We start from the raw sequence: 72,089 nt of genomic DNA, 5'->3' as shown, positions 1-72,089 counted from the left end.
ACATTGAATCAACAAAAATGTAGTAATTATACCTGTATGGTTGTATTCCCCTGGCTCAGGAGAGATAGACGAATGGACTGACGCCGATTCTTTCTCGGTAAAGTAACAGCTCTTTCAAATGATTTGGAGAGGGATAAACAGACAGAATAACGTCTGTAATAAAGGAGTTTTGATGGTTATCCGTGCACAGACAGGATACCAACGCCAAGGAGCCAAAGCGCTCTATACTCAGAGGGACAATCGAAGGATCTGTCCGCCACAAGAAAACTTCAAGCACTCACACACTCATGAGAGAAGGAGGGGAAAAGAGGGTGAAAAGGGAGGAAAAGAAGCTAGGAATCATTTGGGGAGGGTCTCTCCACCCAAAATTCCTTTGGAAATGTGGGAGGGGACCCTCCTATTTATAGGGAGGGACCCTTTCTCTCTCCTGACCTGATAAGTCCTCCATGGCGCCATGGGTGACGTCAGCAGGCTGATGTCACACCCACTCATGGTGCCATGAAAATCCGGTACACATCCCCATGGTGTCGTGGGAAGGCGTCCACAGCTCCGTGGGAGCACAGTGCCATTTTTCCTTGTTTTTGGGCCTAAAATGGGCCATTTTGTGCTCAGCATGGTTCTTGGTCTTATGGGTCAGGTATCTTTGGGTCTGAAAAGAGGGAGAGTGCGTCGTCTATCGTCCATGTCCCGTTGTCATCATTGCCAATTAGGGGGTGACAAAAAAATCAGTGTCTACAGTTTGCCCTTCTTTGGCCGAGGCCTGTGCCAACAGCCGAAGGGTAAAGACAAAAGACCAACTAATTTTGTCACCAAGAGCATGTACTGCTGACGCTTTGCTCAAAGGCGACAGAGTTGCTAAAAATAGTCGGTTAATCGCGATGAAATCTTTCGATAATCCTCAAAAGAAAAGCTCAGACGAACCAAATTTTTACCTTGTGAGCATTGCTCAAACAATTTTTGAGGGTGATAAGGCACCGTTCGACCAAAGACCTAGATAAGGCACCACTCGGCCCACAAAATCGAATATGAGGTACTCCACTGGGATAGAATTTTGAGGGTGATAAGGCACCACTCGACCGAAGATCTAGATAAGGCACCACTCGGCCCGAAGATCCAATTTGAGGGTGATAAGGCACCACTCAACCAAAAGTCAAACTTGGATGGTTATAAGGTGCCACTCGACCGAAACCATCAAGTTTGGAGGATGATAGGGTGTCACTCAACCTAAGATCTAAATAAGGCACCACTCGGCCCGAAGATCAAATTTGAGGGTGATAAGGCACCGCTCGGCCGAAGATCTAGATAAGGCACCACTCGGCCCGAAGATCCAATTTGAGGGTGATAAGGCACCACTCAACCAAAAGTCAAACTTGGATGGTTGTAAGGTGCCACTAGACCGAAACCATCAAGTTTGGAGGGTGATAGGGCACCACTCGACCGAAAGTTAGTATTGAGGGATTTCACTGGGGATTATTTTTTTTTTATTTTTTTTTTATTTTATTTTTTATTTTATTTTATTTTATTTTTTTTATTTTTTTTTTATTTTTTAGGTCCAAGGCGCCGTGTGGGGGTCCACGGCGTCGTGTGGGGGTCCACACGGCCCCGTGTATGGGCGGCACCGTGCTTGCACGGCCCCGTGTACACAGCTCCGCGCCAAACTTCACGGCTCCGTGGGCCGCTGTTCCACGGGACCGTGGAGAATTCCACGACGCCATGGGCGCGATAGAGAATTTATAAATAGAGGGCTCCCTCCCTCATTTCTTCACTCTCATTTCTACTGCGAAGCTCTGCTATTTTTTATTTTTGACTTCAACCCCTTTTTATTCACTCACACCATGTCTTTTCGCCGACGAGGACGCCAGTCTCACCGGGAGCCACTACTCGGTACTACTGCTCTCGATACACGAGCGGCATGGTATCTTTCAGGGGTTACCCTGGCCGACACTGCCCGCCATGGTTGCCACTCCATATGGGGCCAGGTCAGTATTCTTACTCTTTCCCTTTCAATTTATGCATTTTATTTATATTAGCTTCACATAGATTAGAGGTAACGTCCCTAGATTCTGTCCTAAGCACCTAATGGCACGCAAATCTAGGTAACACCTCTAGATACCATCCTAGGCACCTAGTGGCACGTAAATTAAAGCGAGACCATCAGACACTACCCTAAGTGTCTTTTGGCACGCAAGTCTAGGTAACACCTCTAGATACCCTCCTAGGCACCTAGTGGCACGTAAATCAAAGCAAGGCCATCAAACACTGCCCTAAGTATCTTTTGGCACGTAAATCTAGGTAACGCCTCTAGATACCCTCCTAGGCACCTAGTGGCACACAAATCAAAGCGAGGCCATCAAACACTACCTTAAGTGTCTTTTGGCACGCAAGTCTAGGTAACACCTCTAGATACCCTCCTAGGCACCTAGTGGCACGCAAATCAAAGCGAGGCCATCAAACACTACCCTAAGTGTCTTTTGGCATGCAAATCTAGGTAACGCCTCTAGATATCCTCCTAGGCACCTAGTGGCATGCAAATCAAAGCGAAGCCATCAGACACCACCTTAAGTATCTTTTGGCACATAAATCAAGGTAACGCCTCTAGATATCCTCCTAGGCACCTAATGGCACACAAATCAAAGCGAGGCCATCAGACACTACCCTAAGTGTCTTTGGGCACGTAGCTCGAGGTAATACCCCCTTTTACAGCCTCTCCCTCTTTCTCTTTTTTTTTTTATTTAATTGTTGTCCCCATTATTTTGGCTAACCATTTGCCTTATTTTTCTTTACAGTGTAGCTCCCTTCCTTCGCCCAAGAAGTATTGTGGGCTGGAGGCTGTTTCAGAGTGGTACCGCACACTTTACCCGGCGGTACAGTTGCTTGTAGTTCGGACCGGGCTGGGACACATCGCCTCGTCCCTAGCTCGCGAGTTGGATAGTCCGACTGCGAGGGCTCTGATAGAGAGGTGGTGGCCGAGCACCCATACGTTTCACCTTCCCTTTGGTGAGGCGACGGTCACCCCCCTAGATTTCTACATGATTACGGGACTACCCTTTGGTGGGTTACCCATGACACTGACTCCGGAGGAGAGGATTATAGCCTCGGCGGAGCCATCAGAGCGCCTGGAGTATTACAGGCAGCAGTTGGGGATTACCGTTACAGGGAGAGAGATCCCCGCGTCGGTCCTGAGGGGTACCTGGGATGAGAGGGTCGTTACAGACCAGTCGCTATCCGTCCTTCAGGATCAGCAGGCTCGATGCTTCCTCCTCTTCTTGCTGGCGGAGGTGATCTTCAGCGATATGACGGGTACGGTGACAGCCGATGCCGCATATGTTCACTTCTTTGAGCACTTTGACGTGGCCGCGGGCTATGATTGGGGGGGCTCGACGTACGCCTACTTCCTGGATATGTTAGACTATCTGGTTGTGGGGTCGCCGAACCTGGGCTATGTCTTATGAGTTAGTTCTCTCAACTTTGCCTTTTTCTCTTTCCTTTTTTATTTTTATCTTACTCTTATTTATTTGAGCTCATTTATAATTGTCTATTACAGACGTGGAGCTATGAGATCCTTCGATTCCGGGTCCCTACTTTCAGAACTGGGGATGACCCCAGAACCACCTTTCCTCGGACTACGTGATGGCGTAAGTCCCACTTGCTCAGGAGCGATCGCCATAAGGACCTTGGGTCCATTCGCGGCCTCCTGAACGAGCTGCAGCCTACCGAGGTAAATTTAACGTGGTTGTTTATCTTATTTTCTCTTTTCTTCTCTTCTTTTTTTTTTTTGCATTGATCTTGACTCTTACTTGACAGGCTTCTCTCCGTCCTTATTTGAGGGAGGTGATTTTAGAGCCGAACATGTTTGACAGGGCCTCAGCTCTCTCCACTCGCAGGGTCCTTTTCGAGGGCCCATGGGGGTTTGCCTTTTACTTGGGAGAGCGAGTGTCCCTGCAGTGGTCTGAGGCTCGCTTGGTGCCCTGCCCTCCTCCTGCTCGGGTCCATCAGCCAGCCTTGATTGATCGGGATGAGATCAGGCACTGGAGGGTTGGTGAGCCTGCGACTGGGCTGGTGCTAGCCGAGACGGACTATACCGACTTCCTTCTCCAAGAGACAGTTTGCGTCCCCCTCACCCGCGAGGGACCTCAGGTAAGATCTTCTCCATTTTCCCCTCTTCTCCTTAGATTGTTAATCTAGATTTTATTCTAATGTGTTTCTCTTCTTGACAGTTCCCAGGTCGCCCTATGATTCCAGGGGTCTATGGTGGTGGGAGCTCTTCTCACGCCTCCCGAGTAGGGGAGGTGGAGTCAGGTGTTGGGCTTTCTGGAGAGGTTCCAGCCCTGCGGATTGCTGGTCCAGATGACCACATTCCAGGGTATCGTTCATGGTTTATTCGCCACCACGAGCCTGGGATGGTTGAGGTCATCTTACCACCTCCTCGGGCCGCGCACACGCACCTAGGCCTCCCTCTTCCTTATGATGGGGTAAGCACTTCCAACTTTCCTAACTTCATCCGTTATTTTTCAAATTCTTGACATCTTGGATGATTATCATGTTTAGGTGGATGCGAGCCGATACGCCAACATGAGGCGCATGATGGTGAGCATGGATGAGACGATCATCTCGCGTGTGGACGCGGGCCATAGGATGGTAATGCTTCGTCTCTTTCCCCCCCCCCCCTTTCTTTTTTTTTTTTGTTCTTATTTCAATTTTTTATTATTATTTTTTTTCTTGCTTATCTTTTGATTTTCCTCTCTTTCTCTTTCTCTTTTTTTTTTTTAGAGGGTTGAGCTCGACCATTATCGGAGAGAGATTGAGAGACTCAGGCTTGCGAATAATCAGCTGCAGTTCAACCTTACGCGGGTTGAGGTCGAGAGGGATGCCCTGATAGCGTCCCAAAGCGGAGAGGAGGGAGGCTTGGATGTTGACGATTACTCCCCTGAGTCATGACCGCTCCTCTTTTTTTTTTTTTTTTTATTATTTGGAAATATTGTTACAACTATGTACATTTATTTTCCTTCCCTTCTTTTTTTTTTTTTTGTTTATACATTTTGGTATGGATACTGGTGCAATTTTTATGTATACTTTTCTTCTTCTTCTTTTTTTGTACACATAAACGAATTGTCTATGAATTCATTGGATATTTCTTTCTTTGAAATGCACATGAGACTCCATCCCTTTCCTTAGAAGCACAAATTGCATTGGTAAATGGTTCCATTACATGAGCAAGGACAGAGAAATTGAGAAAAAACAGACAAACAAGTGGAGATAGGATCATCAAATTGGTATCACTTATTTATAACATTTCTCGGACAATAGAATCACCACTTCTTGTGTCACATCTCTGGGGTTCTAAAATTCTCCATCTTAGGTCGTTCCTATCTTGGAGATACTAAGGAAGGGATATAAAAACTGGTGTCAGTTAAACCCATGAATCTCACATAATTGTACCCTGATGTTTTTGATTTTTCTATCTCAGCCTTCATCTAAGGGCAGTTCCATTGGATTTCTAGGACATCTCTCTCCTTCAAATATTTCTTCCAGTCTTAGACCTTGTGGAATTCTGAATTTTCCCTTTGTATTTGATAATGCATAGGCCGGAGGTGAGGACACGGGATTGGTGTGACCAATTTTAGTTTTTCCATCAACCACATTTGGAACACCGCCAGAGATCCATGAAGGAAGTATGTTCCGTATTTCTGAGACTGACTAATGGTATCAAACCCTTTGAATGTTTCTGCTAAAATGGTAGGAGCGATGTCGCATCCTTCTTCAATTTGCCTAACCACTTCTGCAATTATTGGAGACATGCCTTTTCTCGGAGATGCTAACAAATACCTCCCAATCATACAGAATAAGTAAGCCCACTTTCTGCGTCGGATCTGTCTTTCTTCTTCAAATCCACTGTTGTTGAAGATCTTCGCAACTTTCAATGCATCCACCTTGTCATAATTGAGAACTTGCTTTAACTCCTTCTTATTCAAGGCAAAGAAATCTCCCAAATTTTTGAAGAGCTGTTCTTTCTTCATAGTTGGGAGGAACAACTTTCCTCGAGGGGGTGACATCATGCAAGCCCGGAATTCTTCAATGGTCGGAGCCAGCCAGACTTTTTCGAAGTGAAACGCGTGCAATTGGGGGTTCCAGCACTTCGATACTTCCCTTAGTAAATCATGATGGAGCTTGAAGCAACTGATCCTTCCCAATACTATCAGATGGTGATCCTCTAGAAGTGTAGGCTCGTCCACATTCATCAGGAGAGTCCACTGACGCAACTGTTCATCGAGTCCTTCTTTCTTTGGTCCTCTCATACTACCTGTATCAAGGATTGGGTCAGCATTTTACGACACAGAATGAATAAATCCTTTGTTAATAACCAGCTCTAGATGACTTTACTCCTAAGCTAGGTCAAGGAATTGAAGGCCAAATGGAGAGATTTACTCATATGTGCAAGGGACGTCGGCTGGCGGAATTTATGGGAGGAAACCAATACAATGTCCTCTCTCTTTTATATATATATATATAAATATATTTTAAACCGTACCCAAATACATCGAGTTGCCTACGTATCCCTTCGGAGGAATCAGGTCAAACGTAGTTCAAATTGCTTCACATATCTCAGACAAAATACTTCTTTAGCTGGTCCATATTGACCAATCCCCGAAGATCTTCTCCGTCAAGATCAGAGAGTTGGACCGCCTGTCCTAGCAATATGATCTTGACTTTGTAGGGTCCACTCCAATTGGGTCGGAACTTTCCTTTTGGGTCGTGGATTGGAGCTCGCTGCTCTCTAAGGACCAAATCTCCTTCTTCAATGCTCCGAGTGCGGACACCCTTATTGAATGCCCTAGCCATTCTTTGCTGATATTTCTTGAGATTGTCCATGGCCTTCATCCTTTTCTCATCCAGGAGATTGAGCTCTTCATATCTGGCCCTTACCCATTCCCCTTCTGGCAATTGACTATCGAGTAAGACTCAAAGAGAAGGGACCTGAATTTCTACCGGCAATATGCTTCCATCCCATATACCAGAGAATACGGGGTAGCTCCGGTTGAGGTTCGGATGGATGTCCGATATGCCCATAAGGCTAGTGGAAGTTTCTCTGCCCAGTCATTGTGTGTATCTGCCATCTTTTGCAATATGACCTTCATATTCTTGTTGGCTACTTCTACTGCTCCATTAGTCTGTGGCCGGTAAGTAGTAGACTTATGCCTCTTAATGCCAAATTGGTTACAGAGTTCTTCCACTTTTCCCCTGAAATGCAGGCCTTGATCTGAAATCAACTGTTGCGACACACCGTATCTGCAGATGAGATTCTCTTTTATAAACTTTGCCACCTTGGCAGAAGTTAGAACTGCATAAGATTGAGCCTCTACCCATTTTGTGAAATAGTCGATGGCGACTAACACGAATTGATGTCCATTTGAAGCCTTTGGAGTTATTTTACCAATTACATCAATTCCCCAGGTAGAAAATGGCCAAGGGGCATTTAATGAGTGCAACTCTGTCGGAGGAATATGAATGATGTTGGCAAATATCTGGCATTTATGACATCGCCTTCTGAAGACAGCACACTCAGCTTCCATAGTGACCCAATAGTATCCCATCCTGAGAATTTTCTTGGCCAGCATCCTTGCATTCATGTGTGGTCCACATATTCCTTGATGGATTTCTTCCATAATGATTTGAGCCTGATCATCATCTACACATAATAGTTGGATACCATCATAAGACCTCTTATACAACAAGTTTCCTTGGAGGATGAATTGAGTAGTGTATTTTTGCAAATGCCTCTTCTCTCTTTCTGAAAACTCTTCAGGATATCTCCTTTCCTTGATGTAGTCGACCACTGGAGCATACCAAGGTCTTCCATCCTTAGTGAGTGTATTGACTGGTTCTCCATATGCTGGGCGAATCCTTCTTTCTATTAGGAAAGGCTGGATCTTGTCCCGAGTATCACATTCTACCATGGACACCAAAGTGACTAAAGCATCGGCGAACCGATTGCTAGGCAGATACTCAAAAGAAACTTCCTTGAAGCATTGCGTCAGTTGTTCCAAATAAACTTGGTAGGGCTTCAACTTCTCATCCTTAGTCTTCCACTTTCCTTGTGTTTGACAAATCACCACAGAGGAATCTCCGTAAACTTTAATTTTGTCAACTCCTACAGACAGAGCCATTTCTAACCCAATAGCACAAGCTTCATACACTGCTATGTTATTGGTACAACTAAATTCCAATCTGAAGGCCATTGGCAAGTAAAAGTCCTCTAGGGTTATCAATAACACCCCTGTGCCAAATCCTTTTTGATTGGTGGCTCCATCAAAGTATAGTTGCCACCCCCTAGTTGGTCCGGCTTCTACGGAGTGCAAATCTTCATCTGGGAAGAGGTCCCCTGTTGCTCGGGAATCATCCTCTAAGGGAAATGCTGCTAGATGGTCAGAGATTGCTCGCCCTTTCACAGACTTTTGACTGACATAAATTATGTCGAATTCTGATAATAGCAACAACCACTTTGCCATCCTCCCTGTCAATGCTGGTTTCTCGAAGAGGTACTTAATTGGATCCATCTAAGAGATCAACCTGATGGGATGTGACACCATGTAGTGCCTCAGGCGCTTAGTTACCCAAACAAGAGATGTACATGTCTTTTCTACTGGGGCATATCGAGTTTCATACTCGATGAATTTCCTGCTTACATAGTAGATTGTATGCTCTTCTCCATCCGCCTTGCCAACTTGGGCCATCATTGATCCGACCGCTGTTTCTCCTACTGACAAATATAGGAGCAAAGGTTCACCGAACACTGGAGGGACAAGTATAGGAGGAGAAAGTAGATACTCTTTAATTTTCATAAAGGCATCTTGACATTTCTCGTTCCATTCTTTCGGCTCTTTCTTCCTTAAGAGTTTGAAGATAGGTTCACAAGTGGATGTCAACCGAGATATGAATCTGCTGATGTACTGGATGTGGCCCAAAAACCCTCGTATCTCTTTTTCTATCCGGGGTGGTGGCATTTCCGTGATGGCTTTTATCTTGTCAGGGTCCACTTCTATCCTTCTTTCGTTGACAAGAAATCCCAGTAATTTTCCTGCTTTGGCCCCAAACACACACTTCTGAGAGTTTAGCCTTAGCTTGTATTCTTTGATTCTTTTAAAAAACTTTCTGATAGCTGCAAAATGGCCTTGTCGGTCAATAGATTTGACTATCATATCATCGACACATACCTCTACTTCTTTGTGTATCATGTCGTGTAGGATAGCCGTGGCCGCTCTTTGATATGTTGCCCCAGCATTTTTCAACCCAAAAGGCATTACTTTGTAACAAAATGTGCCCCAGGGTGTGGTGAAGGCAGTTTTCTCCCTGTCCTCTGGGCACATACTAATTTGGTTATATCCTGAGAAACCATCCATGAAGGACAGTAGAGCATGGCCTGCAGTGTTGTCTACCAAAATGTCAATGTGGGGTAACGGAAAATCATCCTTTAGGCTGACCTTGTTTAGGTCAAAAAAATTCACACACATTCTGACCTTCCCATCTTTCTTGGGGACTGGGACAATATTGGACAACCATTGAGGGTACTGGGTTACTTGAAGAAATCCTGCATTCCATTGTTTGATTACTTCTTCCCTGATCTTCTCACTCCATTCCGGCCGCATCCTTCTTAACTTCTGCTTGACTGGGCGAGCCTCCGGATATGTTGGTAGTTCATGTTGCACAATCTTTGGATCGATGCTGGGCATATCTTTGTAGGACTAGGCGAAGACTTCCTCAAATTCCTTGAGGAGAGAGATCATTTGGGATGTTTCATCATTGTTGAGAGAAGCACCAATTTTGATTATTCGAGGGCATTGATCGGTCCCTATATTTACGGGGTGGGTATCCTCTCGAACGGGTTGAGCTCTTCTTTGCTCCAATTGTTCTAACAGATTATGATGTTCTAAGACATTATCATCATCAGAAGAATAGGAAGAAGAAGAAGAAACATACTCAGAATCAGCAATTTCATTCATGATAAGGGGAAGAGTACAGACAGACCCAATGGACTGGACATTTCCACCGGACTCAGATACAGACTCAGAGACAAGCTTAGACAGGACTATGCTAGAGCTGGTTACAACTTCAGACTCATTAATATGGAAATCTTCCATCATTCTTGCCCAATTTGCTATGGATCCTTGGAGAGGTTGTATGAGAAGATGTGGTGTCGGTCCTTCTTCTTCTTCTTCAATGATCACCGCCACTTCAAACAGTTCACCGATCCCATGATCTCCTTGAGCTTCTTTCTTCCTGGCTTGATCCAATTCCATGGCTATCCAGTCCACTTCATCTCCGAAGAATATTTTGAGCCCTGGCAAACGTTCACCCTGCTCTTGATTGAACCATGGTTCTGGATTTCTACAGTAAGGGAAGTCTTCTCCCTCTTTCACGAAGTACCCGTTCAGAGTCTTAAAATATGGCTCACCATTTGCCGTACTATTCTTCTGTCCTGTGGCTTTCTTCCTTGGGTTCTTTAGGTTAAACCCTAATCCACAACGGTTGGCATTGGCTGGTATCTCCGGGAACGTCGGTACCCCCTGTTGGTTTTTTCCCAGTCCTAATCCAAGGAAATATTTCATCTTTCTCATAATCTTTACAGAGGCCTTGCTCCACATTGTCAGGAATTTCCCTAGACTCTGGTTTTCTTCACTTGCAGAGGTAGTACAAATGTGGTCAATTTCAAACCCACCCAGCTGCACTTCTTGCGAGGATGAACCACCTACTTCAATGTTGGCCAAAGTGTGTACCATTTCTGGGTCTCCAAAAATGGTAATCACTTTCTGATCATATATGAATTTCAGCTTTTGATGAAGACTTAATGCGAGGGCTCCCGTTGAATGCAGCCATGGTCTTCCAAGCAACATATTGAAGGATGCTTGAATGTCAATGACTTGGAAGTCTATGGTAAAGCAGGCTGGTCCAATCTTGATACTGGTGGTAAGAATCCCAATTACCTCCCTTCTGGAATTGTCGTATGCCCTGATGGTTTGACTGGACGACTTCATCTTATCTAGAGATAAACCCATGCATCTGGCTGCTTTGAGGGGCATCACATTGAGGGCGGACCCATTGTCTATCAGAACCTGGGGGACCTGATTCTTGTTACATTCCACCGTAATGTAAAGCGCCCGGTTGTGATTCTTTCCTCCTGGGGGTAAATCCTCTTCTGAGAAAAAGAGTGACTGAATGGCATAAGTGGCTCCCACTGTGTGAGATAATTCCTCAAGCCCCATTTCTATGGGCACTTGAACCTTGGTAAGAGCTTTCAAAACAACTTCTCGGTGGGTTGGCGACGCCATTAATAATCCCCAGATTGAGATATTAGCTTGGGCTTTCTTCAATTGGTCTAGTACTCGGTTTTTTGACTCAACAACCACCGTTGATTGGCTAGACTGATATTTTTCCACTGTCAACTCTTTATTCTTGAAGTTTCAGCCACTCCTGGTTTCCGCCACATCTGACTCTCTGTCTTTGATGACCAACCGGACTGGGCAAAAGTCTCCATCTTCTTCGTCACTATCAGTGATGATAAGAGGACACTTGGGACAAATTCAGGTTTTACCTCCTTCATCAGATAAGGCCACGATAGACTTTCGGGCTTGATTTAGGATTCCTGATAGGGTTTCTCGCTTTTCAGCAACCTACTGGACTATATGGGATTCTTCCAGTATCAATTGGCCAATGGCATGAAAGGCTTCCGAAGCCGCTTGGTACATCTTTCTTGCTTTCGCCAATGACTTATAGAAGCTGCGATCCTTCTTTTCTCCTTGAGAAACTGAACTTTCGAACCTCTTTTCTGGGGTTGAAATAACTGGGTGGATATTCCCTGTTGGGTCATTTACTGCTTCTCCCTCATTGACATGACACATATAGAAATCATCATGTGCTCTTGCCCACGCATGGTATTCTTTGTTACCCTGATACGGAGACAAGGGAGGAGTCCCACATAGGTCTTGTGCCAAGGCCAAAGTTAGCTTTACAGAGTTTTCCAAATGGCGAATTACTTGAGGGAGCGCCCACTGTTCTCTAACAGGTTCCAGCTGTTGAAGCTCTTCCTGGTACTTATCATCCAAGACCACCATTCTCATGAGTGTTTCCTGGATTTTATCCACATCCTGGTGGATCTTGTTTACCCAGAATGATAATTCCCATGGTGCGGGTCCACAAATGTTCTCATACTTCTCCTGACGCGTCCTCGGTTGCCAAGGATCCTCATCCTCCGTTTCTTCTTCCCCTTCGGACACTTCATCATTGGATTCCTCTGATGCAGATTCTTGCTCACTTTCATCTTCTTCAGATGATCGTTCTTCTTCCAACGGCTCTTCCCCTTCATCATCGATGTCCATAGGAAAGATACCTCTGGTGGGGTCAATCTAAAATTCCCCAAGGCTGATATCATTGATCTATGCGTCCCATGTTTCACTTCTTCGGGGTGGATCCGGATAGGAGAATGAATCTGAATACAAGATCAGGTCTTCTAGAGGAGTTTCGAACAGATCACAGGCCAAAGCATTGACTAACCAAGTCATATTTTTCAGCTCATGGAGGGTTCGAGCGAGTACATCGCTCTCATTTGGCATCACCAAGCTCTCACAACGTGCTGCGAAGTTACTACACACCAGATCTGGAAATAGAGAAGTAGCCTTGTACAAGATCTCTTGAGTATTGGTGGAAACATCGAGTATATCTGTGACCTGGTAAAAGACGCTCATGCTCCAACGCTCAAAATCTTTTCTGGACACCGTCCAATCGCCTCTGGGAACCTCTGGAGATGATATCTCCTCATCATCTCTGCTTTCATCCTCATCTGATGATATGGATTGAATAAGGCTGGTAGGGTCATTATTATCATTGCTTCCGATGTTATTTACCCAATCCATCGCTTCTACTCCTTCGTCCTCCATCGTTGGACTTTGCTCGACATACTCTATCCATCCCTCGTGGATTTCTCGGTCGTCTTCCTCATCTGAGCTATTGTCAGTATCTCCCCCCATATGGACAAGAGAGACTTCTTTGGTCAGAGCTTGTCCAATAGCTAGTGCTAAGACTGCTTTAAGGAGTTGAGGTGTGACTCTGGTGATTTCAGCCCCTTCTTCTTCTTCAGGAACTAGGTGACATATTTCGGATGATGAGAAACCATACTTGCACAATAGTGTCATTATCTCGAGACCCTCTAATCCATACTCCAAGAAATTCAACTTTCGAAGCCAGTTGATGGATGCTATACCTCTACCTTGGTCACATGGTTGCCCGCCTATTCGGATATTCCCATCACAGTTGGTTCGGGCGCAATAAACGCAAACCTATATCCTTTCTGCCTGTGCTTGCCGTGGCTGCTCATCTCTTCCTAAATACCATGGGATGGGCTGGATCAATGTAGTTGGATCTTGGAATGGTGTCTCTTCCTGCAACATGTTTACTGACCCTGTAGATGACTCTGGGGAATAGGTCCCCTTTACCAGTGATTGTGAGATTTTCCATGCAGGTATCTGGTATTCTACTCATGTGGCACCTTCTGACTTTGGATGATAGAAAGGGGAATCGGGCCGATCCACTTCCTGAGACACCTCTTGTCGAATCTGTGGTTCTTTTTCCTCCTTAAGTTTCTTGGTCAACATTGCTATATAGACGTGTGCCTTCATTAGCTTCCTCTTCCCGACTGGATGAATCAAGGTGGTAGGATCTGCTTGCTCGGCATCCTCTTGAAGCATGTTTACTTCATGGTTAGGTAGAGGATTTGTGGTGACATTTGGCGACTGCTTCTTCTGAAGTTCAATTTTGCCCTCGTCAATCAAGTCATGGATTACATGCTTAAGAGCTAGGCATCTATCCGTATGATGGCCTTGTTGGTCGTGGTAATGACAGTACAGATTGGGCTTATACCAGGTAGGTGGATTGTTCAAATCCACAGGCCTAGGAGGAACTGAATTGATCATTCCCTGTTTCTTGAGCTTGGTGAATAACAATGAGGGTGTCATTCCTTCAAAGTTAAAATTCCTCCTGGATGCTTTGGATTCAGTTTGGATCACAAGAGGGGTGGGTCCTGTGGCTACCACCTGGACTTCTGCCGCCTGGCTGCTTGTCCCTACAGCATTTCCTCCTGTGGCTCTTGGGCTTTTCCTTGCCGAATAGCTTCCTGATGCTTCACGGGTCATACCCTGATTCTGCCTTTCTTTAAAGATCGTATCTTCAATCTTCTTCCCAATTGTCATAAGAGCATCAAATGTTTTGATGTGCTGGTAGTATATCTTCTCACAGTACTCCCCATACAGATTTTCTAACAATATCTCGACCTGCTCCTCCTCAGTAGGGCGGTTCCACATTTTTACGGCCTTCTCCTTGAACCGCATGATGTAGTTTGAGAACTCTTCACTTGGTTCTTGCCTCAAGGTTTCCAATTCTCTTCGAGTAATATCCATCTCGGTGTTGTATGAATATTGCTTAGTGAAGGCTTTAATCACAGAGGCCCATAACTGGGTTTGAGTGTGATCAAGCTGGGTTAACCACCTTAAAGCAAATCCGGCCAAAGAATATAAGAATGCCTGTCCCATTTGGTTTTCAGAAAACCCCCATGATCTGGCAATGGTGGCAAAAATCTTGAGATGAGCCCTAGGATCTCCCGATCCGTCGAACTTATCCAATTTTCACTTGAAATCTTCGGGGATTTTCCCTTCGGGAAAGAACACCAGGTCTTCTTCATCTTTTTCTTTGACTTTGCCTTTGACAACCACTTCTAACTCGGCTACTTTTCTCTCATTTTCTTCTCCCTTTCAGTCTCAGGAGGGTCCATAGGGTGGCTATCTTCCCCTTCTTCTACTGGTATGATGATTGGAGTCTTGAAGGTTGCGGGGTTAGTTTTTTGGACTTCTTGCTCTGCTGGTCCAGCTATGGATCCGCCCCTAGAGTTCATTGACCGACTGAACTAGTTGTGCCATGAGTTGCCGCATTTTGGCCATGTCTACTTGCAGCCTATCCACTCGATCTTCGACGTGACTTTCAGACAAGTGATCCTCCGGAGGATTCATGTTACTCACAAGTGATATCTCAGAAGATGAACTAGAAGAATGAGAAGGAATCAGGGATCTTGAGGAGAATGGTGGGCTGGCTCGAGTCAACCTTCCGTCGCTTCAGACCCAGATGGATAAGGACAGAATCGTGCTTCTACGAAAGAGAGAAGAATACCTAGTTTAGACCCTAAGAAGGCTAAAGAAGAATTTTATTTTATTTTATTTTTGTCATTTTTTCTTTTGAGTTTTTTATGATTTTTTTTGTATTTTATAACATTTGTTTGATATCATTTTATTATTTTATTCGACTCAAGTAATCGGAGTGGTCATCAGAGTTTCAGCAGACTCCTTCTGAGACCAGACTTCGAATGCCGTCATTGCCCAGGCATTTTCGAACACACAAAAGAAAAAAATAAACAAAGGAAAGATCTTAGTTACCGGGTTATTGATGATTATGTCTGGAGTCAAGATGAGATGCCTTCTTTTTTTTTTTCGAGGGACATGTAAGGTTCCATTATATGGAAGTGGACTTCCATTTTTCTTTGAGGGACCATCGTGGGACTATGGAATTCCTTATCTTTGGTGGCATCTCATATCAAAACCAGGTTAATCGTCAAATGACCCTAAACTCGGTCTTTCTTACAGCTAACAAAGGTTAGTTTGTGTCGTACCCTAATCATATGTGGTCTATTTTCCTACATGATGCATGTAAGGGGTAGGCTTCCATAGGACAGAATGAGGCCACCCTTGACAGAACCGATATACCTATCGCTCGTGGTCGCGAATTGTAGGCACGTGGTTCTTTTGATATACCTGGAGAATAGGTCACACAAACTCAGAGTAATCGAGCTAGTGCCTTTTTTGAGTGGCAAAGCACTCCATAGCACACTAGTGAATACCCTCGCTGGTGATTCTAAACTCGTACAGTAAATATCAAGGGTTGTAGCTTCGTCGCGAATTACCCATGACTACTCATGGGGTCCAACGACTAACTACGGGGGTAAGAGGGGTTCCCATGCAGTGTATGTGTGCAAGAAAGTGATACAGGAAGCGGCTATCATCCGATCTCAGAGTACTTAGTATAACGTGTCTCACCTCCCCGGGGGTAAAGGCACGACAGGGAGTACCCTCGCCGTTTGATTTCACTTCGAGCACTATGCATGATGCGGTTAGTACACACAAGGGTTAGCCAGACAAACATATTATGGTATTTATTTATTCATTTTTTTTATTTTTTTTTTGTATTTTGTTTTGTATATTTTTTTTTATTATATTTTTTTATTATTATTTTTTCTTTTTTTTTTTTATAAAAGTTTAGAGAGAACATTCTGTCATTTATTGATAGCACCTATTTAGAGAGTTTGACCTCGAGTGGACGTTTGTCCACCACGTCCCCAGTGAAGTCGCCACTGTAAGTACCGCGGTCCTTCGAGACGAAGGTTTCCTCAGCCCTTTGTGGTATATGGCGACATAGGGTTTTAGGAGATACATGTGTGTGTGCATGGATGTGGATAACATTGTCAATGTATAATATCGATAAATAGGGGATTGGGATCATGCATTAAAATATGCTAACATAATGAGAAGTCGCCACCTAGGGTTAGGACCTAGGACCCATTAAGTGTAGCCCCACCCGTTGTGAGCGGAATCAGGCTACGTGACTCCATATGGTCCGACCAAAGATTCGAGTAAGGGGTCAGGTTACGAGTGTGGGAAGGTGTTAGGCACCCACCTCGTTCGGCCGAAGCCGGTTTCTCTGTGTTAGATGCTACATAAGGACGAATGTTCTCTCTTTTATTACGGGGATGGGGGATATTATGAACTACATTCAGATGCTATGAATTGAACTAAAGCATAATAAACTACATTGCATATATGATAAATGCGGACTAAAACGATGAAATATGAAAGAACTACATTGAATCAACAAAAATACAGTAATTATACATGTATGGTTGTATTCCCCTGGCTCAGGAGAGATAGACGAATGGACCGACGCCGATTCTTTCTCGGCAGAGTAACGGCTCTTTCAAATGATTTGGAGAGGGGTAAACAGACAGAATAATGTCTGTAATAAAGGAGTTTTGATGGTTATCCGTGCACAGACGGGATACCAACGCCAAGGAGCCAAAGCGCTCTATACTCAGAGGGACAATCGAAGGATCTGTCCGCCACAAGAAAACTTCAAACACTCACACACTCATGAGAGAAGGAGGGGAAATGAGGGTGAAAAGGGAGGAAAAGAAGCTAGGAATCACTTGGGGAGGGTCTCTCCACCCAAAATTCCTTTGGAAATGTGGGAGGGGACCCTCCTATTTATAGGGAGGGACCCTTTCTCTCTCCTGGCCTGATAAGTCCTCCACGCCGCCGTGGAGATGTCCACGACGTCGTGGGGGACTTTTCCATGATGCTGTGGGTGACGTCAGCAGGCTGATGTCACACCCCCTCATGACGCCGTGGAAATCCGATACACATCCTCACGGTGTCGTGGGAAGGTGCCCACAGTGCCGTGGGAAGGCGTCCACGGCATCGTGGGAAGAGTCCACGACGCCGTGGGAGCGCAGTGCCATTTTTTCTTATTTTTGGGCCTAAAATGGGCCATTTTGTGCTCAGCATGGTTCCTGGTCTTATGGGTCAGGTATCTTTGGGTCTGAAAAGAGGGAGAGTGCGTCGTCCATCGTCCATGTCCCGTTGTCATCATTGCCAATTAGGGGGTGACAAAAAAATCAGCGTCTATACTATTATCATTCTCGTATCGGGCCAAAAAATATTAGTTATCTACTCTTCTGTATTCAACTGTAAATTGTAGGCACAGTACTATATCTCGTGATATATCGGTATCTCGGGCCTACCGAGATATCTGAAATATCCGAGATATCGCGAAATATGACCAAAATATTACATTTTTTCTGCAATATTTCGGGGGTCCATCTCGGGGGGTATTTGGCCATATCTAGGCCTGAAACTTCATGGATAGCCTTATTTAAGCTTAATAAACACATTTAAACCATAAAATTGTAAAAATGTGAATTCAAATTGGTGTTTTGCGCTTGCACCCTTGATTGACATACGATCGCCGACCCTAATGTACAAATAGTTAAATACACATAGATTAATGAAATCACAACTTAAGTTATAAATTACAAGTGCTAAACTGCTAATAGTAGTTGTTGTGCCTCCCTGGATCAATCCCACTCATGCCTCGCTGGAGTCGACATCCATTGCTCTCTGTTTGAAGGACATATGTGGACCACGGTATAGAATCGGAGAAGAAACGAGTGTAGTCGTCCACAAATGTCACGTAAATGGAATCATCAACATACTGTAGGTAACCTATCCTAGGATATAAACTAGGGTTACCAATCGATCCAGTCCGTGACGAAGATGATCCACTGTGATATGATGTTGGCGCCGGCGCAAGAGGCGATGGCATTGGCTGCATGTATGGCTGGTGAGGTTGGTAGCTAGGTCCGCTAGGGTATGCAAAGATGTTATCTACAAAAGATGATCCAATATGTCCCTGGGACTGGGACTGGTATTCATAGTCCCCTACCCCACTAAACTGCCCATATGATGATGATCCATATCCATATCCACCGTAAGGTTGTGATGCACCATAATCCGATGCCAATGGAGTGGCATGTGCGTCAAAAGATGGGGCACGCCAATGTCCAGTCGGTCCTCCCTCCCTATCACCCATACTCAAATCACCAACAGAGCTAGATAGGTTATCAATATCCATGTGATCAGGTTGCAACTGTGTTTGTCGACCCCTACGCTTCCTGTTGTATGTATGTAGGGGGCCTCTCGAGGGTGGGGGTGCGGGGGCACGTGCTCCGTGGTCCGTATCTTGTGTGGCATGATCAAACTGTGTCTCTCCAGTGAATCGGAGTGGCTCTACAGGTGTCGTATCCTGGGCCTCCTGGCCTACCACATAACGCTCTCGCATGCCGTCAAATTCTTCACCAGCATCACCACCACCAACATCACCACCACCAGCATTACCACCACCAGCATCACCATCACCACCACCATCATCATCATTTGAGGACTTAGACCAGTCTTCATCATCAGCAACATTGCCACCAGTGGGCTGGAATGGTATGGGTGAGGCTTCCCTTGTTCCCTTGCATGTATCTGACCCTCGTCAGCCATATACTCGTCCACATCAACACCAATCTCAGAAGCTATCATGGGGTCGGGCCTACCTCCCTCCTCATCCAACACTGGCTCACCTCTATCCCTCACCCAATCCACAATAGGGTCCTCATCATCTGAGTCAACTTGAAAGATGTCAGCTAGATCAATGGTGCCCCTCTGTCCCTCATGTCCCATGCGTATGTGTTGCAGTTTCAGCCTCAAGTTGTAGTGCACATACACCATGTCAGATAAACATTGAGACCCCAATCTGTTGCGCCTCTTGGAGTGGATGAGTGTAAAGGTACTCCAGTTCCTCTCACAACCAGATGCAGAACATGTTTGGGCAAAGACTTTAATTGTTATTCTTCTTAAGTTTTCAGTCGATTTCCCATACAACACCCACCATTCAGCTGCATTACAAGTTTACAACAAAAAAGACATGTGTCAAATGTTGTTTCAACTTTCAACTTTCAAATTTCAATACATATGTAATTTAAAACTTAAAAGAATTACCAGCATTACCATGTACTTTGCCTTGTATCACAGCCTCAGTTCCAAAACTTCCCAATGCATCCCTAAATACCTTGATCTACACCCATGTGGAAAATTAGTAAGTACTTCTTCATTACTTATTTGAAAGCATCAATAAGTTGAGTTTCCAAATGAACTCACTTCATTGTTGCAAATTGCTTGTAGTGCACCATCTGGCTCCAACTTCTTCACTACTTGTTTCACAGCATTAATAAGTTGAGTTTTCAACCCAAGTCTATTGTTATATTGATACTTAGGGTTCAAGTAGTATGCTGAAATATGACATATAGAATAGAGGTATTGTCAAATGCATAGGTAATTAGTAAATAATAATACTATGAATTAGTAAACATAAAACAAATTTACTCACCAGCCTTATGCAGTGGATGCATAAGTTGATTCTCCCAGCGAGCATTTATGATATCTAAGAAGTGTTTGCTACTGCGAGGAGCCACACTATAGACACTCTCTTTCATCAAGTCTATTGCAGCATATAGGACTGGCATGGTTGGGCCCTTCAGAGCGGAGTCAGCAACATGTAGAACTTTAACTACTGGCTCTAAAACTTTCACCACTTTGCTTAGCTTGGTCCAGAAGTCCTCAGATGACATTGTTGTTTGTGCTTTCCTCCCATTTGCAGTCTTGGAACCCTTCCATTCAAACCACTCCTCAGAAGCAAACATGCTTCTCAGCCAGGCCTTCTTTGTCTCAATGCTTTTGAGAGTAATGTAGTTGGTGGCAAATCTTGTGATGCCAGGCCTAACCAAGTCACCCCCACATTTTTTCCTCAATAGATTGAGTGCATAGGAGTGGTTGTATACAAAGTTGGTGACTTGTCTTGCACTTTCAACCACAGTCTTCACCAACTTTAACTTTTTCATATCTTTTAGCATTAAGTCAATGCAATGGGCTGCACAAGGAGTCCAGAAGAGCCGGTACTTACTATTGTTCATCATCTTCTCACCGGCCAGCTTGAAGTTACTTCCATTGTCCATTACAATCTGGACAACATTCTCAATACCCACATCTTTTTCCACTACTTCCTTTAACAATCTGTAAATATATTTTGCATCCTTTATCTCTTTGGATGCATCCACAGATTTGAGGAACACTGTCCTCCCATCATAATAAACCATAAAATTGATGATGGACTTTCTTGTAGGCCCAGTCCATCCATCTGCCATTATAGTCACCCCTTATGTCTCCCACATATTCCTCATCTCACTAATGTACTCATCAATCTCACTCTTTTGTTGAGGTAGATAAACATTCATTACCTCATATGGGGTGGGGCCCTTGAATCCTGGGCCAGCCTCTGCAATGGTATCTATCATGGTATCATAATGGGGGCCTTGTGCAGTGTTTGCTGGGATGGTATGGTATAGCATCCACTTAGCTATTGATTCTTTAACCAATCCCTTCATCCCCTTCCATGCTCCTTTGATTCTGGGTTGATTGCTTCCTTTCTTCTTATGCAATTTAGGATCAGATGTTGATGGTGGTACTGGTACTGGTAGAGGTGTTGGGGCTGCCCTCATACTTTGTGATCTTTTAAAAAGATTCAAAGTTCTAGGACCTCCAGAACTGCCAGCTCCTCCACTACCCCCTACTCTTTGTCTCTGCTGATCATCTTGAAAACTTACTCTACTCCTTGAAACAGTCCGTCTAAAATCCCTAGCCTCCTCTGCTGTTTGTATGTCATCAGGTACTGCAATGTCATCATCATCACCAGAGGAGGAGGAGTCATCATCATCATCATTGTATCATCTTCCTCCTCCCATCGAACTCCTCGTTGTATCCTCAAGTTGTTCTCTTATCCCTTGCTTGTCAGCCCTTCCTCTTCTTTCTTCCCCTCAAACTATCACCAATCTCCCTGGCTACTTCAGTAGGGACCATATGACAACCTACAACATCTTTAGATCCTCCAGTCAGATGTTGTTTAAGTCTACTGGACCCACCTCCCATAAATTGCATGTGACAATAGTTACATATAGATTTTCTCTTACCCCCATCAATGGGAGTACCATGTAACCATGCAATGTCACCCCTATGCTGGCTGGCTGGTCTCTCTTGTTCCCTCTGTTCTCTTTGTTCCCTCCGCCCCCTTTGTTGACTACTTTCCCCCACCTTTTGCTTGCCCTTCGCACGTTGTCTATCACGATCCGCCATAATGATACTTGTTTACTGCAATGTAAGTAACACAAATAATTAAAAAACTTAATGTAGATGCACTTCAATTGACACTTTTAGATTACTAATACACTTGTATAGTTATTTAATATTTTTCCCCTAACCCTTATATTTTTCACATAATTAAAACCAATTTTTTATATATAATGTTAATATAAGTATTGACCTAACACAACAAAACCAAAAATTAGTAAACATAATATACATGTAATGCATCTCAAAACATATAGAAATAACTTTCATATTTTTTCATTATTTTTTAAACTTAAAACTCATATTTTTCCTTATTTATTTCTATTTTTTTAATTTTTTATATATTTTTCTTAATTTTTGAAAATTAAAAGAATTATTTAAGAGCAGAAAAATAAATCCGACACTGTGAAGCCGTAGATCGGCCATTGATGTCTAACATATATTTAATTCATTACCATCTAAGTCATATTACCCCTAATTATTTCCTATTTTAGTTGTAGGAAAATGAATTTTTAAAACCAGAAAAAAAATAAAAAAAATACATATGGGAAAAAAATTTCGACACCGTGAGGCTGTAGATCGGCCTCCGGTGTCTAACATATATTAATATCATCAACATCCAACAACATTTGTACAAAGTTTTTAAAAAAAAAATAGTTTTAGAGAAATAGAATTTACCTTAAATAATGAAAATAATGAGCTTAGATGACCCTCTGACGTCTTCCCGGCGACAAGGAGCTTCAACAATACTTGGATGAGGCTTGGAAGGGAGGAAGAAAAGCAAAAAATGAGGAAGAAGAGAGAAAAATTGATTTTCAGCAGCTTTCGGTCGAAATATCGACCAAGAGCTGCGAAATATGGTATAAAAGGGGCCTTAGTGTGACACTATTTGTCACTTTTTCAATATCTCGCGATATATCGTGAGATCCACGATACATCAACGAGATATTGTATTTTTTTGTTTCGGAAGTGTTTCGTATCTCGGACATGTCGAGATTTACGAAATATGGTGATATATCGCGAGATTTTATACCATGATTGTAGGTAAAAGAGGGATTGAGCTTGGTTTGTTTTCAAAAATACCGTAACAAACTTCCCTGTTCACCATAAGATAAGTCACACTGACGTTTAGTACAGAGATAATTGTAATGATCGACTTTGGTATAACCAAGGCTCTGTCTCCAACCTGCCTATTTACTTATGTACTTAAATACGGCCTTAGGTCTAATTCCAGAATCATCGGCCAAATCAATTTCAAAGCCCTATATGTCTGAAACGACCCGTTGTGACCGCATCATATGAGTGGTAGATGCTATATGAAGATGGTGATTATGATCTTCAACAAAATCATGACATTTATATTTCTCATTCTTTAAAATCTTTAATCCCATGCGAGCAAGACAACCAGTTCTCGTCTCCGCTCGAGGGTTAATTACAACATCAACTCGCTTGTCTTTCAAACGGATACCTTGTTTACTACAAACAAATCTCCTCGAAGTTATCGTTGTATTATCTTTCTTGCACTTATTTGCAAATTCTCTTCTAACACTAAAACCTGCCCTTCCTCCATAACTGTTATAGAACTCAAATGAATCATCGTTAGAATCAAACTGCATATCGATCAAAGGCTTATCCGATTATTCTATTGGATTATCCATTACTCACCTGAAGAATAGCAAAGTATAGTATACTTAAATTAAACCAAAGTAGCAGTTTCTACCATGGGAAGGAATACCTATTCTGATTTATTTCTCAGCTAGATTAGACAAAGAAGCAGAAAGGAATGGCATATAAATCATATTCCAAAATTATGGGACAATCCCACAGGATATATGATTCGAGAAACAAAATCTCGACACACTAAGGCTGCGTTTGGTAACGGTCTGAACAAAGAATGCCCATTCTTGACTAGAAACGTTCTTTTGCGTTCTTGGTTTGGAACAACATTCTGAGATCGAAAATGATCGTTTGGTAACGGTCTCAAGAACGCCGTTCAGAGCGAAAATGATGTTTGGTAAAACCTATTCTTCCCTATTTGATATTAATTACAATAATGTCATTTCTTTGTCAATTATACCAAAAAAAGACTTGTAAAATCCTTTTCTCTTACCAACCTTAGCATAAAATTAAAACATCTCATTAACAATAACCAAAGTAAGTATAAAAAGATGTCAAATTTCAAAGATGCCATTAAAATTGGGTTCTTGTGTGGATAAGTGGCATAACTGACTATGCTATGAACAGTTGAATAAAGAGGGCCTTGGTGGACTTGAACCACCATCCTCTTGGAACATGCTCGTGTTCCAAGTGCTCTACCAATTTGAGCTAAAGACCCACCAAGTACTCATTGATTAGGGGACATAGGTTAGAGTATTCTTAATTAATTTACTGTATTAATGGATAGAATCATCATAATGCACTGGTGTATAGCATTGTTAATTTCTACCCTGCAGTTCAGATATCAAGATTGAATTCTTCACTAAAAGGCCGGAGAAATGCAGGCCTGCAAAGGACCTTTGGGATCATCCTTCTCCATGGACATTAAATGAGTGAGTGGCCACTTGCTATAAAATTCACAAGAGGTTCTCCAACTTGGAAGCAGTCCACTATAACATAAAAATCTCTCTCACTCAAACTTCTAGATAATTAAGAGCAATATGCATTTGCCAATTTAGAGAAAACCCCAACATCACATGAGTTCTCAAATTGGAGTCCTGCTGTCACATATTCAGAAAGTTTTAGAATGAAGTCTTCTACAAGTGGGTACTCCAACAGTTAAATAGTAAGTTTTTTTTTTGTTTTTTTGTTTTAAAGTATCACATAACCAACAGGATTTCCTCCTTTCACATCTTCTATTGCATTATGAAATGCTAACCTTTATGACTCTCCCCTGTTCAAAGTATCACATACCCAGAAAAGTTTGGCATGTTATGTTTTTCATATGCGCCCAGATTAACCATCCATCTCCACATTCAAAGACAGTCGACATTACAAACATCAATTGAAATTAAATATAATCTCATAAATCATAACATAACCTACTACATTTACTCCATTTTAAACTCCTCTCCCTCAATGCATAATCGTTACACCATGTGGACTACTGCACAACTCCACCCCCACTAGAACTATTTGGCCAGGTTTACAATCAGACAAGTACAACCATTTAAGAATAAGTAAATTCTAGCATATTGACAAAGTGAAAGACCACTTAAGGATGAACTAACATTTATTTAATCTATTTGGGTTTGAGGTCAGCCATCCATTTTCAATCACCTATATTTTTTATGGAAACATATTATCAGGTAGTGTAGAAGGCAGAGAATCAAAGTGCAATACATTAACCGAATAAATTGAAATAGTTAGGGCTTGAAAGTTGAAACAAAAAAAGCTTCAATGTAACTTTGACACCTTGCGAAAAATAATCAAACACTTGCATTACACCATATAATCTGGATTTTTTTTTTTGCAGAATTGACACAAAACAGATTTTATTCAAGGAATCTCTTAACTTTCAGCCACACGATAAACAGGAAATCGGAAGAAAAAAATATACATCACTCTAATCCTACAAAAAAACACCCTATTCAAAAGATCTTCTTCTACCAATCAAACGCTTCAACAATACAAATCAAACATAAATCCAAAGAAAATGGTAAATACCTGTGAGAAGGTCTCTACTGTAGCTAGCATTTTAATCCGAAAAATCAATCCACTTTGGCTAAGGAACAAAAAAACCCAAAATTGCAGAGAGCGAGAGAGAGAGAGAGAGAGAGTTTGCAGAGGCTGCGATTTTAACCCTACCAAGATTGCAACAGAGAGAGAGAGAGGGAGAGAGCAAGACAGATAGAAAGAGATAGCGAGAGAGAGAGAGGAAGAGGAAGTGAGAGAGAGATGCAGAGACTGCGAGAGATAGAGAGGGAGAGAGAGCGAGAGAGAGAGAAATCTCACCTTAGGGTTGTAGAGCGAGATCTACTTCTTCTTTGTCTTCAAACTTCCATGGGCAAAAGTGAGAGATGAGTTTTGTCGTCTCCAAACTTCCTTCGTCGTCTCCCAAATTGGTGCTAGCAGAACGAGAGATGAGTTTCGTGGTTTCTCTTAAAAAATCACGGGTTTTGTGACTTTTGTCCGTCGCGCATCGTTCTTTGTTCTTTTGGTGCTCAAGACCTCCGGTTCGTTCTAAAAGAACGAAAAAACGAACCGCAAAGCCAAACACTTTTTCATGTTTTTTTGTTCTTTTTGAACAAAAGAATTGTTCAGAACGCTGTTCTGAACGTTACCAAACGCACTCTAAACTCATATCAAAAATTTAAGCAACAAGAACAGATCTATATTAAATAAAAGGGAATAACAGTGGTTGCACCCCCAAACAATTATCATAAATCATATTCCAAACAAATGAATCCTGAATTTCAAGAGACACCCAATTCGCCTGGTCTTGCTTGTACAACAAAACAAATGAGTCCTAAATCAAAAGAACAAGAAAATAGACAAACAGAGTTTTGAAGAGAAAATAACAGAAATGAAGCTATTTTACTTTCAGATCCTCACTCAGCTTCTTGGGAATTTGAATAAGCAGAGAAAAATGAACTGACTACAAATAAAATAACCTATAATTATCCTCAGGAATAGAAAATAACCCTTTATCAAAATCCCTTTGAATGACACATCCTGCCGACCATAGAAAATGAAAACCTATGGAATCCCCTTAATGTTGCAATTTCTCATGTAAAGCATTGCAAAAAGCTCTCCCTTCCACCCCCCCCCCCCCCAACACACACACCCCCATCCACCCACCAAAGAACCTGTGTCCAATAACTAGCAACATCCATAAATATGAGTGGCCAGAGAATATAACCAGTAAGCATAATATTGGATTTAATCTAAAAATATACATGAAATAAAAAAGATAGCAGAAGTTCTCAAGAAACAAGCACAATAGTAGATTTTATATTAGACAACTTATTAAGTATAACACTACTCAATACTTGCAAACAGTAATACATCACCATTGTAGACTATAATAAATAGCTCATGCTTTTCACTAGAAAAAATTAAGCTGTAGATTTTAATGGTAAAATAGTTGTACCATTTAACAAAAGAGAAGTTTCAAGATAGAGAAAAGCCATGATAAAATATACACAGGAAAAAAAGTCATGAATGCAATTTTTGTTGCGAGCCTAAGCAGAGAAAAATGAGCTGACTACAGATAAAATGAACTCACCGTGCGAGGAAGGCTTTCGTCAAGGAAGGGGTCCGCGGTTGCAGGGGTGAAGTTCACCGTGCGAGAATCCTTCGTCGATTTGGAGAACCTGATGTAGCACAAATGAAGGTCTTGAGTGTTCCCGAGAACCTGATGCAGCCGATCGACGGTCCTCGATGAAGACTAGTATAGTAGATCCTTCGACAGATGTAGTAGACGAGTGTAGTTGTAGAGAAACAGGCTGCGTCGCCAGAGATTGGAACCCTCGATACTCGTTTCAAGTGGTGAGCGGAGAGAGAGAGAGAGTAGGAGGAAAATGAGAGAGATGAAGGGTTTGCTTTTCTGAAACCTAGGAAAACGCACCTTCATCTATTCAAAGTCAGTCGTTGGATTTGCCATAGCCACGTGTCGAGCATCCAAACGATAGAATTGAGGGACTTGAGGGTGTTAGGACTTGAGGAGATAAAAATCCCTGGTTATCATGGAATAAACTATGTCGTTCTAAGGCGAAAGGTGGCCAGGGTTTCAAGCATCCTAGACTCCAGAATTCTGCTCTCCCTCAGTCTTGGTGGGCGACTCAGATAAAGGCTATCTATTTCCCTAGAGATGACTTTTTGGAGGCTAAATTGGGTAATTGCCCCTCATGGGCCTGGAGGAGTATTCTACTTGGTCAATCGGTCCTGAAAGATGGCCTTATTTGGTGTATTCGAACTAAAGAACAAATTCACCTTTGGGGCGAGATTTGGATTCCCTCGTAAAAAAATTTCAAACTTTAAACTCCCCCATTAGAAGACTGTCCTCTCTCTCGCGTCTCTAATATCATTGATCCTAATAACAGAACCTGGAGATTAGACCTGATCCAGCATTGGTTTGCCCTTTCAAACGCCAAAGAAATCCTCAATATTAAGCTAGGCCTCATCCCAAGGCCAGATGTCCAAGTTTGGGGAATGGCAAAAAATGGGATCTTCTTGGTTAAGACAGGCTATCACCTCCTTTGGAACCAACAAGTTGAGAATGAAGCCTTGAGGTCCTCCACATCTCACCACTCCTCCAGACTGAATATCCCAAGCCCCATTTGGAATCTTATCTAGAACTATAGAATCCTCCCTAAGATCAGAACATTCTTGTGGCGATCATGCACCAATGTTGTGGGTATTGCTGAAGGGCTCTCTATGAGGATTATCCCCATTGATACTACATGTGGTCGTTGTGGTGCTGCTAATGAATCAGTGGATCATATAACTTTGCCAAGATAGTCTGGTATGGTTCTTCTCTCTCTCACAAAACTCTGAAAAATGATGGTTTGTTGATTCAAGATTAGCTCTAGTATTGGCTTAAGCTGGCTTCTCATGACAAATGCTGGATCTAGGAAGGCTTTTAGCATTTGTGCCTTTCTATGTTGGCACCTTTGGTTGGCAAGAAATGATCTGGTCTTTCCAATACTCTCAAGTCCCCACAAGATGTTATCTAGTCTGCAGAAGCTGCTTTTTATGAATTCACTAATGCCCAATCTCCTGGTTTCTCCCCTCTACCCCTAAGGACAATCTCCAGCATGCTCCTCTGCAGGCTCAGTGGTTTGCCCCTCCCCAAGGTGTTTACAAGATTAATTCCGATGCTGTTTTCCTTAAAGACAACCAAAAGGGTGCCATTGGCTATATTATTAGAGACCATCTTGGACAAGCTTATATTGGAGTTTTAGAATCTTCAATTATGCCCTCTATTCTAGTGGGTGAGGCAGAAGCGATCAGAGCTTCTATTTTGAGTGCTTTTGATAAAAGTTTCTTCCAATTGATCATGGAATCTGATAACCTGGAAGTAATCAACATCCTCTCCAAATCTCTTAGCTCCCCGATGGAGATCTTAGCCATAGTTAACGACATCAGGTCGTTTTGTGCTCCTCCCATCAATGTTGTTTTCTCTCACATTCCAAGAGTAACCATGTAGTAGATGCCTTGGCTTGGAAAGGCCTGTCCAGTCGGTGTAGGACTTTGTGGCCCATTTCCACTCCTTGGCTTACTTGTCTTATTGACAAGGAAGCCTCGGCTTGTAACCGTTTCTCTTCTGAATAAACTCTATTTGCACAAAAAAAAAAAAAAAGGATAGAGGAAAGTTTTGCATCCACATTATTAAAACATTAATATGAACTATTGGGTTTGAAAATGTTGTAATTCAGTTCAGTTTGATGGTTCAATCAAGAAACCAAAATCAAATCGAATTGAACCGATGAAAAATTCTAGATTTGAAACCAATACTAGAATTACTCATGTGGTGAGTGTGAGACTATTACTCATGTTCTCTTGGGATGTTCTTTTGCAAGGGCAGTGTGGTTTGGTAGTCCATTTTGCTCAAATTATTTATTGAATGCTAATCTGGAATTTTCGAACTGGTTATCTGCTTGGAGAACTTTCACCTCTTTGGGTAAGAAGGAGTCCAGATCATTGGTAACTTTGTGTAGCTTTTTTTGTTGGCACATATGGTTATCTAGAAATGATGCGGTGTTTGGGCGCAAGTTATGGCAACCAAGTGAAGTCATCTCTGCAGTGTGGAAGGCCTACCATGATACAGTGATATTCTTAATACAGTTCAACATGCCTCTGCAGTGCCTATTGCTATTCCCCCCCATTGGGAAGCGCCTCAAGTTGGTATGGTGAAATGCAACTGTGATTTTCAGCGCCTTTGAACAAGGCTGGTGTTGGTTTTGTTTGTAGTGATCACGAAGGTATGGTGCTTAAGGCAGTCTCATGTCCATCTTCATTTTCAGATATTTTGGTTGGCGAAACTCTTGCAGTTCGGTTAGCAATGGTGGAGATGATTGCAGCTGGCTATGAGAAAGTGGTGATTGAGTCTGATAATAGATGTCTGGTTACCTATATTAAGAATGGTGGGCATGATTCACCCCTACTCATTCGGGCTTTAGTGGATGACATTATCCACCTTTGTTCATCCTTTGTTTCTTATAATTTTGTTTGTATTTCACGGGAGATTAATAGCTTTGCTGACTCCTTGGCAATGAGGGCTTTGTCGGTAACATGCACGACTAAATGGCCCCTATCCACTCCATGGATGAGTGAGTTGTGTGCCTCACTTCCTCCATGAGCTTTTGCATGTCTTCTATTCAACAAAGACATGTTTACCAAAAGAAAAAAAAAAATGGCGGATTTTGCTTTCGGTTTTAAATTGACACCATTGGCCCCACAAATTTTCACACTTTAGTGAGAAATGGCGAACCACACGGTCCACACCCACTAGACCCAAACCTCATGGCTAAAAGACGGGGGAAAAGCAGGAAGGCAGAAGAGAAAACACGAACCCTCTCGCGGTCTCTTTCTCACACACTATCTTCTGTACCTCCCTAGGGTTTAGAAATTGGATCATCGAATCCGTTGGTTTATTTTATGTTTTCAAAGGAGAGTTGTTTTCTGTCTGGGAATGGTGAGAATGAGTTGCTTTTCTCTATTGCATTTCATTTGGGGACCTGCAGCTTAAGAGGTATGGCTTCTGTTTTGCAACCATTTCTGATTCGTAATCGAAGCTAAGGATTTTTGGTTTTCCATGTCATTTCGTTTGCTCGCTTGCCATTATATCTGTGATGAACAGCGAGTGCGAATTAGATAGAAAGTCTGATATAGCTGCTGATTTGCCTCGCTACGGGGTGGAACATCCCGATGTAATTAGGGTTTCTGGAGCTACGCCTGGTGAGCATTGCTACGCTGCTCGAATTGATGGAACCGAGTGTTTGACGATGACGGCTGCTGGGTCGGAGGATTCTAGGGTTCTCCCTGAGAACGTTGGTGGAGAAATGGACGCCAAACCTGTAGCCAGGTTTCCAGATGGGCGGGAGGTGGAGGATTTAAATTCAAATGGTACACATGTTGTTTCTTTAGCTGAACATGTAGAGACAGAGAAGGTGAGATGCGAAGAAGTTAGTGTATTGATGGATGTCGATTCGGAGTCTAGGGTTTCCGTTTTTCGAACTGATGACTTGCCATCGAGCAGGGAAAGCCCTGCTCTTGCCGTTCAAGACACGGGAACGGAGCATGCGACAACGAGCTTGGAAGTGATGATACCTGGTAGTTCTTCCGGGGTAACGAGGAGAGATGTAGAAGCCACCTTTAAACGGGCTGGCTCTGATTTTGATTCTTTATACTCTAAGCTCGATGAGAATGCCGTCCATGAGTTGCCAGAGGCACTGGGCGCAGAAACAGCTAGCGCCTTGAAATATGGATTCAAAATAGGGGACATGGTGTGGGGAAAGGTCAAGTCTCATCCGTGGTGGCCTGGGCACATTTTCAGTGTAGCATTCGCATCTCCTTCTGTCCGTCGGACGAAGAGGGAGGGTCATGTTTTGGTTGCTTTCTTTGGTGACAGCAGTTATGGTTGGTTCGACCCAGCAGAGCTTATTCCATTTGATCCTCATTATGCAGAGAAATCGCGGCAGATAAACTCTCGGAATTTCTTGAAAGCTGTTGAAGAGGCTGTTGATGAGGCCAGCCGGAGACGGGCTCTTGGTTTGGCCTGCCTCTGTTGGAACCCGTTTAATTTCCGGCCTGCAAATGTTCAGGAGTATTTTTCTGTTGATGTAGGCGGATATGAGCCTGGTGGAGTTTATTCAGTGAAGCAAATTGAAATGGCAAGAGATAGCTTCCACCCAGCTGAGATGCTTTCTTTGGTTCTACAAATGGCATTGACACCTCGGAGTGATGAGCATAAGGGCATTGATCGGATTAAGGATAATGCCACTATTCTAGCTTACCGGAAGGCAGTGTTTGAGGAGTACGATGAAACTTATGCTCAGGCATTTGGAGTACAAACAACACGGTCTCGTGATTCAATGGGGGTATTATATCAACCTGAGAAAATTCCATCTCGAGGTATTAGTTAGTATTATCTATTAGTATATGCAAGTTTTGTTTGCTTGAATATCTATTCTTTTTTAGTTCATTTAAAAAAAAAAAACTTGGACTCATGATTCATGACCTGAATTTGATCATTTTGCACATTTCTAGTTAGAGTTGTTTTTAGTTTACCGTTTATGTTCAAATGTTAAGTTGTTATTTTTTCAGACTGCACATGGAACATTGATATGCCCCCTGTTATTGGGGCATGACGTAATGTCTTCTTTTAACCTTGGGTTAAAGTTCAATATATTTGTATGTACTGGATATTTAATGTTCAAACTTGCCCAATATATTGGAAGAGAGTGAGCCATGTTAAGCAATTTGTCATTAGTAGAATAGCTCTTTCAGTTTGGAAATTTCTGCTCTATGTTTATTCAATGGAGGTCAACAACCCTTTCTATGTATGACATTCTCAAAATTAGTAGCCTGTCTCTAGATTGTTACATTATGTAAGATAACTGAGTATTTTAGTTTCACTTGTTATAACATATGAAGTCTATTTCTGATTTCCATTTTTGGTGTTCACCTCCATGAGTCATTTTTCTTCATTATTCTTTTGAGATATACTTTTTTTGCCTATGCTTGAATATGCCGTCAGAATTTGCAATAGTAATAGGAACTTGTTCTGTACCTGCTTAGCCCGTCCATCACCACCATTTAGAACTTTGTTTCTGTGTCATGGATTTCTTCTACATTTTTTTTCCTATCATACTGTCAACATGCTTTTGCTTGGGTCAAGTCATTACATTTCTCTTTGTAATCTCACTCTATTGGCTGCTCCTTCTTTCCTGTGGGCACTGAATGTTTGCCTCAGACGGGGAAATTTGGCTGATTTCTCTTTCAAACTAGCACACTTCCCGCATTTCAAAATCTTACTAGGTTAGAACTGACAATATTTTACTTAACATGAAAGTACCTGTGGATGTTGATCATCTTTGAGCATCAAGCTTTAATCTGGTGATTTCTTTGGATTGCTTATATTGGTTGGATGATGGATTTAAATTGAACCTTTATTTTAAATATCTGAGCATTTTTTCCCTTCTTAAAACCATTACTTTCTGATTCCCGTATGGTTACCTCTACACTTCTTATATCCATGTATGATGTTTTTGTCCTGTCCTTGGAGGCATTTGAAGGAGAGAGGGTATGATAATAATAATATTACTCAGGAGAAGCTGTGAAAGAGGTGCTGGTATGCCAAGTATATGAATTCCCACCCTGAGGGCGGTGGTTGCTTTGTGCCATTTTTTTTAGGGGGGGTGGATGGGTTTGTTAAATTTTAAACTTCTCTATTGAAAATTTGGAATGATTAATATCTGGCTGGATTTGTTCTTTGTGTATGTTTGTGAATCACGATTTTGGATTCTTCTTTACAAAATTTATGATTTTGCCATTCAAATTGTTGCAGTTTGATTTGGTTAATCGTGCAACCAACAATGAACTCTTTTTTGTTGCTTTGTTTACCTATGTGATGTAGGCCAAGCTCATAGGTAAATAAAATAGAAATAGAAGAAAGAAATTGGAAGAATTTCACTAACCAGAAAGAAGAGTACAAGGATAGATGGATAACTCGGGGACTCACTCAACCCAACAAAAGAGAACTCACTCAATTCTGAAGGGGCTTAATAGCACTTCCAATGGTTACAATGTAATCAACTCAAACCTGATTTTCAAAATAAAAAGACATTTAAAGGGGAAGAAAAAGATGTTAGATGGGGGGGGGAGAGAACTGTTGGAGGCTCTTGGGAAAGGGGGAAAATGAGATGTTGGGAAGAGGGGTAGTGTATCATGATACCATCATTTTCCTACACTTTGAAAGAACTCGCCCTCGAGTTTGTTATTGGAGTATTTGGGTCATCGATCATCATAATAGGGCTAGAGGTTGGAGATGTTGAAGACGGGGCTAATATTTATGCCTTCAGGCAACTCAGCATGATAAGCATTTTGTCCAATTTTCTTGAGAATGCAACGTAGACCAATCTTCTTGTACTTAGAGCTCGTTGTAGGTGCCACTAAGAAATCTTTCTTTTCGCAAGTATATTATAATCATAGTTCGAGAACTCACGAGATCTCGTCGAGTTTCTCGGTTTTTGGAAAAGCTGAGCCGAGACTGCCTGTGAGTCTCAAAAGTGCAATATCTCGGCAAGATCTCGGTGAGATCTTGGTTAGGAACTCAGTTTCGACCCATTTTTTTAACCCACCTACCACTTAAATACCTTACCTAACTCGACAAAACTCGACATATCTCGGGTTGACCCAAAGTTGAGGCTTCAAGTTGGAAAAAAAAAATGCACCAACTGCGAGATCTTGACTCGTCTCGGTTTTTCCAAGAGCCGAGTTGGTACCGAGACCCGAGTTTTAGTACCTTGATTATAATTAAGTCACCCTTTTCAAATTCCACATGTTGGTGGGCATCATTGGCTTCTTTGTAACGTTCATTAGCTCTTTGGAGTTGGGCTCATGCTTTTGGATCTCCCGAATGTGATTTGTAAGTTCTTCTGCTTCCATGCTACTCTTGCTTGATTTTGGAATTGGAATGCAGTCTAAGATATGGTTTGGATTCTCATACACAATCTCTAATCGGCACTTGAGTGGACCAACACTTGTGCTATTGTAGGAGAACTCTGCTTGTGGCAAAATAAAATCCCATTGGCGTGGATGATCACACGCATGACAATGAAGAAAATCACAAAGTGATGATATTCATGACCTCGGTTTGATCATCTATTTGTGGATGATTGGCACTTGAAAATTGGAGTTTGATACCCATTATTAGCCTCCACAAAGTAAGCCAAAAAGTACTCACAAGCCGAGTGTCACGGTCTGAATTAATTGTTTTTGGGACGCCATGTAGTCTTAACAATGTTCTTTGAAAAAATAAACGGCAATATTGAGGCATTGGTAGTATTTTTGTAAAGAATGAAATGTTTCATTTTGAAAATTGATCTACCACTAAAAAATAAAATCATATCCTTTGTGTTCTTGAGAGTTCAAAGGCAAAGTCCATGTATCTTCCCAAGGATAGGCCGGTATAGACAAGGGTTGGAAAAGTCCATGATTTTGAACTCTTCCTTTACCCCTTTGGCAAACCATGCAGTTTACCAATCCTTTCCACATCCTGATTTAATTTTGCTCCAAAATATTGCTCTTTTACGATTGATATGGTTTTGTCCATTCCTAAATGACTTCTTAAGCTACCACCATGTAGTTTGAAGAGGACTTGAAGTCTTAGGGTCCATTCAACTAGACAAAGGTGATTTCTTTTGAATAAGTAGCCATCTATTATTGCAAAATCATCATTGTTTCCATTTTTAGTGGCATGCTTCCCATATTTTTCCAAAATATTGGTTGGCCAATTTTCCGGTAGAACTTCAAACCCAATAATTTCATTAGACGATGTCTTGAGAAGACAAAGCTTATGTCTAAGAGCATCACATACTTTATTCATTGAGCCAGGTTTGCGATGGATTACAAAAATAAATTCTTGAAGGTAAAGAAATCTATTTGGCATATCTTGAATTGAGTTTCTTTTGGGCATTCAAAAATTTAAAAACCTCATGATTTGTATACAAGACAAACTCTTTGTGAATCAAATAATTATCCCAAAATCTCGACGCATGCACAACAACATAGAATTCAAGATCAAAAGCAGAATAAAGTTTGTTGGCCTTATTAAGTTTTTCATTTAAGTAGGCTATGAGATTACCATAGTTGTTTAGGTGTTGTCTAGTTGTCCATGCGGATTTTTTGGTGGCTAGGCGATTGTCGCCTTAGTGGTATTGAACCAGGTTTGGCCTTTATTTATGTTAAATATCATTTAAGTGAATGACTTTAAGATATTATTCATAAACAAGCTAATACCCCCATATTTGAATCCAATAAAAATAGTTAAAAAATCAAATTCCAAAAAGATAAAAAGTCAACCCCACAGTTCAAGAACAAAAATTTGATTTTAGGCGGTAGGTGAAATTTTAACTTTCTAATGGTATGGTTTTTCTCAAATTTAAAAACTCCATAAATCTTAATATGGTAAACATTGCTAAAAACCAAAAGAGCGGTAAAATATTCATTTGTTTTGATATATAAAAAATATTTTCATTCAGAGTGATTTTGACAATATTTGTGCACATCCAATAAGGTTTGACCAGAACATAATTCCGTCAATATAAATCAGATTTAGGCAATCTTGGATTTGTTGGAAAGTTGGTTGTGTTCTACCTAATACAAAAAGTCTTATGTAAAAATAAAATCATTTGACCAATTAAACTTCTTAGAGAACAATAACCACCTTTTGGTTTCAACCTTCCATAGGTCTCATAAAAATCCTTTTTGTCTTTTAGAGTCCCACTAGAACCTTGTCAAACCGTCTAAGGGAATTTCTTTTCAATTTTTCTTCATCCTTTATAGCCAATTGGTGTGTTTCATCAAAGGTGTTCAAGTGGTGTAAAGCAATTTCATCTTGAATAGAAAGCTTTAAACCACCAACATATCTTGCTACCAATTGATCGTCACCTTATGTAATCAAGTTGGCATAAATATTTGAAGAATTATTTGGTACAATCATTCACACTTTGGTTACTCGTTTGCCGAAATTGATGAAATTTCTTATATGATGTGTGAGAAAAATCGAGAGGGAGAGGAGGGTGGTGAGACTCACTCAATCCAACAAAAGAGGATTTACTCAACTCCCAAAGGGGCTTAATATTACTCCCAATGGTTATAATGTAATTGACTCAAAATTGACTTTCAAAATAAATAAGACACATATTTAACGGGGAAGAAAGAAAAACATTAGATTGGGGCGGGGGAGAAGAAAGAGATGTTGGAGCCTTTTGGGAAAAGGGGAAAAAGAGATGTTGGGGAAGAGGAGGGGGGGGTAGTGCATCATGACGCCATCACTATGCATGGGCATAGGGAACTTTTATCTCACTTCCAGACCTCTGGGTTTGATAGAGGGCAGCTAAAAATGTTACCCACAAAGTTGGGAGCAACCTTGAAGCAATGCTCATATTGATTAAGCATAATATGATGACTATTGGCGTCCTCGCCTTGTGTCCCAACAATGGCCTTGCTATACTAATGCGAACAAGGAAAGTAAGGCGAGGCGAAGCTTTGTGAGTTTGCGCCAAAGCATCAAGGGTGAGAGGTTTATATACACAGACTATTACAGAGATTAGAAGTCTGAAGGAGGTATCAAAGGGGAAGTACTTTCGGACACATCCTTGAGAGGCTTTTGCGAAGAACCAAAACCTAGCAAAATGAGAGTTCTCCAACAATTAGACAAGATGTTAAGAGGAATGCTAAGAAGAAACGGATTCAGTTAATGTCGCTATTTATTGAATTCTTGAAAATGCCCTTCAGAAAAGAATATTCAGCGTTGGGGCCAAAACAATAGGGGAGAAGGTGTTCTGAAAGCATATCTTTCTTGGGGTTTTTTCCATAGTTGTATATAGATGGTAGGATGTATCTACCTAGAGCCATAGGTGCTGCCAGTATTTTTACAATTTGCTTTTCTAATGTAGGTCTTTCAGCCTGGTATGGCATTAATGCTTTGCCTTTCAGCTGTGGTATACCCTACCTGATCCGAGTCCAAATCAGTTTGCGCGTACGCGGAGAGTAATTACTCTCCACATATGGTGGTTAGCTGACATGTGGCAAAGCCACCACAAGCTACCTTCTCTTCCTAAACTGCCATTGTTTTTTTTTTAAATCACATAATGGAGTGGGACACACGTGTTCATTAATCGAATATACTCTTCTTCTTTGCAGAAGGCAACTGACGAAGGAACACCACCACCGAGTAATGTAGGGCCGGTTGGGAGAAGGGAATAGTTGAAAGGGAAGGAGATGGATCCTTCGGCTCTGATACCACTTAATGTAGGGCTGGTTGGGAAGAAGGGAATAGTTGAAGGGGAAGGGGAATAGAATAGGTGGCTCAGGGTTCAACAATGCTATAAGCTGTATTCATTCAATCGTGGGGGCCCTCAAGAGCTCTTACATATTTATAGCCTCTTAGCTAAAAAGAAAACAAACTTAAACTAGGACTCAAACTAAAACTAGGATTCAAAACTAAATCCCAATTAGGATTACAAATCCAACTAGAACTCAAATAAAAGACTGAAAACATTCAAATAACCCTAAACTGGTCCCACGATTTTGGTGCTGGTGTAGGGGGGATCCCTACACCTATCTACTCCTACTCTGGTGCTGGTGTAGGGAAGAATCCATACACTTGTGGCTGGTTCTAGGCAGCCGAACTACATCACCGAGAGTCACTCCCCTCCCTCTGCTAACCATCATCCCCCCTCCATCGATATCATAGCCCTCCCTTCCTGAACTTTCATGGCTTTTCTTAACCCAGTCTCCACTCCGTTGCCCATCTTCCTTCCGATCTTGCTTCTGTCTCTACTCTCTAGTATTTTCCCATTTCAAGAAGAAAGTGAATAAAAACATAAAAGAACAAAAGCATCTCACAACTTTTCTCTCTATAAACCGATCAGCCCTCTTGTAATCTTTCATGTCAAATATTGCTTCTATTTATCGACGTCTCAATTTTGATCAACTCAAGTGTAATACTACTCACTCCTTCAATTTCTAAATTGAGCTTCAAATTCCTAGTGCATGCATGATCTTTTTATATTTTCTTTCTAAATTAATTTTGGTGCGTACTCTTCCATAAATCTCTCTACCTCCCTCCCCATTCCCGACTCTCCCCCCACCCTGACCCTCTCTCTACGCTCTCCCTCATACTCCATTACCGAAAGTGCAATGGTTGGGAAAAAAAGTTGCAATGGTTGGATTTTGAGCTCTTCACTCCCAAATGCCCAACACTGACTCTCCCCAGTCCCTACTACCCCCAACATAGGCTCTCGTCATAAGCTCCCTCATCCCACCCCCATCCCCCACGCACTCTCCCCATCCCCATCCCCATCCGTACACCCACAACCCCTCTTTCCTAGCGGCACAAGGGCCAGAGGCCAGAGCTGCGGCAGGGTGACAGTCGTAGCTCTATTGTGCACTGTGTTTTCCTAGAGTGTTCAGCTACATCGCTGTGGTAAGACCGTAAGATTCTTTCAGCACAATCTAGCTAGATCTGCCGGTTACCCTTGTCTCTATTGTGGTAAGATTTTTCGGCTCAGGCTGGTGGAGATCCTCCGGTAACCATTAATTGCTTCCTTGTTTGTTGTATCTAGTTGTTTCTTGAGTTACATGTATGGAGTCTTGACTAAGGGTGTCAAATGGGATGGTTCAGGGTAATTGGGATAGTTTCTTACCGGTTTCAGTCCTAAGGGGTTCAATCCCAGAATTGCTCAGTTTATTAAATGCTCCCAAAAATAGGATTCAGTCCCGTTTAATAATGAGACGGTCCGGTTGCGGTTTTTGTTCCTTAACCAATCAAATATGTACAAAATTCCTAATTATACAAATAAATTTTCAAAACAGATAAATAATTGAATATATTCCGAAACATAAAATAATCAAACATCAATTCTCAAGAATTAAAAAACTCAATTAAGCCCAAAATAATGATAACCCTTAGGTATCATTTGATAACCTTACGTTTCTAGTGTTTTTGTGCTATTTGTGTTCCCAGCACACAAAAACATCCAAAAAACCAATTGATAAACCTGTTTTGTTTCATGTGTTTTTGGTACCATAAATCAAAATTTATGATCATTTATGCATCATGTAACAGATTTGTAGAAACAAGTTTTACTTGTTTTTACAAATCTTGTACCAATTGAATGAAAGTGATTCCCGATTAAAAAAAAAAAAGAAAAAACAAGGGGTCCAAAGTCGAGAAACAAACTGTGAACTGTCATCATCCTGAAGAGCTTCACAAAGAACCAGCAAGCTCTCTCATCATTGCGTGTTCATCGTCCTAGATTGCTGTGTGTTCATCGTCCAGCTACCCTCCCTCCCATATCACTCGCTCATTCTCTCAATCTGTGTCTGTCTCTGTCTCTCTCTCTCTCTGAGCTGGTCTGATAATCTTCAATGGAAGACCATAGAAGGTTGCCAGGAAGCTTTGTGCGAAATCTGTACAAAAAACCCATTTTCCCCTTCGTTCTTCTCTCATCATTGAACCCTAGATTTCATAAATGTCAAAATTTTCATATATTCTTTATGATTTTCTGAATTTGATGTTGAGTTTGGGAAATGATTTTAGGGTTCTGCATGTGAGATTTCTTAGTTTTTTGAGTAGTTTCTGGTTGTTGCACTTCCTCATTACGGTATTGCTTAAAGATTATTACGGTATTGCTTAAACATCCCCAGAATGCAGATTCAAGAGAGAAGCATTAGTTGTGAAGATCATTACGGTATTGCTTAAAGATTATAGAGAAGGAAAGTGGTGTGGTGTCTGGAATCTGGAGTGGCAGAGAGATTTGCGGGCCTAGAAAATTTTAACAGGGCTTAAACCTTATGTTCGAGGATGAGTTAGTTCATCTCCCTGATTTGATCAGAGTGGAGACTGGTTATCAGATCAGAGTGGGGAAACACTAGTAGGATAACTCCTGTTTCTGGGTGGGTATACCAAACAAAGTAAGGCAAGGTAAAAGGTTAGACAGTTTGCCATAATTAGGTGGTCAGAAGAAGAAAAAAAAAACCCAAAAAGAAAGAAAAGACAGAAATGTAGAAGAAGCCAAAGAAATCACAAAAAAAGGAGAGGGCCCTTCTAATTACTTACTTGCCATCTCCATGGATTGAACTGGTAAGGCCAATCGTAATGTTGTTCATCAAGGTGAACTGATCTAAAGTATGTGAAGACACACCATCCCTTTGGTATTAAATACCCTTTTATCCCTACATCTTTCATTGCCTTACGCATTACTCCTATGATTGTTGTTTCCCATCCTTAAGGTCTCTGTCATTACCTGTCCATGTATTGTTCATGTTACGGTGTATGTGTGTGTGTGTATATATATCTATATATATATGGATTACCAGAATTGGGCCCAACTAGCAAGTCTGAAACTTACATATTGTGTAAATGGTAGTGTCATGTAGTCATTCCAACATAAAGTTGTCAAGTTTAGCTTTTTGTCTTTTCAACTTCATGTTTTCTTCTTGAGATTGGTAGAGAGATTTCTTTATTAAACAATACAAACTACAGTACTTGCAGGATTAATTAAGAAATTGAGAGAATAAGATAGAAAATTAACAAGTTGGGTTCATATTTATATACCATCAATTGATGAAGAGCTATTGGAGAATCACTGAGATACTTTATAGCAAGAGTCATTAGGAGGGGTACTGAATCTTCCCCTGGTATGATTAAATCAATCAATGTACAGTTCATGTTACACCTTCATATTTATATATATAGGAGTGAGTGCTTGTTGTGAAAAAGATTTTGTTTGGGCTTGGAGATGAAGAGGAGAGGACTGTATTAGATTCTTAAGACAAAGAAACTCCATAGTAGGACAAGACCAGCTCATCTTTCTCTTCTTCTTTGATACTGCATCTAGAATAAATAAGTCTAGCGTAGAAGTAAGAAAGAATGTAACAGCAAATCTGATCTCCTAAGCCTATAGACCCAGGAGGTGTAACTGCAGAATGGATCTCCTAACAACAGGGAAGAATATGGAACTGACTAGACAAGAGACCACTTCAAATAAATCTTAGATATGAAGTTTCTGAGTAAACAGATGAATAAAGAAGAAGATATGATGTATAGAAGTTAACTGGATAAGAATGAAAACAGAAGTGCTGCAGGGTAGGAAATAGGTAGATGTTGGAAAATAAATAGAAAATTGTAGAAGGGGAGAAAATAGGTAGAAGACTAACCTGAGTTGTGATATTTTATTACAAGTTTATTTCTGAAAATAAACTGTTTTGAGTCTGCAATAGGGGATAAGGCTGCTGCCAAGTGTGTTAATTGGTTGGGTTATTTCCTTTGTGTGTTGAGCATTGTGGGAGAGTCTTAGGGTCTGATATAAGTTTAGATTTGTCATTTAAGGCAGATGACAAGCCAATGATTAATGATGAAGGGGCTGGGTTATGACTGAATGCTTTAATGTGATTTTCTCTCTTTATGTTACTTTTCTAAAGTACTCGAGTTGGTTTCTTTTTTAGTTTAATGTGATGCATGTGATGATCTACTGTATAACTATGTTATTTATGGTTAGGTTAGACATTATGGCAACCAGCTCAAATCCTGCTTCGAACAATATTACGTGGAATGTGAATGAGACTGATAAATTTGTTTCTCTAATGATTAAGAATGTGAGGGATGGTCAAAAGACCAACACAACATTCACAAAAGTAGGTTGGAATAACATCCAAACTGAAATGGAACGGGTTTTTCAACATCCTTTTAAAAAGGACCAACTCCGTAACAAGATGTACAAATTACAGAAGGATTATCATAGCTTAAAAAAACTGCTAGAGACAACAGGATTTGGTTGGGACCCAAATTCCAGGACAGCTACTGCAGAAGATTCTGTTTGGGAATCTGCTATTAAGGTAAAACATTCCTTTCGTTTCCATTAAGTGAATTCCTTAGTCCATTAAGCCAAAACATTTCTTTTAAATGAATTTGGTTTTAAATATTCAGGCAAACTCAACTTGGGCCAAATTTCGAAGGAGTAGCCTTCCATGGTGGCCTGAGTTGCAAGAGATCTATTCGAACACAAGTGGGAATGGAGAAAGAGGAGTTACCCCACAGAGACCTACAGTTCCACCTACGATCAACATTGGTGAACAACTGGATGATGAGATACCTACACATGGATCCCTAGTGGCTTTGGATGAAATAGACCCAACTGATGTTAAAGACTGTATAACTCCTCCTACCAAAGGCCAGAAACGGAGTCTTGATAAAACACCAACAGATTGTAGGAAGAAGAGTACCTCAAAAGCTGTGCAGGCTATTAAGAGTGACTTTAGCAGGTTTATTAACTGGAAAATGGAACGGGCGGGTAGTACCACTCCCACATCCTCCTCAGTACCTGGTTTTTCTACCACTACTTTGCATCCTACCGTGCCTCCTACTGATCCGAATTTTGACGGACCTTAGAGCATTAAAGCTTGTCAGGCTATGTTGGACAGCATAGAGGATATTGCCCCGGAGATGTACGTGGGTGCAACTCAGAAGATGATTGCTGACTTTGGTTGGAGAGTATCATTTATGGAGGTAAGAGCTGACAGAAAGATGTGGATACTGTCCGTATTCAAATAGTTATATTTGGGTTGATAGTACATTTGACTAGTCCTCCTAAACAATGTTGTCTAAACAATTTGATATTTTTTTTTAGTATTTGTTATGTATTTGGTTTGAGTGTAACTTTTATTTCCTGATTTAGGTACTTATTTGGTATGTATTAAGTTGAATGTTATTTTGATTATGTTCTAGGATAGGATTGAACTGGTTGTCGAATTATGGTTAATAGAAATGACATTAGTAATTACTGTCATATTTTTACAGATACGTCATTCAACTATGATAACCCAGATGATTCATCAAGTGACGATGACATCATCCTTTTAGTTATTGTGGACTCTGTTATTAATTTATACAATATTAAAGAATCGTGTATGGATGGCGTTTATCCTAGATCTGTTATGGCCAATGAGATATTGAAAGGGCATTCAAATTATTGCTACATGGAGTTTAGGGTTGAAAGACATGTTTTCCTCAACCTACGTGACTTGATGGTTCGGAATAAATGGTTGAATGATGCTTGTTATATTTGAGTTGATGAACAACTTGTTATATTCATGATGAAAGTTACACATGGTCACGGTACTAGAAAGGTGGCAAGGTCATTTCAGCGGAAAAGTAAAAAATATATAATGGTATCCTTAAAAGACTTTTTTTTTTTGGGTAAATATCCTTATCCTTAAAGACCTTACGAAGATGGATATAAACAGAAGATGAAATTATAAAATTTTTGTGCATCTCTGTCGCTTTTTTTTTTTTTTTTTTAATATACATTTTATATGGATTTATAATAACTTTTAATGTCTTAACATTGTTGACTTTATATGGATTTTAGTGTTACTGGCATTTCTGTAATTTATAGTAACCTATTAGTGCATCCTTGTCTCATTTTGTTAATATACACTTTATATTGGCTTTTTATAATTTTTAATGTCCTAACATCATTGACTTTATATGGATTATAGTATTACTGGCATTTTTGTAATTTATAGTAACCATTACAAAATTGTTGCAGAAATAGGTTTTATCAAACACTCTTACAGTACTAAAGGTGTTCTGGATACGTTCCTGGAACAGGTTTATCAAACACCATTTTGCAACCCAGAAATATGTTTCTGCAACCAAAAACACCAAAAAGCATTTTTGGTGAGAAACAGAACAGAAACACGCATAAGGTTATCAAACTTAGTTTTTCTTTGTAATTACATTATAGCCCTTATATAAGTTATAGTTATTAAATATTAACTAATTCTAAATAAGTAATTTAGGCAGGCTAAATAGGTCCTAGCGGTTCCGGTTCTAGCCGGTTCCTTTTTGCTTTCGATTCTAGACCCGTTGGGAGACTCGTCCCAGAACCATCCCCTACCATTATATTATATATATTTGGTGCGTTAGGTAGGCAGCCGACACCGTATTATATTCATCCAATCACTTTTGCATCGATCCTATTTTACGCTTATTTTACGAGTTGGTTATGTTGTATCTATCTATGTCTTCTCAACCTCATGCTAAGGCACCCCTTTAAGCGGCACACAACGTCAACACCCGAATGCAGTTGACAAGTAGGATGGATCCTTGTACAGTAGACAAGTGTGAGTAAAGAAACTAGTCCGTAAGCTTAGGATCTTAGATCATAGGATCCTTAACGTGTAAAAGCTTAGAGTTGATAGATGTTGTGAGGAGAAGAAGGATTAATATTGCATGTACTCAAGAGACTAGATGGAAGGGTAAAAAAGCTAAGGCGTTGGACGACTTTAAACTTTAGTATACGGAAGATCAAAAGAATAGAAGTGGAGTGGGCGTAGTAGTGGATAAAGTTCTTAAGAATGATATGGTGGATGATAAAAGGTTTGGAGATAGAATTATATACACCAACTTTGTGTTGGAGAAAGAGGTTGTCAATATAATACCCCAAATAGGACTGGATGGAAGTAGTAGGTTACAATTTTTGTAACACATGGATCGATTATCGCAAAGTTTCAGTCAAGGAGAAAAGATTGTTAGAGGGGGTGTCTTGAATGGTCATGTGGGAAGAGACCGTAGAAACTATGAAGGCGTACATGGAGGCTATGGTTTTGGAGAGAGGAATGAGGAGGGGATCTTAGTTTTAGACTTTTCTATAGCTTATGATTTAGCCATTGTGAGCGTTTGTTTTTTTTTTGAAGAGGGAGCAATATTGTTACCTACTGGCTGCTTTGTATGGATTGTAAGGTTATATACTTGGGGAGAGCCTAACCACCCAACACACATTATAGTGTGGTGATAAGCGTAAGAACTGAGGGAAGGACGACATCGTGAATTCCCAATTACAATTGTGTTACACCAAGGTTAGCCTTAAGCCCTTACTTGTTTGCGCTTATCATAGATGATTTAACTAGAGACATACAAGATGAGGTTCCTTGGTGTATGCTTTTTGCTGATGATATTATCTTGGTGGATGAGACAAAAGCAAGGTTTAATGCCAAGTTGGAGTTACGGAGATAAACCTTGGAATCAAAAAGTCTTAAGATAAGTAGAACAAAAATAGAGTATATGGTGGTGTAACTTTAGTAACACTAGGACGATTAATGAGGTGGTGAATATCTAGGAGAGTGAGATCCCACAAAGTGATTATTTTAGGTATCTAGACTCAACCATAAATAAAGAAGGTGATATAGAAGATGATGTTGCTTAGAGAAATAAAATAGGACGGATGAAGTGGAGAGGAGCATCTGGAGTGTTATGTGATCAACGTATTCTGTTTAAAGCTTAAAGGAAAATTCTATAGAACTGTCATATGACCGGCTGTGATGTATTGTGCAGAGAGTTGGGCAGTTGAGAAATGTCATACGGACAAACTATGTGTAGTGGAGATGATGATGTTGAGATGGATGTGTGGCAAAACTAGAAGGGATAATGGAAGGAACATTCATATTAGAGTTTAGTTGGGATTAGCTCTGATACATGATAAGCTTTGAGAAAGTCGTTTGAGGTGGCATGATGGCATGACCATGTTCAACGGAGACCTTGGGGAAGCTCCGGTACGGACTCCTACGGAGGAGTGATTTGATTCAAATGGAAGGCACTAAAAGAGCCAGGGCAGCCCTAAAATAACCCTAGGAGAAGTGGTGAGGAAAGACTTCCATAGCTTAGGCCCCTTTTCGTTTATGATGTCGAATAGAGCTGATTTGAGAGCTAGGATCCATGTAGCTGATCCATTTAGTTGGGATAAGGCTATGCTGTTGTTTTTGTGCTGGTGTACGTTGTTGATGTGTCTTGTATCTTCCCAAGCCCTTTCTTTTTAACCCCATTAGTGATTATATCACTTTTTGATATGCATTGCTCTGTCAAAATATCGTGGCAAATTTTTTTTATTTTGTAGTGTAGGTGAAACAGTGCAGGATGGCTTAGAGCATTGAACCCTGTGGGGTGTGTGCATGATTTTTGGGTAATCACTATCACACGTCTGTGAAGTTTAACATAAGCAATTATTTGGTTTTCAGCATGTTTTCACCGTCAATATCTTTACCACATCTTTACAAGGTTTCACAAATTGGTATCAGGTTGTCAAATCCATATTACTATGATATGGGGATCATCTATCTCGTGTGTGTTGTGGATTGGCAATTTCATGCAGTTTGTCTTTATGATTTGATCCATAACAACCCTGATTCAATCTGTCCTATGATGCTCTTCCTTGGACCTTCCCTTCATCTTTTTATCCTCATTAAGTGATGTCTGTAATTATGCCCTTTTCCTTTCAGCTTTTGTGATCAGCAGTTTATTGCATAAGTGTTGGTGAAAATCAAAATCTGCACTTAAAAAGTGTTGTGAATTAATTCCAACGAGGTGTGTTTGGCTTCTTTTATCTTCTTTTTAGTCATCTTGTGATATGATGCACCCTGGCATTGCTCCAATAATGCACATAAAACTTCTATAAACAGCAAGTCTGTGTTTGCTTCTCTCTCTCTCTCTCTCTCTCTCTCTCAAGTCTTGTCAGAAAGACGGGACAAGAAAACAGAAGATTTTGGTTAATGGTGTTGTATATGACCTAACTGGTTTCTTATGGAATTGCCTGCTTCATTCATGTTAGACACAAACCACATAGATTAGTTGTTTTCTGTCTGCTTTCTAAAATGTAGGTCGATGAATGTAAGCTGATTTTGGTCTGTGGGCTGGTTGGGATTAATAATTATTCGCTAAAGTAGTTTCTCTACATCTATCCTGTTTGGCATGAAAAGGAAGAAGGTTAAACGGAATGGTAATAGGAATAAATAGCCCCCGTGTATTATTAATTCCCCTTCCCCCCTCGGTCCCAAGCTTTTGATTAATAAGTTGTATATGGGTTTGTAGTAGTTTCAATCTTTCAATTTGTTCTTTCTCTTCGGAAACTGGCATTGTATTTTTTTGTTAACATGTTTATCTTTTTGCACTCTTATCTGCTCTTCAATCTGGTTTTAAACACTGTTTCAGCTCCTTTGAGTGGCCCTCTGGTGATTGCTGAAGCTCTTGGTGAGAGGAAGAGCTCGACAAAGCCTATAAAAGTTAAAGACCAATCAAAGAAAGACAAATACTTGTTGAAACGAAGAGAAGGACCAAATGATCTCAAGTCGCATCACATTAGCCAAGGACCTGTAGGTACATCAGTACCATCGAGTTCGAAGGAGGGAGTGGCAGCATCAGCAGCTGGGGACTTTGTATTGCAAAAAAGAGAATCAATGAAGCCTCATACTCAGCGAAAAGTAGGAGCAGGAATGATCAGTGGGGTTATTTCAGCTCCGAGTCAAGGAGCAGCTGAGCAAGAGGGGATTCAAGCAGCAGACAAGAAACCAGTAGTGGCTCCTAAAAGCTCAGTTGATTCGCCTGTGAACACAAGTCAGGTTACTGAATTGACTGGTTCTCAGTTGCAGGCTGCACAGGAGGTTCAAGAACATGGAAAACAACCTCTGGATGAGGATATGTCTGGCTTGGAAGAGGTGAAAGGAAGAGTGAGTGTAGATGTGGTGGGGGGTCCCGTTCATTTATCTAATACAGGGGGGATGTCAGAACACCATGGTGCAGTACACCATGATTTTTGGCAGGGAGGTGAAGCAATGGTTGATGTGAAACGTGAGGAGCAATTGAAGGTTGGCAATACAGTTGAAGTAATTGAACAAGCAAAGATGAGAATCACAAAGCCCTCTGAAGATCACAATGGACTTGATCAAGTGTGGCAAGGTGCTAGTGGTATACCTTTGGTAGCCGCTGATGTGAAACATCCTGCAATTAAGATCATAAATACAGGCAGTGACACAGGGATGAAGGCCAAAAATATCCGCAAGCGCCCTGGAGAGGAGCTGAACTTTGAGAAATCTATCATGGGGGAGAGAAAGAAGAAAAGGAAGAAAGAACCAGGTTCAAAGGCAAGCCTGGATTATAAACCAAAACATCTGAAAAGTGGAAGAGATGGAGAATCACGGAGAAAATCTGCAGGAAAATCCATTGGCATTGGTATGGGTTCACAGAGAAAAGTTGATGGGGCCAACGATACCTTCCCTTCCAGCTCAGTGGTCGCTCCATTAGTGGTTGATATGGAGAATGCAGATGTTGATCTCCCACAATTAGTGGATGATCTTTTGTCTCTCGCTCTTGATCCCTTCCATGGTGTAGAACAGAACAGCCCTGCTATTGTACGACAGGTTTTCCTGCGGTTCCGATCTATTGTCTATCAGAAAAGTTTGGTTCTGTTGCCCTCGACTGAAGCTGATACTTCTGAGCAAGGCAATAAATCTGCAGCTGGTACTGGTGCTCTAGATATTCCTCTTGGTGATGAGGGAAACCAGCCTTCTGATTCAAGGCCACCTAAGCAGCTGTTTAGATCAGAAGATCCCACAAAAGCCGGCCGTAAGCGTAGGCCCTCTGACCGCCAGGAAGAGATTTCTGCAAAGAGGCTGAAGAAACTGAAGGACCTGAAGGCGGTGACAGAAAAAAAGGCTGGCAACTTGAATATTTCTGATTTACAGCGAGACCGGAAAGATGTTAAAGATGGTGGTGTAGTAGTGCGAGCAAAGCCAATGAAGCCAGTTTCTGTGAAGAAACTGGAGCCGCCCCTGAGGGGGGTGGCAGAGCCGACAATGCTGGTTATAAAATTCCCCCCTAACACAACACTGCCATCCATTCCAGCGTTGAAGGCACGGTTCGCTCGCTTTGGGTCACTTGATTACTCTGCCATCCGTGTGCTTTGGAAGTCTTCGACTTGCCGCGTTGTTTTCATGCACAAGTCCCATGCACATGCAGCATACAACCATGCAGTAAAGAATAGTTCCCTATTTGGGAGTGTGAAGGTGAAGTACTTCTTGCGTGATTTGGAAGTACCAGCACAGGAGTCGTTTGATTCGGTCAGGTGGCGAGAAGATACTGGCGATGAGCCCTTACAGTTCAGGGTCCCATCCATGACTAATTCAGCCGGAGAGCCTAGGCAAGCAGCTTTTCTGCCACGGCTACCTCAACCCTCCGTCCAGCTGAAATCGTGTCTGAAGAAGCCAAATGGTGATGAGTCAGGGCCAACCGTGGGTGTTCCAAGGGAGAGCCCACGTGTAAAATTCATGTTAGGAGGGGAGGAAAGTAGTAAAGGAGAGCAGTTGGTGGTTAGTAGTAGCATCAACAACAATGGTAGTAATGCAGATGGTGGTGCATCTTCTCTTGCAATGGGTGTTAATACTAATAGAAAGAACTTTCAAAAGGTCGTTTCTCCACTGCCTCCTCTCCTTCGTTTTCCCCCTTGTAGTATTCTGGATGCGCATGAGAGTCGTACAGTTGCGCAATTACCCAAATACCATCATCTGCACGATAGCAAAGTAGAGACAAGGAACAACCTCCACAACTTCGTCACCACCACCACCACCACCATCACAATCTCTGCCACCAACATTGACATCTCCCATCAGATGTTAAGTCTTCTGATGAGGTGCAGCGACATAGTAACCGACGCGAAATCCTCGTTAGGATATGTTCCTTACCACCCTCTTTGATGGCAACTGGTGCCGATTGGGTAATATAAACATGCTTGGACTACCGTGTTGGTTGCTGCGTGCGGCCTGCGAAGGCAAAAGCTTGTGGGTGTGACATGGGATGGAGGTTGTAAGTTGTAACATAACACAAGAAGCCTTGGGGGGAGGCCTTCTAGGCCATGTTTCCGTTGGGAGCATCTGTAGTTTAAATTAAATGTGTTTTTGTTCTTCTTGTGGATAATTTGTCTAATTAACTGATCTCAGAATGATAGAAACGTGCTTACCGTGGGATTTTTAGATTTTCTTTTCTGCGAAAACCTACCTATAGTTTCCGAATCAGAATTATGGCTCACCAGAGTATTGAGGTTATTGCTGAGTTAGAAGTTTACCATGCGTCCGAAAAAATGGGAGATGGTTTTTTGTGCTAGGGGTGTCAAAACCTAGGCTGAACCGATAAAACCAAGCAAATCTGACTGATAAAACCCAGGTCAAACCAAACAGTTCCTTATCGGATTGGTTTTGGACTGTAGGTATGATGGGACCGGTTGAAAACTGGATCATACTGAATTGACTGATGTCCAAACTGAGAATTGAATCCAATGAAACCAATAAAAAGACCATTGGGGATACAATCACGAATAGGTGAATTGATTTCAATAATAGTGAGAAGATTTGTAATTGTAAACGGAATTGTTAAAAAACAATTGGGTATGAGGTTATGAATAGGGAAATTGATTTGTAACAATGCATCCATTGATCTCTTTGAACACTTTTAACTTTGTTGGATAATTAAATGAATGATATGATAGTAGAGTTCATTTTGTGATTTCAACAGTAGGTATCTTTTCACTGTTTAGTTATCCATTGCTTTCAATTTTAGTTATTTGCCCCCTACAATGATAACAATGATTTTACTACAAACTCAATTTATCCATTGATTTCAACATTATTATGTAGTTATCTTCTACTTACGATTTATTCCTCTTTGTTCTCATTACAACTTTAGCACATCAAATCAATTTTCATATTCCTAGTTGTTTACTTTGATTTGGGGAAAGATGATTTTGAAGTGTTTTTACCGAATCTTTGTTCATTATAGGTTATGAATGTAAGATTTCATTGTGATTCAAGCTCAAAAACAAATCGATCTAAACCGCCGTTAGCCCAATACTAATAAACTGAAATAAACCAAAACCGTACCATACCGAACCGAAATTGAAGTTCCTTAACCTTTTGGTTTTGGTCTCACTCATTCCCAGAATGAAACTAATTCAGCTTGACCAAAACCTGGCCAAACCGATTGTCTGACACCCTTACATTCAGTATGCAGAATAGGGTGCACCAATGAGGTATGGAAAAATGTTATCATTCATGGGAGGGTTGCAAATTCCATGTGAAAGGGAGAGAGAGACATAGAGGTGCTAGTGTACCATGCATTAGTGGCTCATATAACTTTTTTTTAATTATATTCTTTCTTTCGCGATGTCTGTGTGAGACTTATGTGAATGATACCGTTTTTCATGTCACTATTGGTGTCACTTGGGAGATTCCTTCCACACTTGTGGAATGACGAACTCTTTCTCCAAAAGGAAAAAGGGTAGAAGAACGCTGCCCAGTTGTGTGGCCCCTGCACTAGCGTGGGGGCCAATGAGGGCCCGTGTAGCCCATCAACAAGGGTGGGGTTTTTCATATTTCATAGGTGGTTGGGCCATCATTTTGCCCCTTGTATGGGCACATGCACCATGCGACCTAGCAAGGATCTTTTTCCCAAGGAAAAATTATGGTACTAAAATCCCTTAAGACAGGAAATGTTTACTAGTGATAGTGTATCTTCTACTGGCTGCTTGGAAAACCTTTTTTGCTAATTTTTAAAATCGAGATCGATATAGTAGATTGGATCATTGCGGTACGGGTCATGGACAATTCAAATCCGATGGTTTCTCAACACTTTATGTTCCTCATTATAAAATAGACCAAGTTTTTTTCCTTATGGCATGGTGAATGGAATACCATTCACCGTGGGGTTCCAGATGCACATGGGAGAGTATCAAGAGGGTATTTGGGGAACATACTAAAACTCTAGGGATTTGTGAACCCTAGGATGGTGAGCGAAAACTTCCTCCTTATAAAATTAAAGGGAAGTGTTCTTTGTCCGAGAGAGTGGCTCTTGCACGCACATGGGGGCATCATGTGGGGTGTCATTTGCATATTTCATTGGGGGGGGGGGGGGGCAAGGCGATCATTTCATCCCCATGTGTCTGGGCATAGGGCATACACTCCTGGAGAGAGTTCTTTTTCTATAAAATTAATCTGTTGGATTATGCTCTTACTCTTTCTGTCTATGTAACTCCAAATAGTAGCAACCATCCCTCAAAGTCAGGGTTTAAGTGTTTGTGTGTGTATGCAGCTCCAAACAGTAGCACCATCCTTCGAACTCGAGGTTTAGAAAAAGGGACAATTTCTTAGATCTACTAGATAAGAACACAAATTACAAAATAAGTAGTTTTCAAATTTGTTTTACATCCACTAATTTCATTTTGAAAAGATTTACTCAATACCCAAAGTTGATTAATAGTCATGCCATGTAAGAATAAAATAAAAGTAAACTTCCAAAATTTTCCAAAAAACCTGTTTTAATTTTAAACCACGATGGGGAAAATAAGAGGGAAGGGGCACACAACTTTCTCTGTTTGTTTTTATTTATTTATTTAAATTATTTCTATCACTTTTGTTTTGTTTTGTTTTTTTTTTTTAATTTATTTTTATGACCGAGTTTCCTTCCACCAAGTATGAATGAGATCCCATTCACCGCAGGGTGGGAGAGGGCGGGAATAGATACTAGGAGGGTATTTTGGAACATACTAAAACCCTAGGAGGGGTTGGTGAACCTTAGGATGGTGGGTGAACCATCCTCTATGTTTTTTTTTAATATGTTTCTATTGTTTTCTTTTCCAACAATTAAGATGTACTTCTCTTTGGATTCGATGCTATAGTTTTGTTTTTATTTTTTTAGAGGATAATAATCGCTTTGATTTCTACTCCTACAATTAAGGTGCACTTCCATCGGATTTCACAGTTTTTATAACAGTTAAATTAAGTTGGGGCAATTTTGAAAGTTTTCTTTTATTTTATTCTTATGTGGCATGAGTACTAATCAACTTCGGGGATTAAGTAAATCTTTTTAAAATAGAAAGTAGTAGATGTAAAACAAATTTGAAATCTACTTATCTTGTAATTTCCGTCTTTATCTAGTGGGTCTAAGTAATTTTCGCTTTAAAAAATGAGTAAGGATTTGGATTGGTCCTGAGTGATTCAGATCTGGATTGGATCAGAATCTATCAAAATATATCCATAATAGGTGGAAATCAGCCAAAAATCCCCTAAACCCTAATTTTCCGTATAGGATTGGTTCGATCCAAATCGGTCAGACTCAATCCATCCAATCTGATTTTTCAAACCCTGCTCAAACTAGATGGACTCTTAAATGTTTTTGGACACTGAAATTTCACACAATCATTTTTTTTCTCACAATGCGATGTCTTGTATTTTGTCGCTTGCATTTGTGGGCTGATTCAGAAGGGCTATAGAGCCCGAAGTGTAAGAGGATGTAGGCAATCTTGCCGAACCAGCACTGAATGATTGTTTGTTTGCAATTTCAAGTTTTATTACGCTAGCATACGCTACGCAGCCTGATAGTATGCTATATACCTTCTGTTACACCCCCATCCCTGAATAGCGGGGAATGCAACCGGAGCATACCAATACGCTCCCAAACCGCCAAGATCGTAGATACAGTATACAGGATTAACTCATACACACAACAACAAAAGATCAAAACAGGTTAAAATAGTAATATCATAGTTTATAGAACCTACGTGATAACTTATATAATATTGGTTTAAGTTTACCCTCCCATTACTGATCATTCCAATCAGGACCTATGTATTACCTACTGTATAAATAATACATTTATCATGAAAGAAATAAAAAAGAATACACCTGTAAATCAAAAAGGAGTAAATCAAGTGTATCAAAAGATGGCCACCGGCCATAAATCATTGTCCCATCGAGGAACATACATCACAGCAGCAGTCTGGTCCATGCTCCACGATCTCTGGAGTCCACCAATCAACGTAACCATCATCAAGTGTGCATAGGCCAGAGGTCGAGTCCATAGATACCGAAATACGATCGATCGGCTATCCTCTCACCCCTCTAGCCTATTCGTACACATACAAGTACGAGATGTGAATACCAAAGGCGGTCGGCCGGTCACCATCCCGTTTCCACCTAATGCAATGGACAATTCTAATGCAACTACAAGTACGACAATCCCAAGCCCGGTACCCACCGGTACTTGTATCCCACTTCCTAAGCCCTAGATCTACATGCCATGAGTGAATCCTCATTATGGAAACCCTAGGTCCAACACCAACCAGCACCCGAGTCCCATAACTAAATCCAATACCATTTGCACCATAGTGCAATAGAATAAATAATATCGCAAGACAAGAATGTAAAATCCTATCAACATCTAAACATGTATATCATCCTACATCTTAATGATAATTATATAATATAGCACAAATGCATGAATGGCATTCGCAAAACACGACACACAAACATTCCATAAATTAAGACATTTGTTTAACTCACTCACCTTGTTCCTTAGTCAGTCGTCAATACCGAGTTCTTCAAATCGGCAATCAATTCCAAGCTCACCGTCCCACGTACTAATACGCCCCTGAGCCAGGTGAGTCAACTTAAAGAGGGTGTACAATATGGGGTGAGGTTAGTGTCTTAAGGCCAGAAGAGTTGGGCCCCACAAGTTATCAAACAAGACGGAAAATAGGGGACCGACACATACAGCAAGGCCAGGATCGGCAGATGGCATCTGCCTGTCAATGTGCCTGTCCCTAGCAGTAGCCCACCGGCACTTGCAACATCTCAGGGACCGGCACTTGCATGTGCCAGTCTTGTTATTCATACCATTTTGAGAATGGTTTTATAACCCCAAGGTTGGGCTAAAATGGGGTATTCCTAGGGTTATTTAGGCTTCTTGGCTATGATTTTCACTCCATTATAGGGTTAAGATTCCAACCCTATAATGGGTTGCGATCCAAGGGTGCTTCTATGGTTTTGGCATCAAGACTTGGAGGGTCCAAAGGGGAGGGCCATTAGAGTTGTGGAAACAAACATAAGGCTCTCCATGAGCTTCAATCCAAGTTCTATGAACATCACTCCCTTCTAGCTAGGTAGATCCCTAAACCATTGGTCTCAAATTTAGGGTTTACCCATAGAAGTTGGGGTTTTAAACAAGGAGGAGTAGAGTGAAACTTTAGGGGCTTATATAATCCACACTTGCTTCATCGTACCAAAAAAAATATATATAATCCACACTTGTTGTCATAAATTCTCTTCCATTAATGGTTCCACCCTAAGGTTGGTGAGACCATTAATGATAGGAGATTCATAATCAAACCCCCCATAAAATGAGTGAACAGGGGGAGGAAGTAATAGGGTTTAGAGAGAGAGAGAGAGAGAGTATGCTCACCAAGAATGTAGGTTGGGCTTCACCTCCCCCCTTCCTTCTCCTTCCTTCTTCTTCTTTCTTTCTTTCTCTCCACTCCTCTCCACGATTTGAGTTGTAATGTGAGGTGAATAGTGATTTAAGTTTTCTAATAACCCATCTAGGCATTAGGTCTTATTTGGATTAGTCTTAGGTCTTTAGGTCCATTTTGCTAGGACTTGTTTGGGGTAGAGGTTATCCTTAGGTCAAGTTTTAAGTTATTGGGCCCATTATACTACTAGGCCTATAATATGATTAGAAGAATTATAAAGTCCTAAGCCCATTCAAGTATTTATACTTATCAGTTATTAAGATACCGACTTACTCCTAATCATCTATAAGTGGGAAAAGGTACATCGGGTGCGGGCCGTGTGGACCCACGGAATGAGAAAATTTTAGGAATGCACCCTTGAAGACAAACTTTCCCCTATCTCTGTTGATGTACCTATCCTCGACGACTTCCCCCTAGCTACGATCGATAATCTTGTGGGATGGCTTGAGTATCATAGCCCACAGTTCACGAGCGTACTCTGCTCCCAGTTCTACACAAAAGGTTCAAACTAGACCGGTGGTCAGACCGGGTTTTAAACTGGGTTTTGGGCATGGATTTAACATCCTCCCCACCTTATAAGAATATTGTCTTCAAAATTAAGACGTACCTGTCATGTTAAATAGATGGGGATGCATTGCTCGAATCTTGCTCTCGCGCTCCCAAGATGCCTCTTCATCAGAATGATTTCTCTATCGTAACTTAACATAAGAGACGACACGATTTTGGAGATTATGCTCATTCCTCTCCAGAATCTTCATAGGCTCCTCGACATAAGTCAAGTCCTCGGAGAGCTCAGGTAGTTCTTGGGTCAACATGTGAGCCGGATCCGTAATGTACTTCGTCAACATAGATACGTGAAACACATCATGAACATCGACTATTGATGGGGCAGTGCCAGCCTGTATGCCACTAGTCCAATCCTTGTCAGGATTTCATATGGTCTAATGTACCTAGGGCTTAGTTTTCCTTTCTTACCAAATCGCAGCACACCTTTCATTGGCGATACCCGAAGGAACACCTTGTCACCCACAGTAACCTCAAGGTCCTTTCTCTTCAAGTCAGCATAGCTTTTATGCCTTGATTGTGCGCCGATTGGGTCTCTAATCAAATCTACCTTTTCACATGTTGCTTGTACTAATTTGGACCCCAAAATCCTTTGCTCATCGACCTCGTCCTAGTACAGTGGTGTCCTACACTTTTTGCCATACTGTGCTTCGAACGGTGCCGTACCAATGGTAGCTTGGTAACTATTGTTGTAAGCAAATTCAGTAAGTGCACCCTTCAAATCAATGTCACATGCCCTAAGCATGTCTTCCAATGTCTGTATGGTCCTCTCTGACTGACCATCGGTCTGTGGGTGGAAGGCCGTACTAAAGTTCAATAGTGTGCCCATAGCCTTCTGAAAACCATCCCAAAATCTGGATGTAAACCTGGGATCACGATCGAAGATGATGCTTACTGGAACCCCATGCAAGTGAACAACATTGTCCTTGTACAGCTTTGCTAGCTTTTCCATTGGGTAAGTTACCTTAATCAGAATGAAGTGTGTTATCTTGGTGAGCCAATCCACAATCACCCATATGGCATCAACATCCCTAACTGTGCGGGGTAACCTTGTGACAAAGTCCATAATGATGTGCTCCCACTTCCACTCTGGGATGGGAAGTGACTGTAGTAATCCATAGGGTTGATGTCTCTCTGCCTTAATCTTCTGATAGGTGAGGCACTTCGATACAAATGTTGTCACATCAGTTTTCATGCCTATCCACCAAAAGTGTAGCTTCAAATCCTTGTACATCTTGGTGCTGTCGGGATGTACTGAGTATGGAGAACAATGGGCTTCGCTCATAATTTCTTCCCTAAACTTCTCATCATTAGGTACACACAACCTACCCCTGAATCAATGGGTGTCATTTTTAAACAAAGTAAAATTTGATTCCTTCTGTATCTCTTCCCGAATGCCATCCATTAATTTTTTATAATTTTGCATCAATAGGTTGGGCTGCTTTGATCTTCTCCGCTAATGAGGGTTGCACTATCAGGGCAGTGAGTAACATAGTAGCATCATCAATCAACACTTCCAATTCCATTCTTCTGGCTTCCTCTATGAGCCGCTCATTGGCTGTTAAAGCTGCCAAGGAAAGGGTTTGTGATTTCCTACTAAGTGCATCTACCACCACATTGGCTTTGCCTGGATGGTATTGGATAGTACAATTGTAATATTTTATTAGTTCTAACCATCGCTTCTACCTCATATTTAACTCCTTTTGAGTAAAGAAGTACTTTAGGCTTTTATGATCGCTGAAGATTTCACTTTTCTCGCCATATAGGTAATGACACCAAATTTTCAGTGCGAATACTACCGCCCACCGCCAACTCAAGATCATGAGTGGGGTAGTTCTTCTCATAGTCCTTCAACTGTCTAGAAGCGTACGCCACTACCTTGCCATTCTACATTAAGACACAACCAAGCCCTAGCCTCGATGCATCACTGTACACTGTCATACCACTGGTACCCGATGGAGTGTCAAAACTGGGGCAGTGACTAGTCTGTGTTTCAGCTCTTGAAAGCTCTTTTCACATTCCTCAGACCATTCATACTTCACGCCCTTCTGGGTCAACTTAGTCATCAGGGCTGATATGCGAGAATAGTTCTCAATGAACCTTCAATAGTATCTTGCCAACCCTAGGAAGCTTTGAATTTCGCCACTATTCTCTAGCGCTTCCCATTCTAGTACAACCTTCACTTTAATAGGGTCCACTTCAATGCATTTCTCTGAAACTATATGCCCCAGAAATACCACCTGTGGGAGCCAAAACTCACACTTTCTAAATTTGGCATATAATTTCTTTTCTCTTAGTCTCTGTAGTACCATCCTAAGGTGTTGGGAGTGTGCCTCTGCATTCTTGGAATAAATCAAAATGTCATCAATGAAGATAATGACAAACTTGTCCAATACGTCTTGAAACACTCGGTTCATTAATTCCATAAAGGCAGTTGGAGCATTGGTTAGTCTGAACGACATTACCAAGAACTCGTAATGTCCATATTAGGACCTAAAAGCCATCTTACTTATGTCACTTTCCCTGATCTTGAGCTGGTGATAACCCGATCTCAAATCAATCTTGGAAAAGACCTTTGCACCTTGCAGCTAGTCAAACAGGTCATCTATCCTTGGCAGCGGATACCAATTCTTGATGGTTAGCTTATTAAGCTCTCGATAGTCTATACACATCCTCATGTTGCCGTCCTTCCTCTTAACAAAAAGGACCGGTGCACCCCAAGGGGACACATTAGGTCGGATAAAACCCTTCTCTAATAAGTCCTGCAACTGGGTCTGCAGTTCCTTCAACTCCGTAGGGGCCATCCTATATGGAGCCCTAGACACTGGTGCTGCCCCTGGGGTTAGATCTATCATGAATTCTGTTTCTCGATCGGGAGGTAGCTCTGTCAGATCCTCTGAGAACACATCCAGATACTCCCTTACCACCGCAATTTCAGTCAAAGGCCTGATCTTAGCTTTTGTATCCAATACCGAGGCAAGGTAGCCCTGACAGCCTGAATTCATCAATTTTCGTGCTTGGAGGGCAGAAATGATTGTTTTCTTATGCCTTCCTTCGTGCCCAACAAATCTAAATTTCTTCCCTCTTTTGGGTTTGAAAACTATATGCTTTTTGGCACACACCATATTTGCTTGGTACTCAGCCAACCAATCCATACCAAGGATGACATTGAAGTCAGTCATGTCAAGTTCGATGAGACGTGTCATTATTTTCTGACCATATACTTCCACCGTACAGGGTTCGTAAACTATGTTTAGTTGCACAACACTGCCTGTAGGTGTACTGACTGCTAGCTCCTGAGTTAGGTTCTTTAGGGAGACGTGCATTTCCTTTACAAAAGCAGGGGATACGAACGAGTGGGATGCCCCCGAATCAAACAACACATGTGAGGGTGAATTAGAAATTGTTAAAGTACCTGACACATGATACGATTTACTTCATGACATGCATGCATGGTTAGAGAAAATACAAGTAAAAGCTATTATTGACGAGATAGCTGTCATACATGTCACCACTCCTAGTGCGCTTTTCGCATCTTCCTTGGTGACAAAATATACCTGTCCGGGTAACCTATTGCCTGTGTAAGAGGCTGAATTACATGGCTGACATGACGGGGCATAGGTGGTCGAGCTGGAGGATGTGACAACTCCAATTTCTTGCCCGGACAAGACTTAGAGAAATGACCATATTGGTTGCAGTTGTAACAATGAGCACCGGGTATAGATGACTGGAGTGCAGATGAAGCTTGTACAGTTTTGGTGCGATGAGGTGCCTCCGGCTTCCTGTACTAAAATGGTGCAAGGTTGACATAATATGGCCGAGGATATTTGCTAGGCCCTTGAGTGCTCTACGAAGACGTAGACCGCTTTCCAGTACTAGACTACGGGTGAGAAGTTTCATCCTGTCGGTCCTCGACGGACTTCGCCATTTGAACCACTTTGGCGTACCGCTGGAGGTCATGAGTCAACACTATGGCCCCAACAATGTTTCTCAGGCCTCTCTCAAATCTGCTCGCCTTCCCTTGGTCATCTCTAAGGTAAGGAGGAGCGAAGTGGTGTAATTCCTCATATTTTTGCTGGTACTCTTGTACTGACTTCGTCCCCTGAACAAGTGACATAAACTCATCTTCCTCCTTTTCTCGAAAGTTCCTGGGGAAGTAGTTCTTGTAGAAAACGGTCTTGAACTGGTCCCAAGTGAGGTTGGGATGAAGAGCCATGAGATTGGGTCGAGTACTTTTCCACCAAGCCTCGGCATCTCCCTCAAGTTGAAAGTCGACACAAGCTATTCTTTGCTCGTCCGTGTAGCCCAGGAAATCAAAGATCTTTTCCATTTGTTGAACCCACTTAGAGGGAAGGAGCAAATCATCGTTGAGTCCGGTGAAGGTGCGATGTTTGAGCTTTTGGAATCGCTCAACTATTGGAATCATCAGATTCACAAAAGGTAGAGTTTGCTGCCCTAGGGGAGGTGGGTGATATACCAAGGGAGGTGGTATAGCGACCCCTGCATGAACTACTGGTGATGGAGGAGCAGCTCGAACTTGAGGTGCTTGACCGGTAGTGGCAGTCTGAAATTAGGTCCCAATCTGGGCCAAGAGACGCTCTTGACGCTGCTCCGATTGTGTCATCAAGGTCTCCATATATTGCCTTTATTCCTCCCGGAAGCCTCTAAGAATGTCGCTCACTAGTGTGGTGACTTCGTGAATTGATACTCCCCGCCATGGAGGAGGAGGAATGGAAGTGCCTGAAGGTCTAGCAACAACATGACTGGCAGCTGGAGGCAGAGGAGGGGGTGGATCACTTAAGTTTGGGGTTACGACAATCTCATTGCCCGACGCAGCGGGATCCCCGACTTATTGTTACCGAGTTTGAACCATCTCGAATCCCTAAGCATAGTCATAATTTTTCAAACTATTAGAATAATACATAAATCAATTAAAACCATCCTATTACACGCATTAATCACGCATGAGTAAAATACCAGGCATACATATATGTCATGGTATGACAAGTGGGTCCCACAAGGGTATAACTAACAAAACAAGGCAAAATAAAAGTAATAAAATAAAATTAAATAAAATAAGAACAACAATTAAACTAATAATAAATAAAATAAAAGTTTTTTGTTACATTTGTTTTATTTTACTCTATGTTATTACTATTATTATTATATTTATAAGTACATATTTATTTTATTTTTACTATATATTATATTATATTTTATTTTACTTTATTTTATCTCATATATATATATATATATATATATATATCATCCTTGTATATCTATGTTGTTATTATTATTTTTATTGCTATTGTTATTATTATTAATTTATACCCTCTTTTTTTTTTTTTTCAAAAATCCATGACCGGCAGATGCACTGTGGCAGGGACCGGCAGATAGGTAGCTAGGTGGTTCCTGCCGATCGCAGGTGCCACTCCTATTCAGGATTTTCTACTAGCATGAACAGGTTCTCAGGGACAGGCACTTGCATGTGCCGCTCTCCATGGGTCTGTTCCTGCCGGTCATGCTTTTTAAATTAAAACCCATACGGGTTTTATTTTTCCCACTTCAAAACTCAACCATCTTTGAGAGGGAGACTTCCCAAGCACTAAGGGGCGATTTCCTACCACTCCTAAGTTCTCCAGGGCTCCGGCATTGCATCTCTACCACTCCTAACAACATCAAGGTATGTATCACAATCGATCTCCTACTTGAGTTGGGTTCATCGGTTTGTCTAATAGCCCCTGATTTTCTTCCCTACACACATATATTACAAGATTCCTGATAAACCATTCAACTAGGTTCTCTCTCTATCTCTCTCGATTGTGATTGGCAAATCGTTCTTGTGACGATTTTGATTCTTGGGTGTTTTCTTCTAGTTCTCTATAGTTCTAGGTCTTAGAAATTTGGGGTTTTTATGAAATGTGAAGGATAGGCTTAGTGGTTGATTGATGTTTTGTGTAATTTCTCATAGATTTAAGTCTAGTTGAAAAAATATACTTCGATTTGTGATGGTTCTTGTACAATAACCCTCTTATTTTGATCTTCAACTATCAAGCCATAGAGTAAGCCTGTAATGTGTTTGTAGAAATGTCCCATTTGGGTTATTATACCCCTTTTATGTATTGCATTGTTCTTGTATGGGTCCTTATATTAATCTACTTCTGCATGCCTTAGCTATTACACCCATCACATCACACAATAGGCAATTTCAACCTATTGCCCATTCTTTCATATTTTCCTTCAAGCCCAGGGTTCTTTTAATGGAAGCCTTTATAATGTACATTGAATATGCCCTCTAAATGGTTGTTTGTTTATAAATTTATATGGATTTACATTGTTTAATCCTTGTGCATTGTGTTCTCATGTTTTTTTTTCTTCTTTTTTTTGTCTCAAAATATTAACCATGGATTATGTATGTGGGGTGTTTGTGTAATTGCCTATATGAGTTCTTTTCTTGCATAGGCTAACTCTAGCAAGCTTGGGTACTGTACTCAATTTTATTTATATAGTATACCTTAGTAGAATCCCTTAGTGGGTTGATGATTGTCCAAAACTTCACTTAAGTGCAACCCAATGGTGACAGGTGTGAGTTTTCTATCTAATTAGCCTTGAGTATGCCATCCCATGGTTAAATCCGATAAGGTTTCTTAGCATTTGCTCTAATGCCTACACATACATGCATACATCTTTTATTTTGTTTGTGCATTTCATGTTCCCATTTCCATGTCGTTATATTGCTTAAACTTCTTTATATTTGGTCTAATTAGTTCATTGTGCTTCTCTTTTATAATGTGCAGGTCATCACCATGCCACCAAGGGAAACAAGGAGCAGGACTCAAGTCCAACAAGACCAAGGAGAAGACCAAGGTGGGAGCAGAGGCAGAGGCGGAGGTAGGGGTAGGGGTAGAGGTAGAGGCGCACAGTCCCGTGAATTCAACAATGTCATGTTCCGTACATTAGAGCATGCCAACTATTGGAACTCCCTCACGGAAAAGCCGGTCCTTCATGAGCAGAAGGTTGATGAGGACGAGCTTGGTTCCTTCAAGATAGCACAACAATTCGCATCCCAGGGTTGGACCAGCATGCTTCACCCTCATGGCACGGTGTACCCCCACTTTGTTAGGCAGTTCTACAACAATCTCACTGACGAGGAGCATGTTAGAAGGGGATTCCGGATATCCAGCCGGATCAAGGGTCAAGACTTCTCTTTCAGTGTGATTGAGTTGGCGGCCATCATTGGTGTTCCCAACGAGGGGGAGATCCGATACTTCCCTGGTAAGACCAATCCGCTAAAATAGTTGACTAAGGATGAGAACTCCAATCTTCGGAAGCATTTGAGGAGAGATGGTACGGATAAGGCTTTATTGATTTCGAAGTTTCACCCCACCTTCAAGGTGTTGGCTCAACTAGCGCAGCAAAATCTCGTCCCCATAGCTGGTCACCTACATCAGGCCTCCTTGATGCATTCCTATATCACTCTATGCCTATATGAGGAGCGACCACTCAACCTGCCCAACATCATCATACGTAATATGGCCCACAAGGGATATAGACCCACGAAGAGCGACCTGCCCTACGGAAGGCTATTGACAAAAGTCTTCCATCATTTTGGCATTGAGTTCGACGAGGAGGATTGGTCTGAGATAGGAGAGTCATGGTTCGACCTCACTTCCATCCAGAAGATGCACATGAAGGGAGATGAGGGTAGTGGGGATGACCCAAAGCCTACAATGAGATGAGCCAATAGAAATTATGATGATGATGAGAGCGAGGAGGAAGTAAATGAGGAGGAGGTAGGTGACGAGCAGGGCGGTGATGTGCAGGCTCAGGGCACTCAACACAGTCAAGAGCCTTCTCCCCCAGCTAGGCGTCGCGGCGGACGCACCCAACTTGCTGGTAGGCATGATGCCGAGGCCTCATCTTTTGGTGCAACAGAGCCTAGTTTGGGGTTCATTGTTGCACAACTTACTACCTTGACAGAGGTCGTGCAGAGCAACGCCGCCAGCATCAGAAAGCTTCAGAGTAGCATCGCTGCCATCAGAGAGCTTCAAGGTCTGTACGGAGCTATCCATGGCAGGATGGTTCGCATGGAGCGTCGTTCGAGGGGTCCTGGTTCTCCCGATACACCACCACCTAGCAGATCAATGATGACAGCCTAGGAGTTGTTTCCCATTTTGTTGCCTATATGGCTTTTGTATCGGGAACACAACTTAAGACTTTATGTATTTCTTGGGTTTCTTTTGGCATGTACTCAGTTCTCTTTATTTCAACTAGTTTATGTTCTATGGAAACTCTCTACCTCTATTGTACACATCATTGACGTATCAACACTATTAACTAAGTTTTGCCTTTTAATTTGGTTTCTTACATCTTATGTGTTGATAAGGTTTTTATTACACAATCCTAATAAAGAGTAAATCAGGTCGTGTGAATCTCGAGTTAGTCCCATGGTAGAGCATCATGCTCTGATACCAAGCTGTTACACCTCCATTCCTGAACCGCAGAAATACAACCAGAGCGTACCAATACACTCCCAAATTGCCAAGATCGTAGATATAGTATACAGGATTAATTTATACATACGACAACTGAAGATCAAAATAGGTTAAAATAGTAATATCAGAGTTTACAGAACCTACATGATAACTTATATAATATTGGTTTAAGTTTACCCTCCCATTACAGATCATTCCAATCAGGATCTATGTATTACCTACTGTATAAATAATACATTTATCATGAAAGGAATAAAAATGAATACACCTATAAATCAAAAAAGAATAAATCAAGTGTATCAAAAGATGGCCACCGGCCATAAATCATTGTCCCACCAAGGAACACACATCACAACAACACTCTGGTCCATGCTCCACGATCTTCGGAGTCCACCAATCAACATAACCAGCATCAAGAGTCTCATACTCCGCGGCACCCTACTTAAATGCACCTGCATCATCTAAAAATATGTTTTCTCGAGGAGTGAGCTCCACTGAGCCCAATGAGTGACTAAGCCACACAAGTAAGCACAATAATAATAATGAATGAGTTTAGTTGCAAACCGCACATGATAAACGGATACCAAAGCGTCCCATAACGCCAAGGTAAACCGTCGATCACATATAATTTACAATCATGCTGCATTAATGACTGATAATGCATGTAAGTACCGTGGTCCTTGCGACGAGGGTTCCTCAGCCTTTTGGCGACAAGGATTGACTTCGAAGAATAACGGTGTATTATTCCGATATATCATCATGGGGATGGGGATCATGCTTTATAAAGAAATGGAGTCGCCATCTAAGGTTAGGGCCTAGGACCCAATAGGTGTAGCCCCATCTGGGATTAGCGGAAAGGGCTACGTGATTCCATATGGTATGGTCAGAGATTCAGGATAAGTAGTTAGGTTACGAGGGTGGGGAAGGTGTTAGGCACCCACCTCGTCCAGATAAACCGATCTTTCTACTAGATGCTGATTTTTGAATATTCTTTCTTAATAATATATCCTATATTAACATGTAAGGCTAAGTTATGATGCACTAATCTTGACAAAGAAAGAAAAAATCATTTATTATGTACACTAAACGAGTTGCTTTAATTGTCTACATTATGCCAAAAATAATGAGAGGAAAAGAGACAGATACCTATCTAGAAATGTAAGAAATAAATGAAAGCGCACCGAGGGTAAAATATGTGATGTCCCACGGCTCAGGTGGAGACAGACGATCCACTTGTCTCTCTCTTGTCGGACAGAATGAGGCTATACGAGATGAGTTTTGTTACTTGGACTTCGGGCAGAGTAACGGCTATATAAGAGATTCTCGTTATCTGTATACAGACTGAATAATGGTTGTGAAGGGGGTTTTTCGTTATCCGTACACTGACAGGATAACAATACCTAAGAGCAGAATCGCTCTATGTTTGGATGGGTAACCGAAGGATTTACCCAAGTCAAGGAACTCCACTCACTCACATACTCATGAGGAAAAGACAGGGGAAAAGAGGGTGAAAAGGGGGCAAAACAAGCCCTGGAGGGTCTCCTTACCCGAGAAAAGCTTTTGAAATGAGGGAGGGGGACCCTCCTATTTATAGGGAGGGGCCCCTTCTCTCTCCTGGCCAGATAAATCCTCCACGACGCCGTGGAGGTGTCCACGGCACCGTGGGGAACTTTTTCACAGCGCCGTAGGTGACATCAACAAGCTGATGTTACACCCCCTCATGGTGCCGTAGAAATCAGATACACGTCTCCATTGTGCTGTGGGAAGGAGCCCCACAGCACCGTGGGAGCTTCCCTTTGTTTTGGGCCTGAAATGGGCTCCTCTAGTATTGGGGTTCTGTCTGGGCCCATGGGCTTGGTCTTTTGGGGTTTTTGTAAAAGGGTTTAGTAAAAGGGTCTGATAAGTCATTTTAGGGATGTTAGGGTGATTTGGTTCAGATGTAGGGACAAGAGTCCTTCTTGAGAGAGATACCGATGTCTGTCAGTGTCCTGTTGTCATCATCGTCGGGGGGTGACAAAATTTAGCGTCTACAATGCACAATTTATTGTTATCTACTTAACAACACATCTAAGTCGGGTATAGTACTATAGCAACACCTTAGGTATCATCCCCGACATCGGTATCATAAACGGATGGTATACTGGCGATGACAAACCTAAGTTACGTTGGAAGTTTGCCGTACCGGTCTCCACCAAGAGATATATGCAAACCCCTGAGTCAAACCCCTTTCTGGTGTTCGGCCCAAAATACGATCGGTGCGCAAACTTTCTGGGTGGGTAAACCCGACTAACGGTCAAAACCCACGGATTTGACCGATACCTAACCGCTTGTCGATAAGGGTCATAGCACTGGGTAAACATTTATCCTAGCCAGCATTCATCTATTGAATGAGTGAGGTACGCGTGTGCATAGGCTAGAGGCCGAGTCCATAGATACTAAAATATGGTTGGCTGACTATCCTCTAGTCCCTCTAGCCTATTCATACACATACAAGTACGGGATGTGAATACCGAAGGTGGTCGGCCGGTCACCATCCCATTTCTACCTAATGCAATGGACAATTCTAATGTAACTACAAGTACGGCAATCCCAAGCCTGGCACCCACCGACACTTGGATCCCGCTTCCGAAGTCCTCGATCTACATGCCATGAGTGAATCCACATTATGGAAACCCCAGGTCCAACACCAACCAGCACCCGAGTCCCATAACAAAATTCAATACCATTCGCACCATAGTGCAATAGAATAAATAATATCGTAAGACAAGAATGTAAAGTCCTATCAGTATCTAAACATGTATATCATCCTACATCTTAACGATAATTATATAATATAGCACACATGCATGAATGGCATTCACAAAACATGACACACAAACATTCCATAAATTAAGACGTTTCCTTAACTCACTCACCTTGATCCTCAATCAGTCGTCAATGTCGAGTTCTTCAAATCGATGATCAATGCCAAGCTCACCGTCCCACGTACTAATACGCCCCCGTGCCAGGTGAGTCATCCTAAAGAGGATGTACAATATGGGGTGAGGTTAGTGTCTTAGGGCCAGAAGAGTTGGGTCCCACAAGTTATCAAACAAGGTTGAAAACAGGGGATCGACACATACAGCAAGGCCAAGACCTGTAGATGGCATGTGCCTGTCCTTGGCAGTAGCCCACCGATACTTGCAACATCTCAGGGACCGGCACTTGCATGTACCTGTTCATGTGCCAGTCTTGCTGTTCATACCATTTCGAGAATGATTTTGTAACCCCAAGGTTGGGCTAAAATGAGGTATTCCTAGGGTTATTTAGGCTTCTTGGCTATGGTTTTCACTCCATTAAAGGGTTAAGATTCCAACCCTATAATGGGTTGCGATCCAAGGGTGCTTCTATGATTTTGACATCAAGACTTGGAGGGTCCAAAGGGGAGGGCCATTAGAGTTGTGGAAACAAACATAAGGCTCTCAATGAACCTCAATCCAAGTTCTATGAACATCACTCCCTTCTAGCTAGGTAGATCCCTAAACCATTGGTTTCAAATTTAGGGTTTACCCATAGAAGTTGGGGTTTCAAGCAAGGAGGAGTAGAGTGAAACTTTAGGGGCTTATATAATCCACACTTGCTGTCATAAATTCTCTTCCATTAGTGGTTCCACCCTAAGGTTGGTGAGACCATTAATGGTAGGAGATTCATAATCAAACTTCCCATTAAATGAGTGAACAAGGGGAGGAAGTAATAGGGTTTAGAGAGAGAGAGAGAGTATGTTCACCAAGAATGTAGGTTGGGCTTCACCTCCCCCCTTCCTTCTTCCTTCTTCTTCTTCTTCTTCTTCTTCTTCTTTCTTTCTTTCTTTCTTTCTTTCTTTCTTTCTTTCTCTCCGCTCCTCTCCACAATTTGAATTGTAATGTGAGGTGAATAGTGATTTAAGTTTTCTAATAACCCATTTTGGCATTAGGTCTTGTTTGGATTAGTCTTAAGTCTTTAGGTTCATTTTGCTAGGACTTGTTTAGGGTAGAGGTTATCCTTAGGTCAAGTTTTAAGTTATTGGGCCCATTATACTACTAGGCCCATAATATGATTAGAAGAATTATAAAGTCCTAAGCCCATTCTAGTATTTATACTTATTAGTTATTAGGATACCGACTTACTCCTAATCATCTATAAGTGGAAACGGATACACCAGGTGCAGGCCGTGCAGACCCACGGAATGAGAAAATTTTAGGAATGCACCCTTAAAGACAGACTTTCCTCTATCTCTATCATGTACCTATCCTCGAAGACTTCCCCCAAGCTACAATCGACAATCTTGTGGGATGGCTTGAGTATTATGACCCACAGTTCACGAGTGTACTCCGCTCCCTGTTCTACACAAAAGTTTCAAACCAGACCGGTGGTTAGACCGGGTTTTAAATCGGGTCTTGGGCACGGATTTAACACCTTCGTCACACCAATAACTAATCCCGATGGATCCATTAAAATAGTCAGACGAAGACATCAGTGCTATTTTACATGGACTACACAATCGTGAAGTGGATCCAACCAGAAATTCCACCATCCTATAATGGCGACCCCATTTTCAGTTCAGATTCTTATACAAAGTTGAGGCCCAAGGTTCTCCCGGTAAGTGATTGGTTTTATGGTTTGAATAAGCTATGTATTTGATATGTCACCAAAGTAGAAGGTAATTTATTTCAGGGAAAATGTTCTCTACACCGGGGGTGCAGGCTGTGCGCAGACTCACAGGTGGACAAAATGACCGCTCCACCCACTGATTGCCTGAAATAACCGTTCCGTCCCACCCCATGTGTCTGGACATAGTCTGTGCCTCCGTGCACTGCGGTGCAGAGAACAACAACAACAAACTCAACTTTATCCTAACTTAATGGGGTCGGCTACATGGATTCAATTTATATATATATATAAAAAAAGGCCTTATGAAAGATGGGGATAGAGAAGAGAAATGGAAAATGAAAAAAGACAAATTAAAGATACAATATGCAAGATGAAAGAGGAAAGAAGCCCAACCTAGCACGACAGGAGAATCTCAACTAAATGGGGTCTGCACTGCGGTGCAGAGAACATCACCCCTTTATTGCATCCAACATTGGAAGTCGTTTCTTGGTGGCCTAGACCACAATATCGCATGGCTCAGTATTTATTTATAGGTATTGAAGCAACATTGTCCTACTATATATAGAGCGCAACAGGGTCATAGGTGATTCGGATAAGTACTGAGTATAAGTATGAACTTTTATCCTATAATTATCACTGCCAGTAGGAGTGTCTGTATTGGGTATGCATTCCCAGACATTCTCATTCTCAGATTGTAAAATACATTCTTGATTAAGAATGAGAACACTATTTGGATGCATGTTTGGTGAAAATACATTATTGATTTTAGGATGTTCAAGCATTTCATCAAACACTTAATGGAGTATTATTGTTATTCAGATCACATAGAATACTTTTGCAGACAATGCGTCAAGGGAATATGCTTGTTCACAACAAAAGGAGTATTATTCCTCCAGAAGAAGCTGTTTGGATCATCCATAAAATTTTTGCAGATAATGGGACTAGTTCAACAACAATCAACTTTCATAAATACCACACTAAATAACTTGCAGCGATGAGGATTCCTAATACAGGCACTCTCTAGCCCTATTGGATTTGGTTCTCCATTACTTGCTGAATCCTTGGCCCTTCATGAGGCGTTTTCAAAAGCAAAAGCTTAAGGATACAATAGGGATTTAGGGTAATTCTGGAATCCCATTGCTTGACCTTATCTTCGCTCTGCAACATGATCAAATATCTCCACCTATCATCAGCAACAAGAAGTTTGCAACTCCAGCAAATTGTCTTTTCAAAAGATATCCATTATCATCAAGTTGTAAGTTTCAACAGTTTTTGGCTGGCAGAGTTGTGAAGACTTCAACAAATTCGTTTATAGGAAGTAAGTAATTTGATCGTAAAGTAGTAGTAGTGTAAATACTAAGTTGTAAGCCTCATCAATTCGGATTAGGTGAGTTGTAAAGACTTCAACAGATACGTTCTGTAAGTAAGCAATTTAATTTCTTTTTCTTCTTCTTGGCATTGCAATCTTTACATTTAAATGTCCTTGGAGCGACCAAGACACTGATTAGAAGTTAGATTCAATTCATATTATGGCACGCCTGTGCATCTTTAACTCACGCCGCCAATACCAAAAATAGTGGAAATAAATTTTAATGGGTATTTGGGCTTTTACCCTTCCCTCTAATTAAATTTCTAGTCAAGATAGGAATACACGTTTCCTTACCTAGGTGAAGAGAGATCTCTTAATCAAGGACTTTGGGCTCATCATTAAATCCCATCATTCGTTGTTCATGATCCATAGACACCCTTTTTCATTCCAATGAGAGGATTAGATGGGGTGGACCAAGAGATTCTTTTTCACCATGGGTGAAGAGAAACTAGATCCTTCAAAATAACATTCATTTTAAACTTTTGAGTATTGTTTATCAAACAAAAAAAAAGAAAAAAAAGGGGGTGTTATCTTATTTCCACTTAAAAGGGATCAATGTCATCGTTTGGATAAATTCCTTTGCTTGGCTGAAGATTTTTCATTTATTCAATCATGCCTAACTATGTTCTATTGTTAAGTATAATTTAAAAAAATAAAATTCAATTAAGTAATAAATAAATTTTATAATGTTAAACAAAATGAGCATTGTTGCTGGTAAACATACCCATCACCAAAATCCATTTATGCAAATATTTTATAAAAGGAGTAAGAATATAAAGGTGGAATTCCATATTCTTTGGCGTATCAGTCCCGGTTTGGCCTTCTCTTAGTGACTCTACCTTTTCAACTTTCATGAAAAAACCGTTTACAAAAGAAAAGGAAAAAAAAAACAAACAAAAAAAAAAGAAGGTTTACCAGAAATATAAATTGGGGGAAAATTTTCCTATACTGGTGGGTGGAAGGTCACCACCACCATTCTAGGGTCATTAAGCATCCCTCTTATGGGACAAAGCCTAAGTCGTGCATGATACCCTCTCCCAATCATCCGAAAGTCACAGCCATGGGAAATAAGGAAAACTTAGTCTTATAAACCGACTGAGAAAAACCTAGATCATTTTTTCTTGAACTTAAAAAACAAGGAAGGTTGGGTGAATGAGAAAGGACCAAGAGGCAAGATAGAGGTTGATATATGTTCTTCCTTTTCAAGAATATGAATTGGAAGGATGTGGATGGTTTTTCCTCTTCCTTGTTAATTTAGTCTTTTTGTAATTTATCCAAAATAAATAATAATAATAAAAAAAATAAAAGGAGT

The 72,089-nt window shown here is 41.3% G+C and overlaps 2 protein-coding genes across 2 annotated transcripts; one reads left to right on the top strand and one right to left on the bottom strand.

Annotated features, from left to right (window-relative positions):
* The first annotated feature begins 30,410 nt into the window (after positions 1 to 30,410).
* On the top strand, positions 30,411 to 50,314 carry LOC122667910. The gene is made up of 3 exons (XM_043864392.1): positions 30,411 to 31,940; positions 47,584 to 50,194; positions 50,235 to 50,314. Exons 1-2 carry the CDS (start codon positions 30,659 to 30,661, stop codon positions 50,118 to 50,120), a joined length of 3,819 nt encoding a protein of 1,272 aa, XP_043720327.1. The 5' UTR covers positions 30,411 to 30,658; the 3' UTR covers positions 50,121 to 50,194; positions 50,235 to 50,314.
* A 9,850-nt stretch (positions 50,315 to 60,164) lies between these two features.
* On the bottom strand, positions 60,165 to 60,614 carry LOC122668506. Its single transcript, XM_043865062.1, has one exon. The coding sequence runs from the start codon at positions 60,612 to 60,614 to the stop codon at positions 60,165 to 60,167; it is 450 nt and encodes a 149-aa protein (XP_043720997.1).
* Positions 60,615 to 72,089: the final 11,475 nt, after the last annotated feature.

This window comes from Telopea speciosissima, chromosome 7 (genome assembly GCF_018873765.1).
Source record: "Telopea speciosissima isolate NSW1024214 ecotype Mountain lineage chromosome 7, Tspe_v1, whole genome shotgun sequence".
In the NCBI taxonomy this organism is placed as follows: Eukaryota; Viridiplantae; Streptophyta; class Magnoliopsida; order Proteales; family Proteaceae; genus Telopea; species Telopea speciosissima.
Note: the sequence above shows the minus strand (reverse complement) of the source record. Positions and strands in the feature narration are given on the sequence as shown.

What these genes read in the sequence shown, in the direction of transcription:
- LOC122667910 (XM_043864392.1), top strand. Translation starts at nt 30,659, where the DNA reads ATGAACAGCGAGTGCGAATTAGATAGAAAGTCTGATATAGCTGCTGAT. An exon ending in TGAGAAAATTCCATCTCGAG is followed by an intron (nt 31,941 to 47,583) that starts GTATTAGTTAGT and finishes ACACTGTTTCAG; the next exon opens with CTCCTTTGAGTGGCCCTCTG.
- LOC122668506 (XM_043865062.1), bottom strand. Translation starts at nt 60,614, where the DNA reads ATGGAAAAGATCTTTGATTTCCTGGGCTACACGGACGAGCAAAGAATA.